This window comes from Gorilla gorilla, chromosome 3 (genome assembly GCF_029281585.2).
Source record: "Gorilla gorilla gorilla isolate KB3781 chromosome 3, NHGRI_mGorGor1-v2.1_pri, whole genome shotgun sequence".
In the NCBI taxonomy this organism is placed as follows: Eukaryota; Metazoa; Chordata; class Mammalia; order Primates; family Hominidae; genus Gorilla; species Gorilla gorilla.
The window spans coordinates 46782896-46854984 of NC_073227.2; the positions used below are offsets into that span (position 1 = coordinate 46782896).

The 72089-nt window shown below is 41.4% G+C and overlaps 2 protein-coding genes across 6 annotated transcripts; both read right to left on the bottom strand.

Moving 5' to 3' along the window:
* Positions 1-22554: 22554 nt before the first annotated feature.
* On the bottom strand, positions 22555-33296 carry TLR10 (toll like receptor 10). Of its 2 annotated transcripts, XM_019024898.4 has the most exons (2): positions 33227-33296; positions 22555-25967 (listed from the first exon to the last, which is right to left on the bottom strand). In XM_019024898.4, the coding sequence occupies exon 2, from the start codon at positions 25903-25905 to the stop codon at positions 23470-23472; it is 2436 nt and encodes an 811-aa protein (XP_018880443.2). In that variant the 5' UTR covers positions 25906-25967; positions 33227-33296; the 3' UTR covers positions 22555-23469.
* Positions 33297-46593: 13297 nt separating this feature from the next.
* Positions 46594-56120, bottom strand: TLR1 (toll like receptor 1). 4 transcript variants are annotated; one of them, XM_063704792.1, is made up of 4 exons: positions 55426-56120; positions 55066-55099; positions 51168-51259; positions 46594-49209 (listed from the first exon to the last, which is right to left on the bottom strand). In XM_063704792.1, exon 4 carries the CDS (start codon positions 49140-49142, stop codon positions 46782-46784), a length of 2361 nt encoding a protein of 786 aa, XP_063560862.1. In that variant the 5' UTR covers positions 49143-49209; positions 51168-51259; positions 55066-55099; positions 55426-56120; the 3' UTR covers positions 46594-46781.
* Between the last annotated feature and the right edge of the window lie 15969 nt (positions 56121-72089).

Below are 72089 nucleotides of genomic sequence, written 5' to 3' on the forward strand. Positions count from 1 at the left end.
ACTCAACTGTGTGGGTTAAGACTTGGCCATGGCACACCAAGGATACCCCGTCTCTGCTCTGCAATGTCTGAGGATTCAGCTGGAAGACTTGAGAACTGGAGGATGGGATCAACTGAAGGCTCATTAATTCACTCATCTATCCTGGTGGGTGAAGCTGGCTGTTGGCTGGGGGCATCTTTCACCCTCCACATGAGCTAGTTGAAGCTTCCTCATAACCCAGTGGCTGGTTTCAAGGGTGAACATCCCAGGGAGAGAGCTGCAGGCAGAAGCCTAATTGCTTTTTATAACATAGGCTTGGAAGTCAAGCATTCTGTAGCATTCCAATTATCAAGACAGTCACAGAGTCAGCCCTTCCCCAATCCTGGGTCTCTGGAGAAGGCAAATAGATTCTGCCTCATGATGGGAAATGGAAAGTTTGTGGAAAAACATGTGAAACTGGAAATACTGCTGTTTCTATTTTTGGAAAACAGTCACCTCTGTAGGGCAAGGACTTTGCCAGGTCTGGGGATTCATAGTGAAAAGCCATGGTTTCTGATCTCAAGACAAGAGAGAGGATCCATAGAGTAGATTAACAAGCAACAACTCTAATGATTTTAACTTCTAGACTAGTGAATAACTGAAGCATTTTAGAAAACAGGAAAAGCCTCATTGATATGGATAGGAGACAGGGAAATACTGGGTAGAAGAGGGTGGTTCCCTGGCAAAGGCCCCACCCTGAAGTCCAGAGACCCTCGGCCCTACATGGAAACAGGCATTTCTGTTTTTGAGTGCAAAAAGTTGCCTTTTGGTCCGCCATGCCCCCCTATCCTGTACCCATATAAACCCCAAACCCCCAGGTTCCAGAAGCAGATGAGCAGACAAGGAGACAAGCAGAGGAATGTCAAAATGCTGCGGCAGAAAGAGAGAAGAGGAGGAATGTCTCAACACTAAGAGTTTAGCCCGGGGCGGTTCAGCTGCCGGAAGGCCAAACTCCAGGAGAAGACCATCTTCCTACTCCGTCCTCCCTTCAGGTTCTCCATCCATCCTGCTGAGAGCCACCTCCGCCATTCAGTAAGACCCCCACATTTATCCTTCAAATGCATGTGTGACCCAGTTCTTCCAGGATGCTGGATAAGAGATTGGGATACATAAAGCTGTCACACTGGCCCTCTGCCCTTGCTCGTTAACACTCAAGCCATTCGCAGACGGCTAAAAGAGCACATTGTAACACGTGCCCACTTGGACTCCTGCACCTGCCCATCTGCATGCTTTCCATCCTTTAAGGGGTTTGAGCAGTGTCAGCAATCGAACAGACAAGCCACACTCTTGTTTCACGTCCTGTGAGAGGGGTCAGGGAACTCTTCTGTTTCATCATTACCCAACTTTGGGACTCAAGAAAGGACTCACAGGGAAATTCCTGCAGAATCTCATGGAAAATCTCACATGTATTTGTGAAAATACAATGTGGATCTGTGAGATCCCACTTCAACACAGGCCACGGGGCCACCTTCTGCACCCACATGGGTTGTTTTAAGTCTTCCTTAGTCTCCTTGAGAATGACATGATGCTATGATGTTGGCAGGAATCTTCCACACCTTCCAAAACATGACAATATGGGTCAAGCCCGTGCAGAGACTGTGGCTCCTGCTTTGGGAGTCACCTGGAATTGTTGAGAGATTAGCAAATCCCAGAACCAGGTTTGTTAGAATTAACTGCTCAACCAGATTGTATTGAAAATGGTCTGAAGTCAAAGATGACAGATGCAAACGGGCTAAATTGCTCAGTTAATTCTTCCATTTCTCTTCCTCCTACTTGTTCTAGCTTCAGGGAGGACTCAGGAGAGTACTGTTTGAAAACCACTGATCTTACACTTTCATTTTACAGAGAGGAAACTGAGAGCCACAGAGATTCAAGTGACTCATCCAAGATGACCCAAACCCTGGGGTTTGTTATTGTTTTTCACACTATGCAAAGCACTAAAAAACATTCATTTGAAACAGGTGAACAAAAGTCTAATTTGTAGTGAGGTCTAGGGGAATGACTGTCCAGTCAATTCCTCAATTCATGAAGGAGCATTTGGGATGCCACAGAGGAACATACACAGGTATCCCTCCTCCCACCCGACACCATTCAGGAAGAGCGGTTACCCCTCCAACGCACTGAAGCAGATTCATTTCCCTCAGGACTGTGGGAGGTGACTGAGGCTGAGTGAATGATACAGCCTTTTAATTTGTTTTTAATTGTCGTGTCCTGGTAACCCTTCCAAAGACCCTTCACGGAGAGTAGTTTTATTTTTCCACTTATTAACCGCATTCACTAGACTGGAAAAAGAATTCCCTATCTCCCAAGAACTCTCCCTTTCATTCTTGTAATTCCTTTTTCTTTTTTTTTTTTTTTTTTTTTTTTAGCACCAGGAAAGTAATGTGTGTAAAACTAGAGCCAAGTATATTGTGGTTTCAAATACAAGCCTGTTTGGAGCAGAAGCCCGTGGGATTGCTGCGTTTCAGCCTCAGGGGATGGCCCGCTGATGGCCTCGGCCTGTGAAAGGGAGGGGCTTGAATGGCCCTTTGATTCAGCCCAAATCTGGGGGTGGAGGGTGGGGAAGGGGCAGGCCTGTTATTTGACACTCTCTGTTGGGCTTGGCCCAGGCCTCACTCGTTAGGCAGGCCTCCCTGGAGCCTGTAAGCCCTCTCTGAGGATGCACTGACTTCGCAAGGGCTGAAATGCATAACATTCCTTGCTGCTTAGGAAGTAGACCAGCAATCCCCAGGGCTCGCGAATTCCCTGCGCTTTGAGAATGGTGCTCTTTATAACGTTCCCCATCCAAACACACACACAGACACGCTACACACACATACCCCAAACATACACACACACTCCACGCACACCCAAACATACACGTACACACACACTCCACACACCCCCCCAAATATACATACACATGCACACAATAGGCACACACCCAAACATGCACACACACTCCACACACACACACCCAAATAAACACACACATGCGCAAACTACACACACATTACACACACACCCATACACACACATCCAAAAATACACGCACAAACTACACACATACTACACACACACCCAAACATACACACACGTGCACACACACGCTCCACACACACCCCAACATACACTCTACACACACGCCACACACACCCCATGCACACGCGCACACAATCCACACATACACTCCATATACACACACAAACCCAAACATACATACTCTACACACACACCACACACATTGCAAACATACACACACACACTCTACATACACCCAAAAATACACACACATGCACACACACTACACACACTCCAAACATACATACTCACACACATTCTATACACAGTACACACACGCTCTAAACACACACTCTATACACACACTTTATACACATACCCCAAAACACACTCTACACACACCTACACACACCCCCAAACATACACACACTCCACACACACCTATACACATACACACTCTACACACACGCACTCCACAGACACAGACTCCCAAACATACACACACTCCACACACACCTATACACATACACACTCTACACACACGCACTCCACAGACACAGACTCCCAAACATAAATATACACACACTGTACACACCCATACACACACATGCACACACACTACACACACCCCAAACATACATACACACACTCCACACACACATTCTACACACACACTCCCCACACACGCTCCATACACACACACTCCACACACACACACCCCATACACACACACACTACACACACACTACACACACAAACCTCCTGAAACATACACATATACACACACTCAACATGCACTCACACCTCCCACACACTATACACACACGCTCCACACATCCAAACATACACACACACGTGCCACACACACACCCAAACATACACATACACACACTCCACACGCACACCCCATACACACACACCCAAACATACACATACACACACTCCACACACACACACCCAAACATACACATACACACACTCCACACGCACACCCCATACACACATCCATACACATACACACTACATGCACACACCCAAACATACACACGCACACACTCCACACACACACCCCAAACATACACACATACCCACACACATGCACACACACTCTACACACACTCCACACACTATAAACACACACTCCATGTACACACTACACACACACCCAAACATACACACACACCTAAATATACACATACACACACACTGCACACACTATACACACTACACACACCCAAACATACACACACACCCCCAACATACACACATGCACACAGACACTCCACACACACTTCACACACACACCCCAAACACACACATGCACACACACACTCCACACACACTTCACACACACCCCAAACACACACGCACACACACACTCCACACACACCCCAAACGCACACATGCACACACACACTCCACACACACACTTTGCACACACACTCCACACACACATCCCAACATACACACACTCCACACACACACATACTCCACATACACAGTCCACACACACATCCCAACATACACACACTCCACACACACACATACTCCACATACACACTCCATATACACACACACATAAATATACACACACACCAAATATATGCACACTCTCCATACACATACTCTACACACACACTCCATAACACACACACTCACACACACATATCTACACACACACCCCAAACATATACACACACCATGTATACACACTCCACACACTCCCCAAACACACACACAGAACCTAAACACTCACATCCACACACACACTCCCAAACATCCACACACACACTACACACAAAAACACATTCACACATACAAATCACACACACATACACACACTACATGCATACACCCTCCCACACCCGATACATACACCCTCCACACACTCTCTACACACACACACTCCACATACCTCACACATACACACCCCATACATACACACTCTGCACACACACACACACACACACACACACATCCTACACACTTTACTATGGCATTAACCATTTGTGTGTTTGCTAGCTGATTTTAAGGTATTTATTATTGTTGTTTGCATGGAAAACCTGAGAATAGACAGGCATAGTATCAGAATTAATAACAGGGCTTACCAAGAGTAAGAAGTAAATGCAGTACCATGAGTATAGCCCTGGATGCTGGAGAATGAGTTTGAATCCTGGCTTCACCACTTATGATGGAATCTACTTACGTTCTCTGCACTTCTTTGGACTTCAGTTTCCTCATCTATAAATAGTTATAATAATAAGATCTCCCTCACTGGGTCATTGTGAGATTGAATGCATGTCATCCATGTAAAATGCCTAGAACAGTGCCTGACACATAGTAAGAGTTATATGAATGTCTGCTATTATGATAAGGTAGGATGATATTCTGCTATGGCTTTGAGATCAATATGCAAAAATTGATAGTATTCTAAACACTGCAACAAATAGCGAAAATATATAATTTGTAAAAGGTCACTTTTATATAACTTGTAATAGCATAAAAATAAGGTACCTAGGAATAAATCTAACAAATGAGGTGCATGATCTTTAAAAAGAAAATTATAAAATTTTATCAAATGTAATTAAAGAGACTGAAATAAATGGAGAAGTATCCTATGTTCTTTATGAAAAATTTATAACCTTGAACACTTTTCTTCCTCTCATATTACTCTTTAATTCAAAGTAGTTCAAAACAAAATATCGATCGGTATTTTTAGTGTACGTTGTGGAATTTGACAAGTTTGATTTTAAATGAAGGCTAAATAGTAAATATTTGAGAAGCATGGGATCAGCACAGAGACTGACAAATCGAACAATGAAATGGAAATAGCATGTCCAGGAAGACTTTCCTGCATTTATAGAAACTTGATAGTTGGCAAAAGTGATATTGCAGGTCAGTGGAAATAGGGTGAATTATTCAAAAATAATAATACTGGGGCAATTAATCAGCCATTAGCAAAAACTCAAAATTAGATCCTAGCTTCAGTCATACCCTGGGCTAAAGATTTCAGTGTGAAAAACAAAACAGAGCTGAGTATCTTCCTGGTGACCCTGGGTCAGAGAAGCATTTCTTAAAACAAGATGGGAAAACACAAACCATAAAGGAAAAGACCGATAAATGTCACTATGTTAACATTAATTTTGTTAATGTTTTATTATTTTCCGGTTCACCAGGGTAGGCTATGGTCCCAGTTTTGTACTGTCTCTGCACAGTATCACCACACAGCTATGGCCTTTACACAGTGACTTTGCATCACCTGCCTGTAGGGTGGGCAGCATGCATCTCCACACAATTGAGTTTGAGTCTCACTGGGTGACTTGCTTTGGCCAACAGAATGTAGGACAACATGCATGATGCCCAACCCGCTTTTTTTTTTTTTTTTTTTTTTGAGACAGAGTCTCACTCTGTTGGGCAGGCTAGAGGGCAGTGGTGCGATCTCCACTCACTTCAACCTCCACCTCCCAGGTTCAAGTGATTATCATGCCTCAGCCTCCTGAGTAGCTGAGATTACAGGCATGCACCACTACGCCTGGCTAATTTTTGTATTTTTAGTAGAGATGGGGTTTCATCATGTTGGCCAGGCTGGTCTTGAACTCCTGACTTCAAGCGATCCACCCACTTCAGCCTCCCAACATGCTGGGATTACAGGTGTGAGCCACCGCGCCCAGCCCCAATGAGATTTTACATGTGCTTGTGTGGTTTTCCTTGGCCTCTTCCATTTATCATGAGATGAGCATGCCCTGAGTAGCCGCTGTCTTTGAATGTGAAATATAGACAACAGACTTAAACCAGACCTGAAGTCTGAGGCAGAGCCACCCTGGTTGAACAATAGAACTGTGAATTAGAAAAATACATTTTTGTTGCTTAACTACTGAGATTTATCTGCAATATTATCCTAGTAATAACTGACTAGTACATTAACTTATTCAAAATAGGTTTTTTTTTGGAGAGGAAAGGACATTGGGGCTCATAGAATCAATAAGAGGGTAGAGGCTTCGAAATAGGCAGGAGCCAGGATATTTCTCGGGGATGGATTCCAGGACCACCAGCAAGTGTAAAAATCAGGCTCTCATAAGGCCAGGGCACAACTGCTGGGATGAAATAGAATTATTTTCTGCTTCTTTGATCCTCTGGTCAAGATCCAAGTACTAGGAAGAGAGTATGTAATTGTCCTAGCTTGGACTACTTCCACCCACGAACTAGACAGTACAGGTATCTGGGTCACTATCAGACAATATCCCCTGGGAAGAAAGAAGGCCTCAAAGGAAATGATGAGCCGGGCACGGTAGCTCACACCTGTAATCTTAGCAATTTGGGAGGCCGAGGTGGGTGGATCACTTGAGGTCAGGAGTTCGAGACCAGCCTGGCCAACATGGTGAAATCCGTCTCTACTAAAAATACAAAAATTAGTCAGGTGTAGTGATGCGCATCTGTAATCCCAGCACTTTGGAAGGTTGAGGCTGGCAGATCACTTGAGGTCAGGAGTTTGGGACCAGCCTGGCCAACATGGTGAAACCCCATCTCTGCTAAAAATACAAAAATTAGCCAGACGTGGTGGCACGCGCCTGTAATCCCAGCTACTTGGGAGCCTTAGGCAGGAGAATCATTTGAACTCGTGAGACAGAGGCTGCAGTGAGCCGAGATCATGCCACTGCACTCCAGCCTGGGTGACAGAATGAGACTCCATCCCCACCGCCAAAAAAAAAAAAGGAAGTGGTGTACTTTTCAGAAGAAGAGATTGACATTGGGCAGAGCCAGAAACAAGAAATGGCCAAGACACATGCTGACCAATGTACTTTTACACTGAGGGTTCCCAGCTTCTGGGCTAAGAATACCTTGGAGAGCTTTGGAGCTGTTGCAAGAGACCCTAAGTCTATCTATGCCACAACTATGGTCTGAGGCTTGGTAGATAACATAATTTATATCCCTATACTACCCTTCCCTGAAGATATATAGATGCTATTGGATGTTATTGGCTTAATTCAATGCAAATTCATTTTCAAGAGTTACTAGATTCATAGTAATAGCATCTTCTTAGGGTAGACTTTCCTAACCAAAAAATACTACAAACAAAATGACTGCCACACGGGAATCTGCAAAATAGAGATCACTATTTTGATCTCACTAAATTGTTCTAAGGTTCAAATGACTAAGTACTTGGAGGTGCTTAGAACAGTGCTTGGGACACAGTAAATATGCAGTAAATACCAACCACTAGCCTTCTGATGATGCCATTTCGTCCCATGAGGGCCTGCAGGAGAGAACTCTGCCAGCATGTGCACTGACCTGGTCACCTCAGTAGCTATATTTCTCACAGTGAACTCACGCTCGGTCTTGAGAGAAGGCCCTCCAACTCTGTGGCTCACCAGCACTGTCTTCCTGTGTCTGGGTAGGACCTAAACATGCACTCCTGGTGACTTAACTCAGGTGCTGCTTCCCAAGGAAGGTCACCTTAGCCACTAGGTGGCCTCCCTCCAAGTCTGTTTGTTGGTTAGGAAAATCTACACTAAGAAGAAACTATTGCTATGAGTCTAGTAACTCTTGAAAATGAATTTGCATTGAATTAAATCTAATAACAGCCAATAACATCTATATATATTCAGGGAAGGCTAGCATAGAGATATAAATTATGTTATCTACCAAGCCTCAGACCACGATTGTGGCATAGATAGACTTAGGGCCTCCTGCAACAGCTCCAAAGCTCTCCCTCCAAGTCTTCTCTAAGGCCAACATTCTTCTTGTCCTATGGGCAACACATAGTCTAGACAGAGGGTAAGGGACATCAACAGAGTAACAACAAGCAGGTTGGTTGGTATTCGATTTTGCTTTGGAGACGAAGATGGCTTTACCTTACAATAAGCAGTCAGGTAGAGCTGGGGGTCATTTTGAGGGGGAAAATAACCCAAACAGAACTGTGTTTTAGGAGAATCAACCTTCCTAGGGTGTATAGGTTGAAGAATGAAAAGGAGACACTGCCCATGGTCTCTTTTTCTCTATAGTGTAGCTTTTTCAAGCTAGAAGAATAACTATAACAACTTTCTGAAGTCAGTTTCCTCATCTGCAACTTCCCCCACAATCTCCCATCCAAGACCAAGGTAGTCTGATCCCACTAATCATCAGAGACCAGATGAAATCAGGTGTGTTCAGGATTGTACGGTGTGCCATCTATAAAGCACGTGGGGTGTGCTTCTACACTGGGGGTTCCCAGCCTGTGGGCTAAGAATACCGTGGAGAGCTTTGGAGCTGTTGCAAGAGGCCCTAAGTCTATCTATGCCACAACCGTGGTCTGAGGCTTGGTAGATAACATAATTTATATCTCTATACTACTCTTGCCTGAATATATATAGATGTTATTGGATGTTATTGGATTTAATTCAATGCAAATTCATTTTCAAGAATTACTAGATTCATAGCAATAGTTTCTTCTTAGTGTAGATTTTCCTAACCAACAAATAGTACAAACAAAATGACTGCCACACAGGAGTCTGCAAAATAGAGATCGCTATTTTGATCTCACTAAATTGTTCTAAGGTTCAGATGACTAAGTACATGGAGGTGCTTAGAACAGTGCTTGGGACACAGTAAATATGCAGTAAATGCCAACCATTATCATAAAGCAATTCTCATTCCTGAAAGGTGGGGCTCACTCATCTAGATGATCTCTAAAGCCATGCTTTGTGCCTCTGAGCTTTAATGGCTTTCTACATTTTATGAAAAATCTTGTGATGGGGGCAGACATTCTTTGAGATCTGTTGCTGTTGCTGACGCAGAAAGTGCCTTAGCCTATGAGCCATTCTTCTAAGCTTGGATAGAAGGCGTCCTTGGAAGAGGGCCCATATCTCTTCAATTGACAGTGTGGCCCAGAGAGGCCGCAGTCGGAGACCTCTGGGCACTAACACAAGGGCGGTCTGTTTCCTCCAGGGAGGAATGAACTGACTTCTGTTGTGTCCCACGCAGCTCGTCCACTGCAAAGCTCAGCGAAAAATACTAAAGTGACCTCAAGGTGGCACTGCGACCCAAAATTTCACACAAGGGCACACAACCTCAGTTCATTTTTTGGGGTTTTTGTGGTTTTTTTTTTTGTTAATTTTTGTTTTTTGATCATATCAATTATTTTTATTATCTTTAGAAATAGAAACACAAAACTTAAGAATTTTGTAGAGAATTTGAGTGACTTTAAGAGTGTGTCCTCAGAGTCCAGTTTAAAAAAACAATTCTTCCGACTGGAAAGTCCTGGAGTTGCAGGAAGTATCCTGTCTTCAGGTGAGGGTCTCAGAGGTGATTTATTCCTGAAGTTGGGTATTTGCAAGCTTTTCAAAGCTTTCAGAGCTATCATCATTAGAGGGCCACAAGATGGAGAAGGCACTCCTTGAAATATCCTTTATTTTAGGAAAATAATTTTTCAAAAAGTTCAATAGGTTTTGGGGGAACAGATTGTGTTTGGTTACACGCATAAGTTCTTTAGTGGTCGTTTCTGAAATTTTGGTGCCCTCATAACCCAACCAGTGTACGCTGTACCCAATTTGTAGTCTATTATCCCTCACCCTGCCCCCCACCCTTTCCCCCGAGGTCCCAAAGTCCATTGTATCATTCTTACGCCTTTGTGTCCTCATAGCTTAGCTCTCATTTATAAGTGAGAACATACGATGTTTGATTGTCCATTCCTGAGTTACTTCACCTAGAATAATGGTCTCCAATTCCATTCAGGTTGCTGCAAATGCCATTATTTTATTCCTTTTTAAGGCCCTCAGTTTATTTTTTTAAAATGATATATGATAGTTTACATATTTATGGAGTACATGTGCTATTCTGTTATATGCATCAAACGTGTAATGATCAAGTCAGGGTATTTGGAGTCTCCATTACCCTGAGTATCATTTCTACGTGCTGGGAACATTTCATGTTCTCTCTTCTAGCTACTTTGAAATATACAATACATTGTTGTTAACTAGAGTCACCCTACTCTGCTATTGAACACCTCCCCCCGCGCAAAAAAAAAAAAAAAAAAAAGGATTGTATTGCTCAGTTCATTTTTAAAGCCTTCTTTCTCAAACTTTACTGTGCATAAAATCCAGCCAGGATCTTGCTAAAATGCAGCTTCTGAATCAGTAGGCCTGGGATGGAGCCTGAAATTCTGCATATCTGACGTCTCTCAGGTGATGCGAACGCTGCAGCCTGGTTTAGCTGGAATATAGCTTTCAGCAATTCTCTGCTGTTGTTTCTAATTAGGGACAGGAGTGAGAATTAAGAAGACCAGAAAAATGGCCCCTTTCTGTGCCTTTAGGAGGTGATGAAGAGCAAGAAAAAAGAAAAATCAGAAACAACCAAAGAAAACCAAGGCAGCTTTCTCTTTCCATTCCAATCCCATGAGATTTGCCGTTCTGCCCTTGGAGACGACTGATTCAAGGTAGCAGGTGCCCCGGTCAAGATGAGTTGTGGAGAAGGCCAGACCTTCCCAGTAGGTTCTTTCTCTGACACAAGGGCTCCTTTCAGATTTTGTTACAGAATTTACAACACATGAAGTGACCCGATGCTTCAGCAAGTACTTCATGGCTTCCCCCAAAACCAAAGTCAGGGTTCCTGAGAGAGTGCCTAGAAAGTCGGGGTGGAGGTCGGGTGCGGTGACTCACGCCTGTAATCCCAGCACTTTGGGAGGCCGAGGCGGGCGGATTACGAGGTCAGAAGATCAAGACCATCCTGACCAACATGGTGAAACCCTGTCTCTACTAAAAATACAAAAATTAGCTGGGTGTGGTGGCGCATGCCTGTAGTCCCAGCTACTTGGGAGGCTGAGGCAGGAGAATCGCTTGAACACGGGAGGCGGAGGTTGCAGTGAGCCGAGATCGTGCCACTGCACTCCAGCCTGGCAACAGAGTGAGACTCCATCTCAAAAAAAAAAAAAAAAAAAAGTCTGGGTGGAAAGAACCAAGCTTAGAATTGAAGAAGTGTGGAGTCACAGGAAGAGGCGCTCTGCCGGCAGCGTTACTCTTGCATACACAATGAGATTTATTTTAATCCCGTGAACTTCTGCTTTCCACAGTGAAAAGGCCCCGTGGGAAGCAACCAATGAAGTGAAACTGCTTCTACCCCAGTGCTGGGCATCTGTAGGTATGGACAGGCCCTTGCTTTAAGGTAGATGCCCGCAGCAAAACGGGAAGTTGCATTATGGCTGCCTCCTGCTGGGGTTCTTTTTCTCTTGGTATTTTAATTTTTGTTTTTTGGATTTGGTTTGGTTTTTAGGATCTTCATATCATTTTTGTCGTTTTTGTTCTTCAGCCTGAAGCTGAGTTTTGAGACAATAAAAAATTCAAAGCCAAATTCGATCTTTTCAGTTTTTAATCTATTATAATGATTCAGATTAAAGTTTCTCCAGCCACCTGCTTTTAAGGGTGAAGGAGGATGTTGGCTCTATGTTTTCTCCGAGGCTCTGACAATGGAGTTCATTTCCCACCTCTCCCAGGCGGCCTTAGGAGACAAACTTTGCCATTTAATTTGTAGAAAACATGGATCAGGGTGTCGCAGCTGTACCCAAGCCGGGAGTAACAGTTTGGCTTTTATTTGGGTAAATTTTACTCGTCTCCGTCTGTGTGCATGAATTGATATGCATAGGTGGGTGGAAGGAGGATTATTTGGGGGTTGGAAAGGAGAGGTGGGACAGAATAGGGACAGTGGAAAGGACGAGGTGCTGTGTCACCCTTCTTGCGCCCTTGGGCTGGTTTGGAACCCCCGCGGAGGGAGGAGTGAGAGCTGAAGAAATGGATTTCATGAGCAACTCGGTGAGATGGTGGATCCCAGCATTGCAGCACTGGGATGCTGAGAGGTTGACACACAATTTTGAGGAGAGAAGTACCAAATCTACTGCTAGCTCCGTGGAACTTGGCATGGCTCCTCGTCTCAAGGATAGTTGCACTTGGGATTACTGGGAGAAAGCACCCTCAGCATGGTCGTTAGCACCATTGAGAAAGCACCTTCATTCAGCAATGTCAATAGTGAGAGACTCTTGCAAGGACCTGCAAAGGGCCCAGGGGTAGCTGCTGCGAGCTAGAGGGGAGTAGACTACGGCAGCATGGGGAGAGGAGCTGACAGGAAGCTGTCCGGCACCTGCGAGAATCTCAGGTTCGAATGGAAATATTCGTGTGCACGTTTGCAGGAGGGTGAGAGGCCCCGCTTCAGCAGGTGGGAGCCAGAATAAGAACAGGGGTAACCGATGCTGTTGTGCCTTCTTTGTAGCCTCAGGCTGGTAAGGATTGGTAGCATTTGGATTACACACATCATGATAAGAATTGCTCTTCCACAACGAGATACCTCCATCCAAGAATAGGGTCTAGCAGGAACAAGTATGTCCATGTTACTACACATAGGAAAGAAACTAATTCTTCAAGTCACCAAGCTCTGGCTCTACCAGTGTAGCAGAGCATCTGTGAAAGCAGACTCTGGGCTGGGCACGATGGCTCAAGCCTGTAATCCCAGCACTTTGGGAGGCCAAGGCGGTTGGATCACCTGAGGTCAGGAGTTCAAGACCAGCCTGGCCAACATGGTGAAAACCCGTCTCTACTAAAAATACAAAAATTAGCCAGGTGTGGTGGTGCACACCTGTAATCCCAGCTACTCGGGAGGCTGAGGCAGGAAAATCACTTGAACCCAGGAGGCAGAGGTTGCAGTGAGCAAGACAGCACCACTGCACTCCAGCCTGGGCGACAGAGCGAGACTACTTCTCAAAAAAAGGAAAAAAAAAAAAACACAGGCTCTGTCATCACAATCTTGCATTTCTGTCACTTACTAGCCATGAAACCTTGACTTCTGGTTGGGAACTTTATCTGTTAATAGGAATAATGATAATATTTAACCCTTGGATCTATGTGATTTAACAAGTATAACATCATGACAGACTTAGAACAGTGGCTGGCACATTTGAAATCTCAAAAAGGGCTGAGCATGGTGGCTCATGTTTGTATTCCCAATGCTTTGGGAAGCTGAGATGAGAGGATAACTTGAGCCCAGGAGTTCAAGATCAGCCTGGGGAATATAGTGAGATCCTGTCTCTACAAAAAAATTAAGATGTGAGCAGAGCATGGTAGCATGTGCCTGTTGTCCCAGCTATGCGGGAGGCTGAAGTGGGAGGAATGCTTTAGCCCAGGAGGTGGAGGCTGAAGTGAGCCATGGTCATGCCACTGCAACCCAACCTGGGCAACAGAGTGAGACCTTGTCTCTAAATAAATAAATAAATAATAAATCCTCAAGAAAGGTTAGTGCCTTGTATTGTTAAGTATACAAGGCCAGGATGTTAATGACAGCATCATGGAAACTTATTTTTCCAGAAATAAAAGAGCCAGCAAGAGGTTGAGGGCTCAGGGGTAGTGAGTCCAGGAATCAAAGATATCGATCCTAATGGAATATCTGAGCTAACCTTGAACAGATTCTTTCAGCAGCTTTCTCTGGCCTGTTTTTTCCCAGGGCCAAAGGTACTGCTGCTAGGAAAGACACTTAAAGTCCTTAGGTCTAGAAGGCTCCTGGGCATGACCAAGGATCTAACTTTCTTCACAGGGAGAACACAGTCTAATAATGTGGTGCCTTAACCCATCACGGCCTAAAATAATAAAGGCCTCATCTCCTTTCCATTTTTAATAAACACCACAGGAGGAACATCCAATAAACTTAATATTGTGGTATTAGAATGTGCCTGTTCCAATCTGTCAGAGCAACCCATCTTACCACTGAATTTCACCACGTCATCCATTAGTACTCAAGATAAAAACTGTCCTGTTGCCAATGACTTCCTCCGAAACAGAAACAAATCATTGTGCAGCTAAAAAATCAGAAGCAATACACATTCTGGCTGCATAAGCCAAGATATTCTTCTTCTCAGGACTGTGTAGCACAGGGCCCCTGTCTATAAAATAATTTGATTAAAAATATGTTTTGGCAGGGAGCGGTAGCTCACACCTGTGATCCCAGCACTTTGGGAGGCCGAGGTGGGCAGATCACTGGAGGTCAGGAGTTTGAGACTAACCTGGCCAACATGGAGAAACCCCATCTCTACTAAAAATACAAAAATTGTTCCAGCGTGATGGTGTGCACCTGTAATCCCAGCTACTTGGGAGGCTGAGGCAGGAGAATCGCTTGAACCTGTGAGGCAGAGTTTGCAGTGAGCCAAGATAGTGCCATTGTACTCGAGACTGGGTGATAGAGCAAGACTCCATCTCAAAAAAAAAAATTGTTTTGTGGCCCGACGCAGTGGCTCACACCTGTAATCTCAGCACTTTAGGAGGCCTAGGCAGGCAGATTGCTTGAGCCCAGTTTAAGACCAGCCTGGGTAACATGGCAAAAACCCTGTCTCTACCAAAAAAGATACAAAAATTAGCTAGGAGCAGTGGTACATGCCTGTAGTCCCAGCTACTCAGGAGGCCAAGGTAGGAGGATCACTGAAGCCTTGGAAGTGGAGGTTACAGTGAGCTGTGATTGCACCACTACATTCCTGCACCCCCGGTTAGAATGAAATCCTGTCTCAAAAAAAAAAAAAGATTTTTGAAATGGATGGACCCATGTGAGGTTCAGTGAGTTATTAACGAGAATTGGTACAGAAGAGTCATTCGTATTGTTTATTTTCCACCTGCTACCTGTGAGGATTCTTTGCAGCATCCAAGCAACATCTCTTCCTGTTCAAACCCAGGAGCCATCTCTTCACACATTTTATTGTCCAGTGTGCTGTTCTTGGTTAACTGTGTCTCTCACCAAGAAGAAAACAGCAGCAGTGTTGTAATTAATCACAAGGCAGCTCTTCAGAACCTGCTCACATTAAATGATGTAGGTCTTCTTGCCTCTGCAGTTCCCTGACAGTATGTTTGTAATGCTGGTTGAATTATTACTCATGCCGCCATATCATCCATCCACCCTGGCTTCCCATGACTCTCAAAGGTTGTTACTGTGCTTCATGAATGCAAGCCTTCCCCAGATGAGGCAGGGAAATGTGAGCCCATACAGTATTCATTTTCCGATTCTGTTAAGTTTACCATTCAGAATTTTATAGTAGAAACATAGAACTACCCACCATCCAGCCGCGTTTTCTCTTGGCCTCTTGAGGTGGTAACCACGGCATTCCTACCATGGAAGTACTTTTGGTTCTGACTGAACCCCTGCCTTCCACACAAGGGTAGGCAAGGGGTCAATGCACAAAGAGGGAAGAGCAGTCCCGCTCCTGCAAGAAACATTCCTCCTTCATCAGGCACAGCTTAATACTGACTGGCAGAGCACCATGTAACCATGGGAGGCAAGACAGGATGTTGATTGGAAGGCCCATTGGTGTTCAGTTTTGAAAGTCATCCTTGAAGGACTGCCTGGCACATGGCTCAGAGCATGCAGCAATGGCAGCTATTGCCCTGGGTGCCCGAGGCTGGGAGCACAGGTGGGTGCAGGGTAAAGGACACCTGCCAGCACACCTGCCACCCTCAGGTGTTATAGACAAGAGGTGGCACCACAGTCAAAACACAGATGGGCATAGGTCCACACTGGTGGCTCAAGCCCAAGGGTCAGCGATGAGCTGCTGGTAGCCAATGCCCTGAAGTCATCTTGTGTTCAGTGTGAGAGTTGCCCCAATCAACGCGTCAGCAGCATTCTGGTGCCCAATCCTGGGTGGGCCTATACTGCTTTCCAGGCCACCCACCAAATGGAGATCCAACCACCAGTCTCTGAGAGAGCCCCATAGATGTGAATTACAGAGCTCCTCAGGATATCTGGTTGACTCCATGTTTGCGGTAGAGGGTCAGAAGTCATCTCAAAGGGGATAAATAAAGACTGGGGTCCATATGGGTCTGCATCTGGGCTGGGGCATCCTGCTTGGGGAACACTGCCAGTCCCAGCTGTACCAGGCCCTCAGAAGGACTTAGAAAGTTCAAGGGAGAACTTCCAAAGCACTGGGGCAAGGGGAGATCTGAGGCGTGGGCCCACGGCAGGGGCTTCATTGGCCCAGTGCTGCCCCTTCCCCTCTAAAAAGGCTGAGACAGCAAAAGAACAGGGGAAGTGGTTGGGGGTGGGGGAGCCAGGTACCCCATTTGCAGTGATTCATATAATCTGCAGACTCCAAAATAGTTAAAGGGCTGCCCACAGCAAGCCCCTGAGATCCGGCAGCTTCCAATAGGAGGAGGCAAAGAGAAGATTCATGAAGTGTGGGGTGGCTGGGGGAAGCAATAGACCAGTGATGGCAGGTCCTAGAAAGTGTCAGCAAAAATACAGATGGTGAGGGATGCCCCCTGATATGATTTGGCTGTGTCCCCACCCAAATCTCATCTTGAATTGTAGCTCCTATAATTCCCACATGTTGTGGGAGGGACCCAGTGGGAGATGATTGAATCATGGGGCAGTTTCTCCCATACTGTTCTCATGGTAGTGAGTAAGTCTCACGAGATCTGATGGTTTTATATGGGGTTTCCCTTTTTGCTTGGCTCTCATTTGCTCTTGTCTGCCACCATGTAAAATGTGCCTTTCACCTTCTGCCATGATTGTGAGCCCTCCCCAGGCACATGGAACAGTGAGTCCATTAAACCTCTTTTTCTTTATAAATTACCCAGTCTTGGGTATGTCTTTATCAGCAACATGAAAATGGACTAATACACCCCCTTACAAGTAAAATCTGTAACCTTGATTTCCAACAACAAGCACTGACACTGAAAGGGGCAGCCTTGGCAACAGAGGCCCTGCTGGACCTCAGAGGAGCAGAGGAGGCCAATCAACAAAGAAAATAAAATCAACACAGAAAGAAAATCCTTGGGGAGTGGACCTGTGCCAGGCACTGTTCTAGACAGAGATGGAGACAATATCTGTGAGCAAAACAGAAAAAAAATCTCTGCTCTAAAAGAGTTTGCATTCTAGTGGGGGAAGATGGGGAATCAGCAGGATAAAGAGAAAACTTAGAAGTAAACTTAGAAGATGGCAAATGCTATGGAGAAATAAAAAGCAAGGAAGGTGGACAAAGAGTGCCGCCATTTTCTACTAGGTCATCCAGGAAGTCTTCAACGGAAATGGGATTGGAGCAAAGATTTGAAGGGCAAAAAGAACACTGAAATAAATGTCTTGGGGAAAATGTGAATTGATTTAGAGTCCACTCCACTGGCTTTTCATTAAGTATTTCAAAATAATGACTAGAATGTGCATGTGTTGTTAGAGTATTAATAGTTACCCTTGAGGCTGCTTACACCCCACTAACAAGACAGATTCTGAAGACAAGAATCTCATTGTGAAGAGGCAGACATGGGCTGCTGTCAGGAGTTGTGCTGGCCAGGATCCCCCACCCAGCTTCCCTAACCATAATCCTAAACACCCCTACTGTTGGCTGCAACTTTGTCCTTGAACATCCAGAACGCAATGTTGTCCAGCAGCTCAGAGCCCCCATCTGTGAAGGAGGGCAGTGTCTCAGCGGCTGGCTGTTGAATAGATGTACAGGTGTAGGCCACTTCCAGACCCACAGTCAGGAGTTTTTCATTGTGCTTGTCCCCTGGCAGGACTTCAGGATGCACTACCAGACCCACTCTCTCTCTCAAGTGGGTCCTCAAGGAGCCCTGTCCAGGGTTAAAAGGATCAATGGCAGCAGCACGTCATGGGTCACAGCACACCAGGTGGAAAATTGAGCTCAGGGACCAAGGTATGTATCCCCAGCAGGATGCTGGTGATTAAGTTGCCTTTGAAACCTCCAGGGGAGAACAGGCTCCCCATTATTCCCCATCCTTTACATAGAGAACATTTTCTGGCTCCTAGACCGGGGTGGCTGATCTGAGGAGCCACCCCCATTGCAAGTTACCGATGGCAAAAGAATGTTTTTTTCGGGGATGGAATTAGGTGGCAAATACAGGATGCTTTGGCCATGGAGGAAGACTGCAGAGAAAGCCTAGACCTCAAATGACTTTGGGGAATATAGACAGGATAATCAAAGTGCCCCATCCAGGGCTCTGTTCTTGAGAATTGCAATAGAAGGAATGAGAGAATAAAAATCAAATGCGAAAAGTAAAGGCCACTTGGTTGTGGATTGGAAGGAAAAACATTAGGAGTTAAAAGACTATGACCTTGGGCTTGGGTGGGTCATTTAAAATTCTAAAGCCTCAATTTCCCCATTTGAAAGTGAGAGTTATACTTGACAATCTCCACATTCTCACCCACTTTTAATATGCCTAGTCTATGCTTCTCTTGAATGGTTCATCATAATAGATAAAGGAGTGAACTTTGGGGAACATTTGCCAAAAATTAGACGTAAAATTCCTTCTTCCCACTAATCTGTTGAGAATTCAAGGACTGCAATTCCATTTCAGTACAGCTCTCCTTGCCACATTTGCTGAGAGAATACAGACCATTCTCAACAACTCAACTGTTGACGTCCAGAAAGGATTGCAATTTATCTGTAGAGATGCTAAGAGATTGTGAAAGCCCCCTGAGGAATACAGAGACAGACTTCACTTAAGAGTTCAGTTTCCTCGGGGAAAAAAATGAAACAAGCTCCAGGTTGACAAATGGCAAGGAAATAAAAAGGAACTTACAAGCTCCAGGGTCATTTTTAAAACATGATCGGAGTTCATGACACCGGCTGCTGTTACAGCATTCAGCCTGGGTGTGCTCACTTCCGCATCAATGTCATGATTCAGAACAGTGGGTCTTTGTTGAAATCTGAAATTTCTTGGGTAAAAGTATATCATCAGGTTTGTATGAGGCTAGGTGTTACTTGTATTTCAAGCCTCAAAAGCAAATAACGTTCAACTCATGTAAAATTTATTTTTTCTGATTGTAATTCATAACAGTCAAAACCAAGCATATTAGGAGATGTTGGATGGTATTTAAGTTTCTGAGACAGGAACAGCAAAATGATTTGATAGGTAAGATTTAAGGATTGTCCAGCTGTGAAGCTGCTGAGAGCTCAGCCTAATGTGTTATTTTTAAACTTGTAATAAAACACATCTGTTTTGTAAATGGTATTGCTAAACTGAGGGTTCTAGCATGAAATAACTAAATCCTGGTGACTTTAGAGCTAATCTTACATTCTTCGTGTGTTCCAAATTAATTAATTAAATGTGAATTAATTAAAGCTGGATTAATTAATCAAAGGTGAATTCATTAAATAATTAAAGGTGAATTCATTAACTAATTAAAGGTGAAAGTCTCATTCTGAATAATTTACTCAAGATTTACAAACCCTCGTGCAGAATCGGTCTCACTCCTCCAGAAGCCAAGAATCACATTTACATCAGTGTCCTGCCCAGGAAGGCACCTTCCCCATGCTTTGTCTCCATTCCACTGTGGTTTCCTTGGGTTTCCCCTTCTGCCAGACAGACCATGGGCTCACCAGGGAAGAGAAAGAGAGATGCTCAGCCCCCAAGCTGCTAGACTCTAGCTCCTCAACTCCAGCTACTGGCTAAATGGTAGCATGGCCTGGCTTCTGGATTGACACCCATTGCCCTCCCTGTACTCTCGTGTTGGCCTTCTTGAGTACAATTTTTAAAATAATCACTAGCATGAGGAATTCATAAGATCACAAACTATAAGAAAATGAATTAGATGCAGAATCCAGTTTTAACTTGTTTAGGAGATTAGTCTTAGTAGATGGTGTGATGGCTAATATTGAGTGTCAACTTGATTGGATTGAAGGATGCAAAGTATTGTTCCTGGGTGTGTCTGTGAGGGTGTTGCCAAGGAGATTAACATTTGAGTCAGTGGAATGGGAAAGGCAGACCCACCCTTAATCTGGGAGGGCACCATCTAATCAGCTGCCAGCATAGCTAGAATAAAAGGAGGCAGAAGAACATGACGAAACTTGACTGGGTTAGCCTCCCAGCCTACATCTTTCTCCCGTGCTGGATGCTTCCTGCCCTCAAACATTGCACTCCAAGTTCTTCAGCTTTGGGACTTGGACTGGCTTCCTTGCTCCTCAGCTTGCAGATGGTCTACTGTGGGACCTTGTAATTGTGTGTGTCAATACTCCTTAATAAGCTCCTATATATATATATCTCGTATTATATATATATCCTATATATATCTCCTATTATATATATCCTATATATTTAATATCCTATTTTATATATAATATATATATTTATATATACCCTATATATATAATATCCTATTATATATATAATATATATTTATATATACTTTATATATATTTGTATATATATCCTATATAGCTCCTATATATATCCTATTATACATATATCCTATTTTATATATATATCCTATATATAATATCCTATTTCATATATATATCCTATATATAATATCCTATTTTATATATATATCCTATATATATAATATCCTATTTTATATATATATGTATCTCCTGTATATATAGGAGTTTATTAAGGAGTGTTGACCCACACAATTACAAGGTCCCACAATAGACCTTGCAATATATATATATATATATATAGTATTGTGTGATTGATATATATATATATATATATATATCCTATTAGTTCTGTCCCTCTAGAGAACCCTGACTAATACAGATGGAATGAGATTTTTAAAAGTAGATGCTTTTCTAGGTCAAGAGCAACCAAATTTTGGCAATTTCACATGACATGAGCTCTACTTAGGAATCCTACAATTCTGGATTCTCTGTCTTCTTACCTGAGTTTTACCTATTCCTGCTCTTCCTGAGCTTCTCAGAATATGCCTTTAAATTCCACCATCTATCCTTAAGCCAGTTGAGTTCCCACTAAGCTCCTCTAGCCAACCCAACATCCATTCCATAAACATTCATTGAGCACTGGTTCTGAACCAGGGACTGCTGCAGACACAAGGGCAGATGTAAGTCTGTCTTAGCCTTTGAGGAGTTCATAGTCTAGTGGGAAATTGAAACTTTAAAAATGTACATAATTAGGTTGATGACAGAAATATGTCCAAAGTGTGGAAGAGAATCAAGAAGCATCATGCTTACGGGAAAGAGTGAGGATGATTTCAAAGAAGAGTCGATATGTGGATTGTGTCCTGAGAGAACTGTAAGATTTCCTGAACAAACCCAAGCAGGGAAGGCATTACAGCAGGCATGATGTGAAATCTGGGCTCTGGAGCCATGAAAGAACACTGGAAGTTCTGGGGAAGGGCCAGTAGCTCCATAGGGCCCAATGATAGGATGCAAGGAGGGGCTGGGTGTGGTGGCTCACACCTGTGATCCCAGCACTTCGGGAGTCCAAGACAGGAGGATCATTTGAGGCCAGGAGCTCAATACTGCAGTGAGCTATGATCGCACCACTGCATTCGAGCCTGGGTGACAGAGCAAGAGCTAGTCTCTAAAAATTAAAAATAAAGAAGATGCAAGGAGATAAAAGGAGATTGCTGTTAGATCTTAAAGGAGCATGACATTCTCTCCCTGAATCATGTGTTTAAGCCACAAAATTTTTTTCTAACCAGAAAAGTGACATGATGTTTGTTTTTGAAATATAATTTTGCAAAATTATAATTTTTGAAATATAATTTTGCAAAAATTATATTTCAGGAGTGCTTTTCTTCCTGTGACCCGTGAGACCAGAAAGAAGAATCAAGCCAAATGAGTAGGATGTGTAGGCTCTAAAAACTATCTTTATTTTTTTCTACTTATAAAAGAAATACAGATTCATTCTAAACAATTCAAACATGATAGAAATACGCAACATAGAAATCAAATGCTCCCTGTAATCCAACCTCCCAGACCCAAACCACTGTTACTACATCTGGTATAGATTTCTTTACACTTTTATTTCAATGCCATTTCAATGGCAAAAACCACAATTAGTTTTGCACCAACCTAATAGTTTATAACATATTAATATGTTTTTTCCATACCAGGAAATATACAGCTACCTTATTCTTTTTAGTGGCATGTAATATTATATTACATTAATGTACTATAATTTATTGAATTAGACCTTATTTTGTGGACATGAGGATGTTTTCCTTTTTTTTCTTTTTTTTTTTCTTTTTTTTGAGATGGAGTCTCGCTCTGTCACCAGGCTGGAGTGCAGTGGCTCGATCTCAGCTCACTGCAACTGCCACCTCCCAGGTTCAAGCGATTCTCCTGCCTCAGCCTCCCAAGTAGCTGGGACTACAGGCGTGGACCACCACGCCCAGCTAATTTTTGTATTTTTAGTAGAGACAGGGTTTCACCATGTTGGCCAGGATGGTCTCCATCTCTTGACCTCGTGGTTCACCCGTCTTGGCCTCCCACAGTGCTGGGATTACAAGAGTGAGCCACTGCACCTGGCCACATTTTTCATGATTATAAACAATCCTGGGATGAACACCTTTTTCCATAAGCCCTTATAAACTTGTGAAGGTGTTTCTATAGGATACATTCTTAGAAATCCTTCTAGAAACTGATATGAAGGGAATAACCATTTTTTATTTTAATAAGTGTTGTCAAATTGCCATCATAAAGGTTGTATCAATGTACATCCCAACAGTGTATGTGGTCCCCAACTTCCCAAGGACTGTGGGATTTTATAGGCAGTCTGTTCTCATCAGAGAGATTGTAGAACCTCGAGACTCTTCATTTAACTCTGTGAATGTCTGCAGTTCATACATTTCTCTGGTGGCTGATACATTAACATTAATAGCAGCTCGAAGGTTTGCCCAGAAAAGCCCACATTTACGCCTATCCTTGGGCCATTCCAAGTATGCTTTTTTTTCCAGGAGAGCTTTCAGTTTATGATACCTGGTGGGAATGCAGTAGAATGGAATGGGTTCCAGTAAGATAAGAATTATATGATCAGAATTTTCATGGAAGAGATTGTGGTGGGCAAAGTAGAATTCATAATGGCACCACTCATTCTGGACAAAGTTGGGAGACAAAACAAAGATGGACTTATAGCTTTTCTCAATGAAGCTTACAATATTTTCACTAATGCTTTTGCCAGGGTCAAAGTAGCTTTCATAAAGGCAAATCAAGATAGAACCATCTTCCTTCTCTAGATTGGGGATCAATTCATTCTTCACCCACAGAGAATCATGTTCACTGTATGAAATAAATGCATGGAATCGGACATTTCTCTTGAGTTGTTCTTGGGTTGTTTTCCTAACCCTGTGCCATGTTTGTGTGCATTGACCTAGCATCCTGAGATACCAGGGCAGATCAAAGTGGAGACAGCAGAAGGCCACAGCCAACCCCAGAACTAGCATAATAACCACAATGGTGACAATCAACAGAGCTGTGTTGCAAGATAATTCGTGGAGATGAACGTCTTTTAACGGAGTTCCCCTTAGGTTTAAAGGGTATTCACAGGTGTATGAATCTGACCATCCAACCATCATGACCTCTGAATATGTTTCAAGCTGAATGAAATTTTTTAATTCACAGGTACACCGGAATGGATTTCTTCCCGCATTTAGAGTCTTAACTTCCTGGCAGCTCTGAACAAAATCCAGAGATGGGCTGAGAATGAAGTTCATTTCAATGTTCAGAATTGAAAGTCTACTGAAATGACTGCACCCAGGGAGATCGGTTAGAAAATTAAATGCAATATTTAGTTCTCGTAAGGCCATCAGATGAATAGTCTCTTTAGGTACAGTTTGGATTTGGTTATTATTTAGGTCAAGTATTTGAATACTTTTGGGCAAGCACCTGAAGACAGAATCAGACAATTTATTGTATGACAGATTCATATTGACCACAGTTTCTGGCCATGAGCAATTTTCATCATTTTTATGTTGTAATAGATTTTGACTCAGATCCAAGTGTTCCAAGGGTGTGTTGTTAGCAAAGCAACTCACTAAAGAAAGTGTCTCCAGTTTATTGCCATTCAAAACGAGAGTTTTCAAGTGAGGCAGTTGGATAGTTCTTTTAAACAACTCGTCTGTTAAGATATTATTGGCAAAATTTAAATATTGGAATTTCGTAGGATAATTAGGGAAAAGCATGTGTGGCATTTGTGCATTTGATATTGTCAGGTTTTCTATGTCCATTTTGGTCAAAAGCAAATAGATTTTATCCTGTTGAATGTAAAACACTCGGAAATGTACATGCTCCAATTTTATAGTTCTCATTACAGTATTTGAGTAGTCAAATGAATTGTGGTCAAGATAAGCCTTACCACCAAAAGTCACATTTCGGATCTGAAAGTGTTCCACTGATGTATGCCAAACAAATTGTAAGATAAGGAAAAGGTCGTCCCAGAGTAAATCAACTTTATTAAGTAATAGAACCGATGTCTTAGCATTTTCTAAACTAAGATTTCGTTGCATTTCATAACTTACAAATTGGCTTTTGCCATCTATATTTGTCATTTCTAATATTTTTGAAGTCTTGATTCCATCACGCAAAAGAACCCAGAAATTTGTGTCCATTGGTAAAACAATGTGCAGTTTTGTTGTGTTTAAGATGGGCAGGCTACCTTCTTCATAATGAGAAAGAGTTCTGAATCCTAAGAAGACAGTATTTAGATGCAGATGAGCAATTTTCTGGAAATCTGATTTTTGTATTTTTGCCCCACTCAAACCTAGGATTTCCAGGTGTGACATGTTGCCAGCTTCTTCACAGATAGGCATGGTGTCAAAGTCATTAAAAGAAAGATCTAAATACCTGAGACCTGCCAGTAAATACCAAGTTACACTCTTCAGTCTGTTATTAGACAAATCTAAATATCTTAACTCCTTGTTGAATTCAAAGGTTTTGAGATCCAGCTGTTGAATTCTGTTATGGCATAGAATCAAAACTCTCAGTTTGGAGACAGAATGAAAATCTGAACTCTGGAGTTGAAAAAGGAGGTTATAGGATAAATCCAGTGTTGTTGTGGCTGGGGTCAAGTCTGCGGGAACCTTTCTTAGAGACATGTTGGAGCAGTTGGTCATCAGTTCCCTTTCTTCTGGCAGCTCTGGAGCATCACCCTCTACTGTCATAAAAATACTACAAAATATGTAAATGTTTCTGATGAGTCTCATTGTATTTCCAAGGATTTTACCACTGATTTCCTCATATGAATGATGAAGATGAGCTCAAAACCCTAAAAAAAAGTATATAATGTTAGATTTTTATTTGGTTTGTTAAATCCTGTAGGATTTTTATTTGCAAAAAAAATGCCAACATCTGACTACATTCATCAAGAGGTTGGAATAAGGTCCCAACCTGTATGTTGGGTCTTCAACTTGATCTCAGAGCATTGGCTGAGAAGTCTCCAAGCTGGCTACTGTGCCATGTCTCCGTCGTTGAGGTAAGTCAGGATTCTCAGAGAGGAGAAGCATAATGGCCCTTTGGTTTAAGAACTGCATTGTCAGGCCAGACTCAATACCTTCTCTCACATCTCCTTTTGATAGCTTGAAGATTTAAAGAAAATCGAAAGTAATTTGTTTTATTACCAGACATTGTGAGCCTTTGACTTGATATCAAGGAGTTACCCCTCAATTTTTGTATTTGTGGATATAGAAAGTCCCTGGAGCCAATATCTGACTTTCAACACTTACCTTACAGATGGAAGTTTCAAAACAGGAAACAAATAGAATTATTCCTGTCCTTCTGCCTCTATATGTCTTCAGGTTGGTGGCAAAAGCAATCTGGATTACTGCCAAATAATAGTATTAATGTTGAAAAACAATTTCCAGGTGTGAAATGTTGCCAGCTTCTCCACAGACAGGCATGCTGTTAGTCATTAAAAGAAAGATCTAAATGTCTGAAACCTGCCAGTGAATACCAAGCTACAATCTTCAGTCTGTTGTTAGACAACTATAAATGTCTTAACTTCTTGTTGAATTCAAAGGTCTTGATATTCAGTTGCTGAATTCTGTTATGGCATAGAATCAAAGCTTTCAGTTTAGATTTCAATGTGCCAAGATACATACTAATTGCTTCATGTATATTATCTCATTTATTTATCACCATACTCTCTGAGGGAAGTACTACTACTCCCATTTGATAGATGAGGAAATTGAAGGATATAGAATTCTGAGGACTTTGGGAGATGTGCCAGGCTTCACGTGGTTGGATTAGACGTAGAACAGAGGTAGTTGGAGTACTAAGATTTTACGATATTCATTATTCAAGATATTTATTAAGTACCTATTCTGCCAGAAACTTTTCTAGGCACTGGGGAAGTAGCAGTGAACAGAAGAGATTTCTGTTTCTACATAGCTTATATTCTAGAAAGAGGTTAAGAAAAGAGAGACTGCAAACAAAACAATACGTTTATATGTTATGACTTACAATTCCACATGCCTGGGGAGGCCTCACAATCATGGTGGAAGGCGAATGAGGAGCAAAGTCATGTCTTATGTGGCAGCAGGCAAGAGAGCATGTGCAGGGAAACTCCCCTTTATAAAACCACCAGATCTCATGAGACTTATTCACTATCATGAGAACAGCATGGGAAAGACCCGCACCCATGATTCAATTACTTCCCTCCAGGTCCCTCCCACAACATGTGGGAATTATGGGAGCTACAGTTCAAGATGAGATTTGGGTGGGGACCAATATCAGGCAGTGATATTGTCTTGAAGAAAAAATTACTGAGATAAGGGAAACAGAGAGAGACTGGGGAGTGATTTTCTTTTTTATAGAATGATCAAAAAAGGCCTCCCTGATAGTGATCTTCATGCAGAAATCTAAAGGGGGTGAAGAAGCAAGACACTTGTTGTCTGGGGAAAGAGTATTTTGGAGAGAGAGAGAACAGCAAGTACAAATTTAAAGATCCTGATGTGCTTGGAAAATGTGAGGAAGACCTGGAGTGGAGTTAGGGGACAGAATCAGAGAAGAGGTCGGATCTTATAAGAACTTGGCAATTTTCCTCTGACTGAAATAAGAAACCAGCAGAAGATTTAGAGTCCAGGAGTGACAGGTTCTGACATACATTTTAAAGATTCCTCTGTTTGAGGCAACCTATAGAATGGGAGAAAATTTTTGCAATCTGTCCATCTGACAAAGGGCTAATACCCAGAATCTATAAAGAACATAAAAAAATTTACAAGAAAAAAACAACCCCATCAAAAAGTGGGTGAAGGATATGAACAGGCACTTCTCAAAAGAAGACATTTATGCAGCCAACAAACATATGAAAAAAAGCTCATGATCACTGGTCATTAGAGAAATGCAAATCAAAACCACAATGAAATACCATCTCATACCTGTTAGAATGGTGATCATTAAAAAGTCAGGAGACAACAGGTGCTGGAGAGGATGTGGAGAAATAGGAATACTTTCACACTGTTGGTGGGGGTGTAAATTAGCTCAACAATTGTGGAAGACAATGTGGCGATTCCTCAAGGATCCAGAACTAGAAATACTATTTGACCCAGCAATACCAATCCTTTGGTATCTATCCAGAGGATTATAAATCATTCTACTATAAAGATACATGCACACACGTGTTTATTGCAGCACTATTCACAACAGCAAAGACTTGGAACCAACCCAAATGCCCATCAATGATAGACTGCATAAAGAAAATATGGCACATATACACCATGGAATGCTACGCAGCCATAAAAAAGAATGCGTTCATGTCCTTTGCAGGGACATGGATGAATCTGGAAACCATCATTCTCAGCAAACTAATACAAGAACAGAAAACCAAACACCACATGTTCTCACTCATAACTGGGAGTTGAACAATGAGAACACATTGACACACACCGGGGCCTGTCAGGGGGTGGGGGGCTAGAGGAGGAATAGCATTAGGAGAAATACCTAATGTAGATGATGGGCTGATGGGTGCAGCAAACCACCATGGCATGTGTATACCTGTGTAACAAACCCGCACGTTCTGCACATGTACCCCAGAACTTAAAGTATAAAATAATAAATAAATAAATAAATAAAAAGATTCCTCTATTTGTTGGGTGAAAATGACTGGGAGCCACAAGGCTGGCAGGGAAGACTCCTTGAGACACTATAGAGTAACTTGTGCCAGAGAGAATGTATCAATGGAAGTGGAGAGAAGTGGTTAGATTCTAATTTCAAATTAGTAAACAATTTAACTCTACGTGTCCCCACACCAGGCTCTCTGAAGGCACCAAGGGCAGGTGATAAGTTAGTGGGGGAGTTTTTCTGCTTCCATTTGTATGTATCTGTTACACATTGACCGTCAACCTCCCTCAGACAGGTCACTCCCATAGACAAACAGAGGGAGCAAAAGATATGCTCAACAGAAAGAGGATGGGGTAGAGAGACTTCTCTGTGCGTGTCATGTTCCCATCATTCTGAAAGGCTGGATGGGAGGTGAGGGAGGCAGTGGGCACGCCCATCCACAGGAATGCACACAAACATGGCGGGGTAACAAAGGTGGGGCAGAATCAAAACATAAGGCCACTTAGAATGTTACCTCTCTCTCATCTGTATTTCTCTTTCTCTAGAACCTTCCCAAGTCTGGTTTTTTTCTTGAAGTGAAGGAATTCCAGGAAACCTATGGAGAGTAGGGAGTGAGAGGGCCACTCCCAAGTTTTCCATTAGCCGCTGATACTAGTAAAGGAGAGAGAGCATCTTATCTCTGATCTTCGGAACACATATGATCATAGTTTCTTTGTGTGAACTCCCTTACAATGTAAACTTGGAGAATTCTTTTGTAAAAATATTAATTATCCACACTGATCATATAGTTTTTATATTTCATAAACTATTGTTTCTGGTAAGTGTTCTCAGATATCTTGGAGAAAAAGCAATCATTTTGGTAAGGTCACCACATTTAGATGATTTCTCAAAACACCAACTTTTAAAAACACGGTCAAATGACTTAAGATGCCTCCGGCCGTATTTTTCTTTGCTGACATTTCAGTGACTCCCTAGAGTGTAATGTATACTAAAATATTATACTGCATTAATATGTAAATATAACACAGTATAATTATCAGAAAAAAACAGGTGAATATTCTATTTAATTAACTTAGCTCCTGCTGGATTTTTGAACTGTCACATATTTAAGAGTAAGTTTTCTACATCTACTTTTAAATATTTCTAATAGAAAATCAGTTTACAACTGTGGCCTGGAAGTGTAATTACTACTCAAATCATTGTGTTCATAGTATCCAATGTATAATGATAAACTTTATATTTTCTTTCAGTTTTCTTAAAACTATACATTAAAATTCAGAATATCTTAATTTCCATGCCACTAGATGCAGAAAATAATTTTCCATGAATTCATGATCTCTTCTGAATGACCTCTTAGTAAATAAACTTTCATTCATTTGCTTATCACCTGTCCCTTCTCTGTTCGTTCCCATGGTAGCTGTCAGTCTTGTTCACTTCTGTATCCTCAGCATGTAGCATAGTGCTTGACACATGGTGCCTGCTCATTACTGCTTGTTGAATGCACATATGAATGAATGAATCCTTGTATGTATGAATTTCAACGTTTTAATCCTTAGCACAACGTGATGCATAATATGCTCTCATAAATATGTGTTGAATGAATGAATTTATGTTGTGAATTCCTGATACAGTGCAGGGCATGATGGTTGAAGAATGAGTTTGGTAGGCCTGGCGCGGTGGCTCAGGCCTGTAATCCCAGCACTTTGGGAGGCTGAGGCAGGTGGATCACAAAGTGAGGAGATCAAGACCATCCTGGCTAACATGGTGAAACTCTGTCTCTACTAAAAAAATACAAAAAATTAGCCGAGCGTGGTGGCATGTGCCTGTAGTCCCAGCTACTCTGGAGGCTGAGGCAGGATAATCGCTTGAACCGAAGAGGTGGAGGTTGCAGTGAGCTGAGATGCCACCACTGCACTCCAGACTGGGCAACAGAGCAAGACTCAGTCTCAAAAAAAGAATAAGTTTGGTTTTAGGGATTGATGGATCTGTGTTCAAATCCAATGTTAACCATTCATCCACTCATTAGCTATGTACTCGGATCATTTATTTAATCTCTGAAAGATCTGGTTTTGTCATCTGTAAAATGGAGCTTGTGAAGAGGCATAAGACAATGTATGTAAGTCACTTAGTACCATGCCTAGCGTATCACACTTAATAAATGGTGGCAGTTATCAGGTCAAGACTCAGGTGAAGCAAGGAAGGCATAAATGTTAAGGGGGTCCCAAGGAACTCAGTAATCAAGATAATGTTTACATGAAATATTTTTAAAAATGAAAATTAATGCAAAAATCTATGTTGAACAAAATATCGAAATTTTTCATAAAGACAGGATCAGTATTACTGATTGTTTCTTTTGCCTCAGGCTCTATTATGGCTTGATAGGACCCTGGCAGTTATAATCATTAGGTTGACAAAGGTGCGTTTAATGTTATCATCTCATAGAGTGCTTAATTTGTAGCAATTGACTTTAAGCTTCTAGGTCTTAGAGCCATGGCCCCTTAAGAATGCAGCAGAATCTAACCCAGTTGCTTTAGCTGGAACTCTCTGCGCTGAGAAGTCAGAGTTTCTATCTCTTACCCACTTCTTCCCCCTGCCCAATACCACAGTCTTATCTGGGACTACAATGGGAGAGGAACTCTTTTTGAACTTCTCTTAATATAACAATAGTAAAGGTCCTATCTCTCAGGCAATACTTATGCATTATGACATTTTATAAAAACAACTTTTATATAGAGACAGGGTCTCACTATGTTGCCAAGGCTGCTCTTAAACTCCTGGCCTCCAGCAATCTTCCCACCTCAGCCTCCCAAATGGGTGTGATTAGAGGTGTGAGCCACTGTGCTTGGCCTCATTAAAGCAATTTTAAAAGTAGGACATACACTTTTTTTTTTTTTTTTTGAGATGGAGTCTCGCTCTGTTGCCCAGGCTGGAGTAAAGTGGTATGATCTCAGCTCACTGCAAGCTCCACCTCCCAGGTTCAAGCAATTTTCCTGCCGCAGCCTCCTGAGTAGCTGGGATTACAGGCACCTGCCATCACGCCTGGCTAATTTTTGTATTTTTAGTAGAGATGGGGTTTCACCATGTTGGTGATGTAGTCTATAAATAGTATATATATGTTAATATCATATCCCTACTACTATGTTAAAAGCAGGTAAAAAACAGAGAATGACCTTCCTTAATACATCTTTAATATCTTATAATTTAAAAGTCCAAGTCAAAAGACATCATGAAATGACAACTAGTGTTTTACCAAAGAATATTTAATCATCTAATTTATCTTTTCCCAATGATATAAAGAAATAGAAAAGAGATTAAGAACCTATTGAATGTTGAATGATCTTTGCAACATAAGAGTAAGAATGACTTCTTTTTAGTATTTCCTATGTGTCTGACATGGAGCTAAGTGTTTTCTGTCCATTACCTTGTTTAATCCTTCAATGACTCAACAAAATGGCGGCCATTATTATTCATATTTTACAGATGGAGGAGCTAAAGCCCAGAGGTAAAGTAACTTGCCCCAGATGACCAACTGAAGAAGCAGAGATTTGAACCCAGACCTGTTTGGTTCCTTCTGGATGGTAACTAAACCCAAATGCAAGGCACCTCAAACCTTGAAATGAGGTGGCTTAAGATGTAACGACATCCTAAGGACCGAATCACTGAGGTTGAATCCATTGATCTGACCAGCTGCCATGGCGGCCACTTCCTCCTTTCTCACCCCATACCCCTCTCTATGAAGCTTCATGCAGCTGCTGTGGGACACTCTGCTAGGTGCCACAAAGTTCAAGAGACTTTGCCTACATGTATAAATATATTCTTAGGAAAGTTATAAGTTCACAAGAATTGAAATAAAACTCGAAGTGCATCCTATTCCTAATTAATAGCTCAATGTAGGTGGTCTGGGAGAAAGCTTATCAAGAAACCAAATGCTCACAGGTTGTTAACCATCCTCTTCTTTACAGCAACCACATATGGCCCTCTTTGTCCACTTCTGAAGGAAACGGAATAAGAACTGCATTGTACAAGATCCATCAGATCTGCCCCTACTTTTAAACAGGTAACACAAATGCAGAACTTTTCAACGGGGTAAAGGAGCAACAGATATGCCTTAAATAGCCAAAGGTTTCATCCAGCAGAGGTTAACATACACCGTGGGGAAATAAGAGTTAGAAAAAACTTGCCACAATGCATGGGACCGTTCAATCTGAACAGAAGAGCTGACCAGGTTTGATCCGCAATCAGTGAAAAGAAACCCACGCTCTCAAGCATCTGCAAGAAATTCCTCAGATCAATAGCCCCAAGGTCACTAATCATTAATCTAGACAAAATAGTAAATACTAAAAATCTAAATAACCCTACTTCCCTCCCCTCAATGTTAGCTCAAATTATCTCCTCTTTAGAAAAGACCCATTGCAGCCCTTATATCTTTTTAATGAGAGTTACAACAAACAAAGCTAAGGTTCTTACCCCACGGCTTGCACTCTCTCAGCAGAGCTGCAGGTGCGTGGATGATTCGTTGACACGGTCAGAATTGGCTGCAGGAGGGAATTGAATCAAGTTTTTCTGCAAAGCTTAAACCCCATCCGCCCTCTTCTGCATGCTGGTGGTATTGCATGTTATATATATTCATTATAATCTTAGCACTTTTTAAAATTGTGGTCAAATACACATAACATAGGAGTTATCATGCTCACCATCTTTCTATTTTTATTTTTTCTTTTTTATTTTTTTTGAGGTAGGGTCTCACTTTGTCACCCAGGCTGGAGTGCAGTGGTGTGATCACTGCTCACTGCAGCCTTGACCTCTTGCGCTAAAGCCCGCAAGAGGCTGGGCTTCTCAGTCCCGCAAATGTCTGGGACTACAGGCGCTCACCAACTGGCCTGGCTAAGTTTTTTGTATTTTTTTGTAGAGACGGGGTTTCGCCAGTTGCCCAGGCTGGTCTCGAACTCCTGAGCTCAAGTGATCTGCCTGTCTCAGCCTCCCAAAGTGCTAGGATTACAGTGTGAGCCACCGCGCCTGACCTTAAGCATTTTTAAATGTACAATTTAGTGGCATTAATTAAGTATGTTCACACTGTTGTGTAACCACCACCACTGCCCATCTCCAAAGATTTTTCGTCATCCCAAACTGAAATTCTATGCCATTAAAAAATAATTTCCCATTTTCCCCTTTCCTCAGACCCTGGAAACTGTAATTCTACTTTCTGTCTGTGTGGATTTGACTACTCTAGGTACCTCATGGCCGTGGAGTTATACCATATTTGGTTTTTTGTGACTGGCTTGTTTCATTGAGCATAATGTCTTTAAGGTTCATCCATATCATTTCTATTATTATTACATAGAATAATAGAATCTTTCCTTCCTTTTTTAAGGCTGAATACTATTTTGTTGTATGTACGTCCCACGTTTTGTTCATTCATTCATCCATCAATGGACATTTGGGTAGTTTTCACCTTTTGGCTCTTGTGAATAATGCTGCTGTGAACGTGGTGCACAAATATCTATTTAAGTTGGTACTTAACATTCTTTTGAGTCTATACCTAGAAGTGGAATTCATGGATCATATGACCATTCTGTTTAATTTTTTGCAGAACCACCATACTGGTTTTCCACAGCATCTTAGAGCACTTTGCTGATGCTTTTCTTCAAGGTGCAGGTCGGTTATCCCTTTCGTCAGTTGGGTGGGGCAGTCATGTGATGATGGGCAGAAGTAGGAATGGTGACTCCATAATTTCAGCAATCAGGCAGGAAGAGGGCGGAAAGGAGTTATCTAGAGCAGGGGTCCCCAACCCCTGGGCCACAGACAGGTACCAGTTCATGGCCTGTTAGGAACCGAGCCACACAGCAGGAGGTGAGTGGTGGGTAAGCAAATGAAGCTTCATCTGTATTTACAGTCACTCCCCATTGCTTGCATTACCACCTGAGCTCCACCTCCTGTCATATCAGTGGCAGCATTAGATTCTCATAGGAGCTTGGACCCTACTGTGAGCTGCCTATGGGAGGGATCTAGGTTGCGTGCTCCTTATGAGAATCTAATGTCTGATGATCTGTCACTGCTTCCCATCATGTCAGATGGGACCATCTAGTTGCAGGAAAACAGGCTCAGGGCTTCCACTGGTTCTACATTACGGTGAGTTGTATAATTATTTCATTATATATTACAATGTCATAATAATAGAAATAAAGTGCACAATAAATGTAATGTGCTTGAATCATCCCGAAACCATCTCTCCCCCATCTCCAAACCCGGTCTGTGGAAAAACTGTCTTCCATGAAATTGGTCCTGGTGCCAAAAAGATTGGAGACCTCTGACCTAGAGGCCTTTTCTTGAAGTGAAGTGGTAAAATAAGCATGGTATTTTTTAAAATGTAGATCGCAAAGTACGGATCAATTTTTAAAGCAACATTTTTGAGGTTTTTTTTCATACTTGACTTAAGATTTAGGTGACTGCTGGAGATCACGAGTAAAGAAGAAAATTTCCAGATGGATTTGTCTACAGGAAGAATGATCAATTTAAACATGAATGATTATAATAGATTTATGTCTTATAAAATTGGGGAGTGGGTGGGTTCTTAAAATACATTTTTTAACTATCATATTGGGGTTTTTAAATTTAAAATGTAGTCCATGTATTTCCACATATATTGTAGGGGGAAATCACACAAAATATAAATAACTGTAAAAAGAAAAACAACAGCAAAACAAAACCAGCTCTGCTCCTCACCTAAACATATACAAACCTGTCTATATTACACAGACGTAGGAAGACAGGTGCTGGCTGTACACCCGTCAGGAACGTTGGAGAGGGTATTCCCAGCTTGTTGGATGAACTAAGCTCTAAAATCTTTTTCATTTCAGAAATTCTCAAATTACTATGATCAGCACACTCACATTGTATATTGCCCTCTCAAGAAAAAATAATCACTTGGGGTTTTTGTTGTCCAAAGACATATTCTTCCTTTTCCCAGAGACCAACATGTTTAAATACTTTATTGTCAGAAAACGGAGAAGTTTTCTTTAAGTGTTTTTACATTTGTTTACCAAAAACAAGTTGAGCCAAGTAGAGTTGTTTGTGTCACATAATCATCATCATTAAGCTTGCATTTACTTCCTAAGTGCAGATAGTATTGCACACAAGATATTGGCTAATCATCACCACAAACTACATAGAACATATACTTTATTCCCATTCGCCAGATGGAAAAACTGGTTGAGACAGAACAAAAAACTTGCACAAGGTCATCATCCAATAGGGGAGGGAGCCAAGATTCAAAACTAAGTAAGTCTGGTTCCAAAGCCCACAATTTTTTCACGACTCCAGATGCCCAAGAGGTTAGGTAATACTCTCTCTGCCTTCACCTGAGATTTCTAAAACGTTTAAATCTTTATTCACAACTAGCAACCAAGAATAGTATGCTCAGAACCATATGTGCTGATAACTTTGAGATGTAATATTTTTATTCCTTTTTAAAAAACTTCCCCCTGCCCCTACACACATGCATGCATGCAGGCGCACGCACACACATGCACGCACACAAACACACAAACGCACATTTCCCTCCTATGTCTTCCTCTGATACCAGACGTGGGCCAGCTGTGATTCTGCCTTCATATAAGTTGCAATGAACAGAGAACCTTGGGTTACCACAAGGGGATGGAGGTTTGTTTTAAAGACACTAGAGGCTGTAAGGAAACACAGCAGCACAGCCAGGCCCTGTAGAGACCTGGAGCAGTGGCTTCTGGGGACTCCCAGAGCAGCCGTGGTGGTCAGGCTGTCTTGCTGGGCTGCTCTCCACTTTAGCTATGACTTGACTTCTCTTTGACTCTTCCTCAATCTGCTTCTCTTTCTATTCCCCACTTCTCTTTATTGCTGCCTTTGCTTCTATATGTGTCTTCCTACAGCCTTTTCCCAGGCTCACGGCTTACAGTCAAGGGCTGAGGCCCGCTCTGAGAATACTTCCCCCAAGAAGGGAAATCTGATCAGATCTTTGCCTCACTATGCAAGATGGAGCGTCTCTATTGGGCAGAGGATTCATGACCACCTTACAGGCGGCTAGCTTATTTTATTTTTATTATTATTTTGAGATAGAGTCTTGCTCTGCTGCCCAGGCTGGAGTGCAGTGGCATGATCTCAGCTCACTGCAACCTCCTCCTCCTGGGTTCAAGCGATTCTCCTGCCTCAGCCTCCCAAATAGCCGGGATCACAGGCATGTGCCACCATGCTCGACTAAGTTTTGTATTTTTAGTAGATATGGGGTTTGCCATCTTGGCCAGGCTGGTCTTGAACTCCTGACCTCAGGTGACCCACTCACCTCGGCCTCCCAAAGTGCTGGGATTACAGGTATGAGCCACCGCACCCAGTCTATTTTTATAGTTCTTGCCTTTAAGAGGGCCTTGGTCCCTGATCCAGGCAGGTAGGAAAGTTACATGACCTAGAGCTGCTCACGGGTAGAAGAAAGGGCCTGGGCTTGCATTCTCCCTAAGAGCACTGTGGGTGGCTCAGGGTCTAGTGTGGAGCACGTGTTAGCTGGGGAAAGCTCCTTTACTTTAATTACTGGTATCAGTAAATGAAAATAGTAACAACTTTTTTTTTTTCTGAATCCTATTTCTGAAAAATAAATGAAAAGTAATAAAATTCTCACATGGTTAGAAAATGTAAATCATTTGTCATTCATTTACTACACTTGAGTATAAGGAGAACATTTTAGTTCAAACAAATAAAATGATCCTGGCTGGGCATAGCAGCTCATGCCTGTAATCCCAGCACTTTGGGAGGCCGAGGTGGGTGGATCACCTGAGGTCAGGAGTTTGAGACCAGCCTGGCCAACATGGTGAAACCCTGTCTCTACTGAAAATACAAAAAATTAGCCATGCATGGTGGCACGCACCTGTAATCCCAGCTACTCGGGAAGCTGAGGCAGCAGAATTGCTTGAAGCTGGGAGGCGGAGGTTGCAGTGAACCAAGATCGCGCCACTGCACTCCAGCCTGGGCAACATGAGCAAAGCCCCGTCTCAAAAAAAAAAGAAAAAGAATAAAATAAAATGATCCTAGATATGCGCTAGGAACCTGAAAGACTTTGGAGAGATTTGGTAACCACATTAAAAAGACAAAAAGAGGTGAAATTAATTTTAATAATATATTTTATATAATTCACCACATTAAAATATTATTTCGCAAGTACTCAACATAAAAAATTACTAGCAAGATATTTGACATTCTTTTTTTATATAATGTCTTTGAAATTTGGTGTGTGTTTTACACTTACAGCACATTTCAATTCAGGCTTGTCATTTTTCAAGCATTCCATAGCCACATACGGCTAGTGGCTACCATATTACACAAACAGGACTAGAGCCTTAAGTTAATAAATGACAGTCCTACAATGAGCCAACAAACTTGAACTCTAATGCACCCACGAAACTTTCCCTAATGATACCAAATATTGATATTTCTCATCTCTCATTTTCCCACGTGCTACCCCTGACTCCCGCTCCCACTTCCCCTCTCAACTGACCCTGCTCACTCTGGGAATGGTCCCGTTGTAAGAGCCATCACTTAGAACCCACGTCCTCAGAAATTATCCCAAAGGCTTTAGGGACAGAGAAGGAATATGTGTATCTATTAGAGGTGACATGGGGGAGAAAAGGAGGACAAATAAATATTAAAGAAAAATTAAAGAGAAAAAGAGAGAAATGGAAGAGAAAAGCACTGGGAGGAGAGGATCAAAAGGAAAAAGCAAAAAAGAGAAAGAACAAGGGAAACACAGATAGAGAAAATTAGGATGGAAGGCAAAGAACAAGAGAGAAATGGAGAGAAAAGGAAGGGAGAAAATAAAATACAAGGCTAAACAAGGGAGCGGTAAAGAGAAAAGAGTACAGACAAAAAGAGGAAAGCCTGGATTTCTCATCCTGGTCTAGGTATTATTATAACTTTATTAATTAGTTGCTTAGCATTGCTCTTAGGCAGAATTCCAAGACTTAATCATATAACAAATATCCAAAAAGACATGTCAGCTTGAGGAATTCCCCTGGATTTCCTTGTTTGCATCCAAGCCACATGCCATTGTTGCTTGCACTGAATATGAACAATTATACACTGAATCATGCTTACTAAGATATATTTCAATACATCCAGGGCTCTGCTAGAGCCAGCTTATACCAGCTTATAAGAGCCAATTTTTAATTTTCAAGAATTTTGTGAGCCAGTTGTTAAAAATAATCATTATTAAAAATGAAATCATATATACCTGCATTTAAATAAACTATATTTAGGGCCAAGTGCAGTGACTCATGTGTGTAATCCCAGTACTTTGGGAGGCCAAGGCAGGAGGATGCTTTGAAGCCAGGAGTTCAAGGCCAGCCTGGGCAACATAGCAAGACCCCATCTCTACAAAAAAAAATGTTTAAATGAGCCAGATGTAGTGGCATGCCCATATTCCTAGCTACTCGGGAGGCTGAGGCAAGAGGATCTCTGGAGCTGAGGAGTATGATGTTACAGTGAGCTATGATTGTGCCACTGCACTCCAGCACAAGTGGCACAGCAAGACTCTATCTCTAAAATAAATAAATAAATAAATAAAGCTATATTTAAAACAAAAGTAGTAAATACTCAGAACTCATCACTTCCTAATTATTTGACTGTATATTTACCATCATTATGTTCTGGGAGTTATTTTTGTCTACTGTATCTGTATGGTGGAAACACTTTACAATGAATGGTATACTGCACTTGTCTTTCCAACTCCACCTTCAGCGATGTCATATTGGTACCTTGAAATCAACCATGGTAGGAGTATTTACACCATAAAATTGGCAAACACTATAAATTAGGACTTTAGTTATTGTTTTGTTAATTTTCTAGACTTACAAAATTAACGAAGAAAATGTTAATAATTTGTCAAAGCGTTTTCTTTTTCTGCGAATCTGTTAACATTTACCAGCACATTACAGCAGCTGGTATCATTTATATCTGATTTAAAATGAAAGCATTTATCCAACTCAATGGTTTACTTTTTTTTCTTTTTCTTTTCTTTTCTTTTCTTTTCTTTTTTTTTTTTTTTTTTTTGAGCTGGAGTCTAGCTCTGCCGCCCAGGCTAGAGTGCAACGATGTGATCTTCGCCTTCCAGGTTCAAGCGATTCTCATGTTTCAGCCTCCCAAGTAGCTGAGATTACAGGCGTGCACAACCATGCCCAGCTAATTTTTGTATTTTTAGTAGAGCCGGGCTTTCATGTTACCATGTTACCCAGGTTGGTCTTGAACTCTTGACCTCAGGTGATCCACCTGCCTCGGCCTCCCAAAGTGCTGGGAATACAGGCACGAGCCACTGCATCAGGCCTCAATGGTTTACTTTTTAAAAGAGCAATATTTTGGCAGAGGTTTATATATGAACTCTTACTTTTGATTAACTTGATGTTCAGTGTTTACATTATTATGATCTATGTAATGTTGGGCCTCACTAAAAGCTACATTATACACTATGATTACAATCTATGATTATGCTTTTTGGTTTTCTTGTAGTTAATAATTGCCTTGTATTTTGTTTTGTTAGTTTTCAATGCTTCTATGATAATTTTCCTCACATTCCCAAATAGCTCTCAAGTCAAAAAATGTATTATAATGAAATCTATCAAATAAACAATCACCTCTCTCAAATTACTGTCTGTCATTTTGCTCCAGCATGCATTGGATTTCTGCAGAGCTGACATCCTCTGACTTTGAGTTGTTGCTAACCTGGAAAGCTGTTGCTCCTCTCTGCTGTATTAGATCTCCCATTTCTTGGGATGCACAGCATCTTCTTTCTTGGTTTTTATCTGTTATAGTGGAATTCATCATCCAGTAGTTTCCCGAAAGAATGCATTGATGGTTAATTTGGAGGGAGAACTTACATGTCATGCCTCATATTTGATTGATTGTTTGGCTGGATATAAAGTTATATGTTGCAAATGATTTTTCTATACAATTTTGAAGGTATTGCTCTATAAGTTCTAGCTTCTAGCATTGTACTGAGAGATGCATGGCTATTCTGATTTCTGATTCTTTGTATGTAACCTGGTTTCTTTTTTCTTTCTCTCTCTCTGGAAGCTTTTACTACTGTTGTTCCTGATGGTCTAAAATTTCAAGAGAAAGTGCCTTGGTTTGGGTCTTTGAACTGTTCGTTTTGCTGGGTACTTTTAGGAGATTCATGTCCTTCAATGGGATTTCTCTTATTATTATTTTTTTTTGATAATGTCTTCACCTCATCTCTTTTTCTGGTTCTGGAACACCTATTAGATGGATGTGGACTTCCCAGAGTTAGGCTCTTACTTATTTTTTCTCTTGCAAAATAAGTCATTTTGTTCTAATTTCATAGAAATTTCTTTAACATATTTTCCAATGCTTCTATTTCTTTGGGTAAGGGGCTATCAAACTTTTTAAGTTCTAAGAAGCGTCTGTAACTTCAAGTTGTCTTAGAGGAAAGATGAACATCCTCGTAGGTCTGCCTGTGACTATATCATTACCGGTGGCACTTCTGTCCCCTGGCTCTCAATCTTGTTTGGGACCTTGTTGATTAATTTTGACAATTAATTTTTATTAAGGCTTGTCATTCACACGGGTGGGTGTTTATCTGGGGAATTCAAGAAGCGACTGTGTCCTAGTAGGATGAAGTCCATCACACAGTTCCAGAACAGCCAAGGAGGGCAGTGCGAGCTTGTCCAAAGTGACAGGGAGCTACCAGAAGAAGCAGTTCAGAAGAAGAGAATGTGAGAGTCAGTCAGGAAGTCCAGCTCTTCTCTGAAATCCTCAGGAGGAACTGTTTTCCTGTAAACATAGGGGTTGGGGACTTGAGTCATTTTACTTAAAATGAAAAGGAAGTGGTAACCCAAAAAATGAGAAACCTTGGGGACACTTGGGCTGCATTAATGAGGTTGAAATTTTTCATAAATTTGTTTTCTAACTGGATCCTGTTTTGGGCTGACCATGCTTATTGCCCACATATCAATGGAGATCTTAGTGCTTTTCTATTTTATTCTATTAGTTCTTGATATACATGAATTTTATCTATGATAGTTGCTAACAGTTTACTTCCCAATTTCTTATTTCCCCATTTGCCATTTTTAGTTGTTTTGTTTGCCTCATTTGTTCATTTGCTTGTTTAACATGGAGCTGTTCCCAGTTTTTCTGTAACTTTTCTCTCTTTTCTGATTTTATTTCATCTTAGAAAGCCCAGGATAATCTAGATGAAACATGATCAGCACTTCAGCTCCAGTTCCATATTTGTTGGTATAATAAGGACAAGAAGAATGATGATAATGACATAATAATAACTCTAACATTTATTGAGCTTTTGCTTAATGCCAGGAACTGTTCTATAGACATTATATGTATTAACTCATTTAATCCTCGTAACAATAGTATGAGACAGGTATTTCCATTACTCTCATTTTACGTCTCCACAATAATAAAGCAGAGAAGGAGTACATAACCACCCAAAGTCACTAGAAGAAGGTGGAAGAAGCAAAATTCAGGCGGAGGTCCGAGATGCTTCTCCTCCCCACTGTGTCTGCCACCTCTAGAGTGAATAGCCACGACCCTGAGATAAGTCAGTTACACACATTGTACCACCAATTTCTAAAACAACCATATGAGAGAGGTACCAGTATTATGCCCATTTTGTAGATGAGAAAAAGGAGGCTAGCAAGGGTGAAGGAATTCATCTATGGACAGAGGATTTGTGCCCTCTCTTTTCTCTTCTACAGAGAAATTGAGCCAGGATTTAATCCCAGCATGCCGGTTTACAAAGCCCAGCTTTATAACCTTTATTTATTCTCTACTGTTCCACTGGGAGAGACCTATGTTTGGTCTCCTAAGCCCCATTTCCTTATTTGTTTGTTGTAAATTTTTCAAGTACAGAAAAGTATAAAAACAAAAACAAACACCAGTTGTAGGCAAGCAGTGATAATTTTTTCATATTTCATCTAGACCATTTTCTACGCCTATTTTAACCTAGTTGAAATCATAGTGTACATATACTTTAGTATCGTATGCTTTTTATTTATGTTGTAATATAAGCATAGTTCACTGCAGCCTCAAATGCCTGGGCTCAAGCGATCCTCCTACCTCAGTCTCCTGAGTTGCTGGGATTACAGAAACTGTGCCACCACACCAGGCCCTATACATTTTTTTAAAAATTGTAGTGAAAAAGACATAACATAAAAATTAACATCTTAATCCTATACATTATATTAAATGGTTGTACAATATGTCATTAAACACATTCCCCCATTGTTAGAAATTTGGAGTGTCTCAAATTTTCCATGGCTGCTAATAACCTTACAGTTAACATACTTATAAATAAATATTTGTTCACATTTCAACTTATTTCCTTAGGATAAATTCCTAAAAGTGGAACTGACAGATCAAAGAGCATGAGTATTTTCATATTTTATATATATATATCTCCAAATTACTTTGCCCTCCTATTATTGCCATATGAAATGCCCATCCCACTGCAGTCTCGCTAGTATAGCAGGCTGATAAAATGGAACTAGGTTAGTCTCAATTTTGGTGGAGGTCCCCCGAGTGAGGTGTGAGACTAGATAACTGGTTTTGTGACCTTGGCTAACTACCCATCTCTAGCCAATAAAGGGGATTGGAGAGACTGAGAGGAGTTATACATTAGAAGAGCATTTTGGAGAGAGGTTTTGGTATATTATGAGTTTCATTTACCCTCAAGAAGGATGGGTGGGGTGTGCTCCCTCTGACCTAGGTCCTAGGGAAAGGGCTTCAACAGTACCACTTGGAAAGCTTGCTATGTGAAAACTGTAGTTTGGGAGACATATTTGACCAGTCTTTTAATTTATACTTGGAAATCTAAAGGTCTTGGCTAGCTACTCTAAGACTATATTTTACAAATAATGAAATCTATGCTTAGAAAGTTTAAGTAACTTGTCCAAGATCAACTGCAAATACATGACGGAGCTAGAATTGAAACCCAGACTTGATTAAGGGCTTGCATATTTACCCATTCTGTAATACTTCCTCTCATTTATCTGTGAAATCTCTCTTATTTTCATTGATATTTATCATACTTTGGCCTGAATTCTTCATCTTCCAACTTTGAATTCTTTGGCAGGAGACTCCACCAATACAATTTCAACCTCCCGCCAGCATCCTTAAAACCACTTATGAGATCAGCTATTTATGCATAGGACTGATCTAACATCTAAAAATTTTGAGTTTATTAAATAAACTCTAAGTGACTTTATGTTCCTTTCAGGGAATTCTTTTTCGGATTTACAGGGTGTAACAAGTTGAATTGTGTCTCCGAAAATTCATATGTTGAAGTCCTGAACCCCAGAACCTCAGAATTAACCCTTCCTTGGAAATAAGGTTGTTGGGAGATGGACTTAGTTAAAATGAGGTCATTAGAGTGGGCCCTAATCCAATGTAATTGGTGTCCTTATTAAAAAAAAAAAAAAGAATTTTGGACACAGAGACAGACAGGCATAGAGGGAAGACGATGTGAAGAGACAGAGAAAAGACAGCCATCTATGAGTTAAGAAAAGAGACTGGGTTGTCCACAGTAGAAATGGATCCTTCCCTCTCTCCTCTCAAAAGCAGCCAACCCTGCCAACACCTTGATTTTGGACTTTCAGCCTCCAGAACTATGGGAATAAATTTCAGTTGTTTAGGCCACCCAGCTTGTTAAAATAGACTTTGTTAAAATAGACCTTGAAAATGAATACATAACTGCTTGCTGAGTAGTTGAAACTTGGTTATGAAATCTTGAAGTTCAATACAGAAAGTGCAATCATCCTAGAGAAAATGGGAAAATCCAGTTCTTACAATTTTTGCAATTCCATTACAGAACAATAGTTCTCCTATTTTTAGCATACATTTCATGGTTAAAATTTGCCTCCCACTATTATGCTTCAAAGAAGTTTAAATAATGACTTTCCTCTATCCCCAAGCTCTAACTCCGTGGTTTGACTTTCAAGATCCTTGACAATATAGTCTTAATATAACTTTCCACACTCCTATCCTACTGTTGTTTTTCATGAACCTCACGGTCCAGTCAAACTGAGATACCAGTCCAAGAATAGGCCTGGGTATACCTGCCTTTGCTCTCTTTATCTTTCTGTTTAGAATGGCCTTTCCATTCTTCATCATTACACATTGAAAAATCCAAAGTTAAAGTCTTCCTTCAAGACCTAATGGGAAAAAAATAAAGACACATCATTTCTAAGATTTTTTTTCACTCAATTTAAGCAACCTCTGAACTTCCATTTTATAGCTTTGTTTCATTGATTTTTATTTTAGTTATTTGGATATGTTTAGTGTTCTCTGATTGACTGTAAGTTCTTTAGGCCAAGAAGCTAATAGATATGTATGTGTTAGTTGGGTTCCTTCCCACTCAAAAAAGTAGAGACTGAGACAAGAGCTTTGTGGGCTGGTCATTTGTAGGCTTTTTGGTTTTTGTTGCTTTTTATTTTATTTATTTTTTCTAGACTCCTTGAGTTAAGGAAAGGTCGCTTGTTTGGAGCAGCGATCTCAGGACTCAAGAGTGACGCGAATGAGAAGAGTGACCAAGGAAGAATGGAAAGTCAATGCAAAAACAAGTTACTGAGCTGGTTACCCTGTGGGTAAGTAAACCTCAATGCCACTGGGGATTGTTTGAGAAAAGGTATCAATTATACCTCATTTTTTAACCCAAGAATAGAAGAAAGGAGCATGTATATAACGCCTCCCATCCCGTAGTGTTATCCCTTGTGCTTCCAGGTTTGTGCATGTATCAGAATGGTTGAACAGGCTTCTACAAGCATCCCATGCAGTGGTATCAGTGAAGTCATGGGGCATAAAGTGAAAGATACATGGTGTAGTTATGACAAGGTTTTGTCAAGACTACACCTGCCCAGAGCTGGCTGCTGGAGTAAAAATGTAGACTGACAGGATGTTTGATGGGTATGAAAAGCATCAGATATATCCATTCCTTACACTGCCCCATCTGCTCATGCTCTACCTTAATAGTTCCCCAAAGAGACAGATGCTATATATAGAAGCACCGTATATCAACTATATTCTTCCTTCTAATCAAAAGAGCAAAGGCTCTTGTGCGTGTTAGTTCATACAACCAGAATCTCAGCGAGATCTCCAGTCATGGAAAACCAGACTCAGAATTTTCATCTGGACTGAGGTGGAACACTTTCTTGGTCTGGGCTCCCTCATAAGCAGCCCCTGAGACAAATATTCAGTGGCAAGTAGTTTACCACAGAGGTGATCCCATGGAATACACATGGAGGAATAAGTAAGTGAGAAAAAAATGGGAAGGAAGCCAATCGAGAATACTTAATCAAGCCATTTCTACTGTGGATAACCAGAATTTTATCCTACTGGGGAACTCAGGGAGAGTGTAAAGTATACCCCAGATTTATCTCAAAAAATGAGTGAGAAAGTTGGGATATTTATCCACCAGCTCTTTCTGACATTGGTTGAGGGCTGTTTCCAAGGACAATTTCCAGCACTTCTGAACTGCCCTTTGTGTGGGCATGATGGTGGGGGATTGGGGAGGAACCTTCAGGCATAGTGTCTCCAGCATTATCAACGAGCAGCCATCAATAAGTTGAGTTGAATGCACCATGGAAATGAGGAAAGCATCAAAAGCTGTCGAAATCTGCTATACAAACCCAGCTATATTCACAAAAGTCATGGCGTTTTCCAATATTGGCAATGATACACTAGAACACACATCACTGAAGAAAAACAGGTGCTTCCCTTGACTTCATGATAAATTCAGAACTCAGTTACAGCAAAGAAACAAGTGGATCCCTTATGTGTCAGAACTGTTTAAATCAAAGTTATATCGTTTCATTAATTTTTAATACCACATATAAATGGTGAACTGGGGCCCGAAGGTATATATTTTTACCTACATCATACACTCACAATTGTGTTTACATTTATGCTGATGCAAAATAAAGTCATTGTTGGAACTTCCAAAAGCAGCAACATCAACAGGAGGAATATTTTTCACTTGATGTGTAATCTATTTCTTTGCTTGCTCTGTCAGCTTAATATTAATGGCTGCCCTTAAGTTAGCCCAAAAAAGCCCACGTTTGCTCTTTTCCTTGGGCCATTCCAAATAAGTCCTCCTGGCCATGAGACTTTTGAGCTTGTGATAACTGCTAGGAATGGAGTACTGCGGAATGGGTTCCAGCAAGATCAGGATTAAGTTATTAGATCCTTCATGAAAGAGATTGTGATGGGCAAAGTAGAGTTCATAATGGCACCATTCACTCTGGACAAAGTTGGGAGACAAAACAAAGATGGACTTGTAACTCTTCTCAATGCAGGTGATGATATTTTCCACAATGCTCTTGCCAGGAACAAAGTTTCTCTCATGAAGGCAAATCTGCATACCTTCTTTCTCTAGGTTTGGTAATAATTCATTCTTCACCCAGAAAGAATCGTGCCCACTATATGAAATAAAAGCATGAAACTGGAGATTTCTCTGGAGTTCTTCTAAGGGTATGTTCCTGGCCCTGCGCCGAGTCTGGGTCCACTGGCACACCATCCTGAGATACCAGGGCAGATCCAAGTAGATGCAGAGGGAGGTCACAGTCACAGCCAACACCAGCATGGTGGCACCGATGGTGATGATCAGCAGAGTTATGTTGCAGGATAATTCAGACATGTGAAAGTCCTTTAGTAGGGTTCCTCTATAACTTTCTGGGTAGTCACACTTATAAGAATCAGGCCAGCCCTCTACCACTTCGCTTGATGCTTGGTCTATATTTTTGACAAATTCTCTTAGCTCACAGGTACATTGGAATGGATTGTCCCCTGCTTTTATTGACCTCACCTTCTGGCAGCTCTGGAAGAAATCAGCTGATGGGTGGGAAACTGAATTGTGATCAATGATCAATACAGAAAGGCTGCTAAAGCTGCCACATCCAGGAAGGTCAGTTAAAGAATTGAAAGCAACATTGAGTTCTTGCAAAGCTTCCAGTTTTACGACTTGTTTAGGAACGCTCTTTATTTTATTGCTGTGAAGATCAAGTACCTTGATCCTGGGAGGTAAACATCTGAAAATAGTGTCAGTAAGTATATTTGAAGACATATTTAAACTTAATAAACTTTTAGTCCAAGAACAGTCTCCTTTCTTTTCATCATAGCTTACAGAATTCTGGCTAATATCCAATTGTTGCAGAGACTTCATCTGTGTAGTCATTTCAGCTATTTTTGAAAGTTCTTTTAATTGATTCATTTGTAAAATAAGTGTCTCCAACTCAGTAAGGTGCCCACAATTTTCAAAAACCGTGTCTGTTAAGAGATTATTGGAAAAATCCAAATGCAGGAACGGGCTAATTTTGGATGGGCAAAGCATGTGGACCATAGGTGTACCAGACACTGTGAAATTTTTGATGTTCATATTCGAAAAGATTTCATAGATATCACTTTGTGGAAAACTGAACACATCGCTGACAACTTGGTGTATAGACAAGGCCTTCAAGGAAGTGCCAGAATAATCAAAATCTCTGAAGTCCAGCTGACCCTGTAGCTTCACGTTTGAAATTGAGAAATACCATACGGTTGTATGCCAAACCAGCTGGAGGATCCTAAAGAAAGAATTCCAAGTTGTTTCAATGTTGTTTAAGGTAAGACTTGATAACTTTGGATTTGTTTGAAGTTTTGCCAGAATACTTAGGAAGTAAGAACATTTGTTATCTTCTAGCACACATTTGATATTAGATAGTTCCAGATTTGCTACAGTCTTGACTGACACATCCAAAATAAAATGGAATTCTTTGTTTGTGGGGAACACAATGTGCAGACTCTCAGTGTTAAAGTCTTGAAGGCCCTCAGGGTCTTCTTTTTCCCCATAAGTCTCTCCTAAGACCAGCAAGACCTTGCTGATATTCAAATGAGCAATTGGCAGCACACTAGATTTTTCTAAGTGTGTGGTGCTCAACCCCAGAAATTTTAGTTGAGACATATTGCCAAACTCTTTGCATATAGGCAGGGCATCAAATGCATTAAATGACAGGTCCAAGTGCTTGAGGTTCACAGTAGGGTGGCAAGAAATCTTCGCCAACTTGTTGTGGGACAAATCCAAGTATTCCAATTCCTGGTTGAATCTGAAAACACTGATATCAAGATACTGGATTCTATTATGAGAAATTATCAAAATCCTCAGTTTTGACAGTGATAAGATGTCAGAAGTCCAAAGCTCAGATATATAATTTTGTGATATATTTAAGATTGTTGTTTTCTGGGATAGGTCTTTAGGAACGCGGATGAGACCGTTTTTTGACCTATCAACTAAAAATTCACTTTCTTCAGATAATTGTATTCTGATCTGAAGTATTAACATGAAGATAATGGCAAAATGGAAGATGCTAGTCATTTTGGAACACTAGACATTCCTAAAGGTAGAAGCTGTTCTTCAGATCATCTTGATACAGATACAGATTCTAGAAAAAAAATACATGAAATGATGAAATACATTACATACATTTTTAAAATACATGAAATTAGTCATGCTGACATTAAACTTTTTTTTATTACAGACTTATAAAGTGGAGGCTACATTCTTTTGGGTTACATGGCCTAAAAGTAGAGAAATATATATATTGGTAAATAATGATGCCAGCTCTAATCAAATAAGTTTTAATATGGATGGTGTAATAGGTTGAATGGTGGATCACCAAAAGATATGTCTACATCTTAACCATGTCCTAATCCCCAGAAACCATGAACATTACCTTCCTTAGAAAAGGGGTCTTTGCAGAGATAATAAAGTTAAGGATCTTGAGATGAGGAGATCATCCCAAATTATCCAGGTGGTCCATAAATCCAATGACAAGTGCTTTTTTAAGAGAAAGGCAGAGGGATATTTGACAAAGAGACAAGAGAAGAGGCAACTGAGACACAGAGGAGAAGGCCTTGTGACAGTGGAGGCAGAGACTGGAGTGCAGCAGCTACAAGGCAAGGAACATCAACAGGTGCCAGAAGTTAGAGGAGGCTCTGGAGTGAGGGCAGCCCTGCTGACACCTTGAGTTTCGACTTCTGCTCTCCAGAACGTTGATGGCAAAGCCACCACGTTTATGATCATCTGTTACAGCAGCCTCAGGAAATTAATACAGGTGGGTTCATAGAAAGTTCTCTGGCCCCTAGCTTCCCAAAATTACTTAGAACTCCAGCTAAGACTCAACTGGTGTACTTTCACTCTTTGACGTGCATCTCCCCATGACTTTCTCAAGAGGTGTTCCTAATGGTGGCATTGGGACTGCTCTTCTATTACCCTTTATGACCTATACACGGTTTGGGTCTAACTTTGGTCTTATTCAAAAGGTAATTAGATCCTGATAAAAGATCTCTCAGAAGATCCATTTATTCATCCATTTATTTATTCAACCAGTATTTATTGATCACCTACTGGCCATGTTTTAAGAACTGGAGATAGAGCAGTGAACAAGATAAAGTCCGAATTCTCAAGGAGTTTTTATCTAGTGGGGAGACAGAAAATAAATGAATGACTAAACTCAAGTTCCTGTAGTGATAAGTTCTGTAGAGAAAAATAAAGCAGGGTAAATTGTAGGTATGAGACAGTGCTTGGGGGTGGCTATTTTTGAGTGATTAGCTAGAGAAGGCCTTTTTGAGATGATGACACTAGAGTAGAAATCAAAATGAAGTGAATGAGTAACCTATGGGAAGATCTGGGTAACCTACAGCATTTCTGGCAAAAGAAAAGGCAAGTATAAAGGTCCTGAGATGGAATTGAGCTTGGCTTGTCTGAGAAGGAACGGGAAGGTCAATGTTAGCACGGAGTTAGGGAAGATGAGAGGAGTTAGGGCCAAGATCACTCAGGCTTTGTTGATCATTGCAAGTAGTTGGATTCTATTCCAAAAATGATGAGAGGGTGGAGAACACTGGGAGGTTTTGAGAAAGGGAGTTGTTTCCTCCTCTCTCTTATTCAGAATACTTTTTTTCACTCATTCATCAAATATGTATTTATTCTCCATGCAGTGGTAGGCACTGTTCTAGGTTATGCCTATTGTACCAGTATTCAAACTGCTCTAGCTAAGACACCATTCTGTGGTCAGCATTCCAGTGGCATATAAGAACAGAGGGAGCTGTGTTGGGATGAACTCTAGAGTGTGCAGTCCTCACCTCCAGAGACCCTTTCAGCCATGATTACACAGCTACCCAGTTCTCACAAGGAACTTATTCAAAATCCCCTAGAACCATTAGACAAGCAGGGCATTAGTATCAGCAAAGCACCAAATTCCTCTTCACATATCCCCTCCCATATCTCAATGAGCACAGAGAACCTAAATAATTTAGCTGCTAGAAACAACCGTCGGTTACAAAAGTTCCCCAATTTAGATGTGCAAACTTATCTGGGTTTTGGAGCCTTCCTTGGACTTACCCTTTTGTAGGGGTGCCCAATATGCCTTTGTTATCCTGATTTCTTCTAACGAGGAAGAGGGCCTGGTACCCCTATTAGTGTTCATGAAGACCCTGAGCAAGGAAGATGATGCAGACATTAACGTTCATGTTAAAAGTCAAGGTGGTGTTTTTATGACATTAACTGTATTTGGCTGAAAGACCTGGAAATTTCCCAATTCTTCCTCTCTCCAGCTTCCTTAAAGAGCTACTCACACAAGGAGCAATATTTCAATGGATGTTATAGCTTGAATGTTTGTGCCCTGTGAAATTCTTATGTTGAAATCCTAACCCCCAAGGTGATGGTATTAGCAGGAGAAAATTGTGAAGTAATTAGGTCATAAGAATAGAGCCTTTATGAGTCAGATTAGTACCTTTATAAAAAAGACCCCAGAGAGCCTCAGGCTGTCATTCTGCCATGTGAAAATACAAGAAGAAGGCATCCGCAAACCAGAAGAGGGCCTTCGCCAGAACCCAACACTACCACCCTGATCTTAGACTTCTACCTTCCAGAACTGTGAAAAGTAAGTGTCTGTTGTTTGTAAGTCACCCATTCTGGTACTTTGTTACGGCAATTTAAACAGACTAAAATAATGGGAATAAAAATAATTCCCTGGGGCAGTGCCAAGCTAGGTCGAAGCAAAAGTGGCCTGGTCTTAAGGCCTAAGTGGGGTTTCCTGCTTATTCCTATGCCTGAATCCAGATCAAGGCTCCTTCCACCTCCTAGCCAACTCCAGAGTTCATGGAAGCAGTGATCAGCTCTGTCAGGCGTGGTATTCAAAAGTGATCAGAGGCACACAGGACCCCATGCATGAGTGCGAGTGCTTGGCTCACAGAACCTACCACACGCAAGATGAAAGTTGTCCTTTTTCCCTTAACAACAGCTATCATCACAAAAATCTATAAATTTATATAACTGCCTGCCCCCAAGTGTTAGAGTAGGTACTTAGGCAGACATGAGCAGGACAGGAGAGGGGCCCCCCAACCAGGAATATCAGGTGACCATCAGGTGATGATCAGGCAGTTGTTAAACAGTCTCTGTAAGCCGGGGGCCATGGCTCACGCCTGTAATTCCAGCACTTTGGGAGGCCGAGATAGGTGGATCACTTGAGGTCGGGAGTTTGAGACTAGTCTGGCCAGGATGGTGAAACCCCGTATCTACTAAAAATACAAAAATTAGCCAGGCGTGGTGGCAGGTGCCTGTAATCCCAGCTACTGGGGAAGCTGAGGCAGGAGAATTGCTTGAACCCAGGAGGCAGAGGTTGCAGTGAGCCAAGATCGTGCCATTGCACTCCAGCCTGGGCAACAGGGCTAGACTCTGTCTCAAAAACAAACAAACAAACAAGAACAAAAAAACAGTCTCTCTAGAATAATAATTGTTTGCAGCCAGCGTCAGGGAAAGTCAGTCTCCTAATAGATAGAAAACACACCTGAAGCTGGTGGTTAGCAGCCTCCTGACAAACTCTCAGGAGCTGGGCAAGCAGGCTTGAGCATGCATACCAAGAGGCAAAATGGCGGACTTCAACGGGTATGTGACCTTCCTCTAGGAAGACTTGTCTGGCAAGGGAAAAATGTCTCCAATGAGCATGTACACAACTTCAGTAAACACAGTGTGTGTGCAGCCCATCCCAAGGGCTGGCAGGCCACTGCACATGCAGACAGCCCACCCCAAGGGAAGAATCAGGGGAGAAGAGACGCAAGACTCCAGAAGCCTGCCAACAAATAAGCCCCAAGTAATAGGTTAAACTGGGCACTTGGATCTCTCAAGTTGCCCACTTGGCCCTCTTCCAAGTGTACTTTATTTCCTTTCGTTCCTGATCTAAAACTTTTTAATAAACTCTCTGTAAGGAATATGGCTGTGCTTTGGTCAAGGATAGGCCAAGGTAAACATCCAGAGTGACTCAGCGAGTTTAGAGTGCAGGCGTATAACTCACTTTTTATCATAGCCATGTAGACATAACATAGAGAAGCTTACCATAGCCATAACATAGGGAAGGTTCATCCCTTGGCTCTAAGCCACTATTGTCCGTAAATGGTATAATTGCCCTGCTGACGCTGTACAGGTGCATTGGCAGCCAGAGAAAGAGAGAGAGAGAGAGCCAAAGCTGTCCATCTTTGCACATGGACTGAGGGGAGCCAGGACACAGCTCTGCTTGCTTGTACCCAGAGAGAGAAAGAGTTAAGCTGCTGACCCTGAGGGCAAGGGAGAGCCGGAGGCACAGCTGTGTGTGGAAGCTGCCGAACTAAGCAGCCAGGACAAGGCGGACAGTCTGAGAGAACTACTGTAAGTAAGCTGCTAATGAGAGCTGCTGCTGAATAAAATCACCTTTCACCTGCCTACGGCCCCCTGAGTGTTCTTTCAGCTATCTGCTCATCCACCCCGTCCCCTCAGACCTCAGTATGGGCTGGAACCTGGCCCTGGGCGTGACTCTCTCTTACTCTAAAACTTGCCTCGGTCTCTCACTCTGCCTTATGCCCCTCACACAAATTCTTTCCACTGAGGAGGCAAGAATTAAGTTTCTACGACCCATATGGATTCACCACTGCTAACGCAAGCATTTAATGAAGCATAGCTTCAGTTTTATGTTGAGCTAAATTAACTGACTCAAATATCTTCTATTTGCCTAACCTCCATCTTGCCCTTTCATTTAAAGTCATTAATTTTAAGTACTCAGTTTATGAAACCATTCTTATTTCTATAATTAAGAAATCAAAATGTTATACACAGGAATAACTGATTTTTAATACTTCCAGGATCTTTGAATTTTATATACCAAACTTGCTAAATCCATGAAAATCAATGTCTCAGTTTCCTAGACCAAAGAATTTTTTGATCAACATCTTAATGACCATGACTGAGCCTCATCTATTTTAGAACCTTTAAACTCTTTTACTATCCAAAAAATAAGCTGAGCAGAAAAGGATGCTTTAATTTGAAAGTGTAAAATGCCTCTAGGTGAGCTTCTGTGAATTTTCATTATTATGATAGGTTTAGCCTCACATTATATGATACAATGAATCAATAAATTTAATTTGTCTTCTTTTGGAGACTTTGGAGGCATCAAATCAAGGCTTTGACTGGTCTTAATGAACAATACCCATACAATCTATCTGGCCCATTAAGTTTAGTCCTGTAAATATTTACTAAGGGCCTTCTCTGCACAAGACCAAATAGCTATTAACCAAAGGTTAAAAGAATCTGAGACAGTTCAAGAACTGTTCTGCTTTGCTTTCTATGCGGTTTTGTGAACTCTTGCTTTGTTATAAAACAAATTCACTTTCAAGTCTTTTGACCAAATTGGGTGTAGCCTGGGAAACATTTTCAAAACCTGCAATTCCACCTCACGTCTAGCTCCCCAGAACAGTGTTAGTGGCCTGAGAAACAGAAGGACTAGCTAGTGGGAAGGCCCCAGGGAAAAAAACTGAAACAAACCTGGCCACAAAAACAGAAGAGCTGAACAGCAGCATTGCCTCCGGGAGTAACTGACTTATATCTCATTTTCCTTAACACTGAGAAGAGAATACGAATGGCGGGATTAGGTGAAGAGAAATGCTGTCAAAATCAACAACCAGCAGCTGCTCTGGAAGAAAACCAGAAGACGTGTGTGACCCAAATATTTATTTCCCAACTCAAAAATATTTCCTATAAGCAAATCACACACGAGGTGTTTTTCCCAGAGGAGTGTGGGGACTTTCTCTGATTTAGGACTCAGAACTGATACACAAATGCCAGTACAAACTACACAGTAACTATATACATATCAGAAATATAACCCACTTAGAAAAACACCCAGGACTTACACAGATTTTTGAGACTTCTGTACTTAATAACTAGCTATACAATTATTTTCTTTTACAAAATAAAATAATGTGTTGCTTACCAAGACAACCTGCTTGTCTGTTCCATTTGGCAGTCTGTAAGAAATTCAAGCACTTCCTTGAAGATTTATTTCACTGTTAACCACATTTGGTGTTGAAAACAAAACAAAACAAAAAGGCTGTTTTATGCCACCTACCGAATTCCACTGGAATTACATTACATAGTTAAGAATAAACTTATTTTCTCTTATTCATATGTAGCATAGTCTGTGGGTTACCTGATAGGCCTGTATTAAAATAGAATCACGTTTCTATGGTTCCGAATTTCACTACAGTCAGTTTACTATTGTCTACACTGATGAAGTAAATGAGGTAATGTTAATAATCCACAGATCATAACTGGCTGAATTCAAAATGCTTACCGTGGTGGCTATGCTTGGCAGAAGTGTGCGTCAGGGTGTGTTTCGGCTGCTTTGTTTTTCCTCTTGCCTTTTCATCCATCCACTATTAAAAGTGGAAAGAGAGAGGGTTCGAGATTAAAGTTTTGCTGAAGCACACTCGTAAAGAGGGAAGATCATTCATGTGCTGGTTACAGGATGGATGTTAATCACGTCTTTTTTGACAAGTTGATTTTCAGAGAAAATTTGGTGCTGAATTTTTTTCCACTGATCTTTTCAAGCTTTCTTCAAAACATATTTTTGTAAACCCTAAGTGAAAAATATGCTAAGAAGAAAAGAGATTCTTAGCGTGATTTTCACTTAGGGTTTATAAAAATCCTGGGGTTTATTGACAGCATGTTCAAGGAAGACATTCTGATGGCTCTACTCTTGCCTTTTCCAGTAATGACAACAACAAAATAACAACACAATAAATGGGCAAATAAAGCTAAGGGATTCCAGCTGACTGCCTCTGAAGTTGATCTCAGCCTGCATGGTGTCCAGTCAAAACCGGATGTGGGGATGACAAAACTGCCTCCCTTCCTTCCCTCCACGGTTCTCTCGCATAATCAGCTTTTCTACCACACAGCGAGCAAGGCCAACTTCCCTAAACTAAGAATGCTGAGATTCTTTTCGACTTATAATGTTCTGACTGTCTCTCTCTGTTTCCCCTTACCTCAGAATTTGTTTAATAGAGGAAATATGTTATGTCTACAGATATTTTCTGAAACTGAAAGAATGAAACCACCCACCTGCCATTTCCTCCCTGAGACCCATAACTGGACAGGGGGGAGGTGTCTTTGACTAAGAATTTAGTTCCTGGCTCCCAAAGGCATTGACTTTGTGAATCCAGGCTGATGGAGCAATGCCCAGGGGAGGGAAGTGGGCAGGGCAGTAAGGGAAGCTCCTCAGCACTCTGAATTCCTGTTTTTCCCCACAGACTCATCCCCACTACTCCCAGTTGTGTACATGATTACAAGTGTGTGTGTCTCTGCCCACCCCTAGCCCATACCTGGGCATTTCTTTTTGGATTCAGGGCAGTAAAAATATGCTGTCAATTAGATGTAATCTGTAGTTAGTTGTGTTTTTTTTTTAACAAAACCTTATTGATATATAATTCACAAACCATAAAAAATTTCACCCTCCATAAAAAATTTCACAAACCATAAAAAATACACCCGTTTAAAGTGTATAATTCAGGCCGGGCATGGTAGCTCATGCCTACAATCCCAACACTTTGGGAGGCTGAGGCAGGCAGATCACCTGAGGTCAGGAGTTTGAGACCAGCCTAGTAGAGATGGCGAAACCCCATCTCTACTAAAAATAAAAAAAATTAGCCAGACGTGGTGGCACATGCCTGTGATCTCAGCTACTTAGGAGGCTGAGGCAGGAGAATCGCCTGAACCCAAGAGGCGGAGGTTGCAGTGAGCCAAGATCACACCACTGCACTCTAGCCTGGGTGACAGAGCAAGACTCCATCTCAAAAAATAAATAAATAAATAAATAAATAAAATAAAGTGTCTAATTCAGAGGCACCTACCTGCCTCTTTTTCCCCCTGCTGTCCAGTGGATCACCACAGAACAAACACACACTTGTAATCATGTACACCCATCAATCAACAAACACACACTTGTAATCATGTATACCCGTGCGTTGACACAGCCTCATTTCCCAGGGAAAACTTCCATTCTCAGAGAATACAGCTTCTTTTTACATTTTTAAAAATATTTTATTTAGCCTAATACATCCAAACATGCAATGAATATAAAACATTATTAATGAGGTATTTTATATTTTTTCATTCTAAGTCTTCAAAATCCAGTGTGTGTTCTATACTTACAGAATATCTCGATTGGGTTATACCATTTTAGGCACTCGATCACGTTTGGCCAAAGACTACCATATTGGACAATGCAGGTTTAGAATAGCATTATCACAGCCATGCAAAGAAGTACAAGCCTAAGTCCAGTTAACAGCAGCCCACAGAGTTAATTCAAAATAAAGACTTCATACTTTATACTCTAAGCAATCCCACACATCTCTTCATAGCAGTTTCTCTGCCCACCCCATCCCATACCTGGGCACTTCTTTTTGGATTCAAGGCAGTAAAAATATGCTGTCAATTAGATGTGATCTGTAATTAGTTGTTGCTTGTTTTTTTTAACAAAGCTCTATTGAGTTATAATTCACAAACCATAAAAAAATTCACCCATTTAAAATGTGTAATTCAATGACTTTAGGCATATTCACAGAGTGGTGCAACCATCACCAAATCAATTTAGAACATTTTCATTACACTAAAAAGAAACACTATACCCCTTAGCTATCACCTCCACTTCTCCACGTATCCCAGCCCTAGGCAACCACCAATCTACTCTATAGATCATACTGGTCTCCATAGATTTGTCTATTCTGGATATTTCACATAAATGCAATCATATAAAAAGTGGCCCTTTGTGACTGGCTTCTTTCACTTAGTATAGTGTTTCCATGGTTTGTCCACTCAGTATTTCATTTTTTATTTTTTTATTGCCAAATGATTTTCAAGTGTATGTGTGTACCATATTTTATTTATCCATTTATCAGTTGATGGATATTATGGCTCTTATGAATAATGCTGCCATTGACATTCGCATAAAAGTTTTTGTGTAGACATATTTTCTCTTGGGTATATACCTAGGAGTGGAATTGCTGCATCATATGGTAACTCTGCATTTGGCCTTTTGAGGAACTGCCAGACTGAAAGCAGCTACACCATTTGTTCTATGAAACAGCCATATAGGAAAAGCAGCCCCCAAATGCCCTAGGAGCTGAGAAACCAAAGAACGAAGCAGACAAATCCAGTTTGTCAGTAAAGGGTAATTTATTTGGGGAACTTACCCACAGAAGCATGGTCAAAACAGGAGCAATACAGGTAGATCTCTGCAGCATTACTATCCAGACCCAGGACTTATAGACACCTTATATAGGGAAAGGAAGTACATGCTCTATAGAGACAGCTAAAGGCCACCTTCCAGAACAGGCAAGACTGCTATGTGCACCATAGCCTATAATATGTGTGATAACATCAATGTGCTTTGATCTAAAATCAGGATCTGTAGTGAGTTCATGTTCTTACACTAAGGACAGGAAATAAAGTAGGAATCAGGAGGCATTCAGGATACTGGAGCTAATCAGAAGTCAGCATGGTGGATTAGCATCCAAGATAGAGCCCCTTTTGTCTCCACACTCCACCCCTCTAATCCAGCTCTTACAACCTCAAGCGCCCACCTCTTCCATGATGAGTCCTGAGCCAGGGGGCTGCTGCAGTCATTTTGGTGATGTGGGTGACACATTGCATCACTTTCTTTTCTACCTGTAAGCAGAGGCTGCAGCAACAATACAAACAACAGGCAACGATACCTGTGTCAAGTATGAGACACAGAATTAGTCATGCCTTTGCCACCATATTTTCCAGAATCCAAAACAAGAGGCATTTTGCAGGGCAGAGCAGCAGCAGGAACAGAAGACTACGGGAGGAAATACAAGTCTCGAGCAGGTACTTGGCAGGGCAGTTCTTCCCCATCAAGGAAAATGGCTGTGGTAGCTTCATCTCTGTTAGTTATGATGCAAGCAGCCCGAGGATTATGGGCTGAGGGTGCACACCAAACGTGTTGCCTGAGGGGCGAGGGTAAGGTCACAGGGGCAGCAAAGGACCATACCAAGCAGCCACCCGAGTGCCTTTTAAAAAGGGCCATGTTCAGTGTATGGGTATGTGGAGCGTCTTGGTCCAGACTCCAGCAGGATCAATGAAGACCTCTTTAGTTGCCAAGGAATTCCCTATTCTGTAGCAAAAAAAAAAATACCTTATCCAACCTGGGGGAGATTGCCAGTCAAACTTCCATTCAAGTGCTCCCTCCTCTGCCTCAAGGTCTTGGGGAGTCCCAAATAATATTTGCTGTTGGCCTTTTATCAGCTCTGGTAGAAATTTGTCTGGCTGGACTTTCTTTGCCACTGTGGTTAATGGACCATCCTCTACGGTGGTCCTGAGTTGTTGGTGTGGTGTCAGCCGTATATTTGTCTCAACTGAATTAAAGTTTCTAAGGCCTTTGAGGTAGGAGGCAGGACTCGACTCCAGGGGCGGGGCTCAGACACTGGACCAGATTGAGGACTCACTAAAACAGGGGTGGGGTGAAAGCAGCTTTCAATCAGACACACCCACCAGCGTGCCACATCAATTTACCATTGCCATGGCAACAGCCAGACATTACCACCCCTTTTCATGGCAATGACCCAGTGATTACTACCCCTTCCCTAGAAATTTCTGCATAAACTGCCCCATAATCTGCATGCAATTAAAAGTGGGTATAAATATGACTGCAAAACTGCCCTGAGTTGCTACTCTGTCTATGGGGTAGCCCTGCTCTGCAGGAGCAGTCAGGGAGCTATAATACCACCAGAGATATAACACTGCCTGTTCAATAAAACTGTTTTCTTCTACCTCTGGCTTGAATTTTTTCCTGGGCAAAGGGAGAAGCCAATTCTGCTGAACTTAAAAAGGGAGACCTAAAAGGCCCGGTTAGAATTATCAGGAAACAAATGTGGTATGATCTGATCTCAGCTGGAGTAGGCAAAGAAAAAATGGATCAGCAACCCAATGCCAGAATAGTGGGCCTTTGAAAAACCTGATTCTTGATCAACAGCTTAGACCCCTTCCTACTGTCTATAGTGAGTACACTAAGGATAGTAAATAAAGTAGGAATCAGGAGGCATTCATGGGACTGAGGCTAATCAGAAGTCAACATGGTGGATTTGCACCCAAGATGGAGCCACTTTTGTCTTGATATCATTTTACATTCCCATCAGCAATAGTTAAGAGTTCTAATTTCTCTACATCCTTGCTAACTTGTGAGGCTGAGGCAGGAGAACTGCTTGAACCCGGGAGGTGGAGGTTGCAGTGAGCTGAGATTGCACCATTGCACTCCAGCCTGGGCAACAGAACAAGACTCTGTCTCAAAAAAAAAAAAAAAAAAAAAAAAAAGTCTTCTGATTCATGGGCATGGGATGTCTTTTATTGATTTTGGTCTTTAATTTTTTCAATGGTCTTATATAGTTTCAGAGTATATGTTTTGTATTTCTTTTGTTCAGTTTATTTCTAAGTATCTTTTGATGCATTGTTTTTCAAGTTTTTGATTTGTTCATTGTTGCTATATAGAAATATCATAGATTTTTATATAGTGATGTGTATCTTGCAATCTTGCTGAACTTGTTTATTGGTTCTAATGGTTTTTTAGTGGTGTTACAGACTAAATGTGTGTGCTCCCCCAAAATTTATATGTTGAAGTCCCAACCCTCAATGTGATAATATCAGGAGGTGGGACATTTGGGAGGTAATCAAGTCTTGAGAGTGGAGCCCTCATGAATGGTATTAGTGCCCTTATAAAAAGACCCAAAGAGCTCACTAGTCCTTTTTCTGCCATGTGAGAGTATAACAAAAGACAGAAGTCTACAACCCAGAGAAGGGCCCTCACCAGAAGACAACCATGCTGACACTCTGACCTCAGACTTCCAGGCTCTAGAACAATGAGAAATAAATTTATGTTGTTTATAAGCCACTCAGTTTCTAGCACTTTTTATAGCAGCCCAAATTGACTAAGTCAAGTAGATTTCTAAGTATTTTCTATAAAGAAAATAATGTCATCTGCAAATAGAGGCAGTTTTACTTCTTCCTTTCCAATATGGATTCTTAACTCCTAATCGCCCTGGCTAGTACCTCCAGTAAAATAGGAGTGGTGAGAGCAGGGCCAGGCACAGTCGGTCACACCTGTAATCCCAGAACTGTGGGAGGCTGTGGCAGAAGGATCACTTGAGGCCAGGGGTTCAAGATCAGCATATGCAACATAGGGAGACTCTGTCTCTACAAAAATAAAAAAAAAAATACCAAAATTAGCCAGGCATGGTGATGTGTGCCTAAAGTCCCAGCTACCCGGGAGGCTGAGGTCGGGGCATGGCTTGAGCCTGGAGGTCAAGGCTGCAGTGAGTTATAATCACACTACTGCTCTCCAGCCTGGGTAACAGAATGAGATCTAGTCTCAAAAAAATGTAGTGGGAGCAGACATCCTTATCTTGTAGCTGATGTTAGGGCAAAAGCTTTAAGTATATGTTTTACTATTAAGTACAATGTTAACTGTGACTTTTTCCATAGATGCTTTTTATCAGTTGAGAAAGTCCTCTTTTATTCCTAGCTTGTTGGGTGTTTTTATCATGAAGGAGTAGATAGTATGGTTTCTTAATCAATAAGGAAGGAAACAAATGCTATGGGCACAGTGTCATAATTTGTGAGGTGCTTCTCGCAGTGAGGTTAGCACTCACATCAATTGTGCAGAATAGTGATCTTCCTTTCCCTCTTTTCCTCTCTACTGCCCCTACACAATTCTATAGTTTCTCTTACCCACCTGATCCTAGAACTTCAAAACTGCACCCTGTAAACGTGTTGGGAATGAGAAATGTCATCACATTTACATTTACCTTCTAATAAATTCTCCCTTAATGATCTAAAGTTTTCCAGTCAAATTTTTGAAATTGCCACTGATATATCAGTACCTGAGTAAATCTTAGGTCATGACCAGCCACCCTCAGCTCTGTCTGAGCAGAGATTTGCCCTTTGCATTTCACAAAATGTTATAAGCACCTTTGTACACAATCGTGGTCTGAATCTTTTACTATTGCTTTAGGATAAATTTCTGGGAAAGAATGACTAGGTTGAAGGACACGAGCATTGTCATGTTACATAGCACCAAATGCTCTCCATAAAGTTTGTTCCACTTTACCTGCCCTCCAAGAGTGTGCTGGGGTAGACATTCTACACATCCTCCACAAAAATAACATTATAGAGATCTGTCAATTTGATAGATGTAGAGTGACATCTCATTATTGTTTTATTTTTATTTTCTTTTATTATTGGCAATATGTATCTCTTTAGTGAATTACCTGTTCGTGTCATTTACCTATTTTTCTTTCAGGGTTCTGTTTTTTACTATTTAATTTTGTAACAGTCCATTCTTGCACTGATGAAAAAAATACCTGAGACTAGGTAATTTATAAAGGAATGAGGTTTAATTGGCTCACAGTTCTGCAGGCTGTACAGGAAACACAGTGGCTTCTGATTCTGGCGAGGTCTCAGGAAACTTACAATCATGGCGAAAAGTGAACAAGAGAGCAGGAACATGGCTGGAGCAGGAACGAGAGAGAGAGAGAGAGGAAGGGCTACATGCTTTTAAACAACCAGATCTCATAATATGATAACTCACTTACTCACTAACATGAGAACATCACCAAGAAGATGATGCTAACCCATTCATGAGAACTCTACCCCATCCAATCACCTCCCACTTGGTCCCACCTCCAACATGGGGAATTATAACTGGACATGAGATTTAGTGGGGACAGAGATCCCAATTATATCATTCCACCCCCAGCCCCTCCAAATTTCATGTCCTTCTCATATTGCAAAATACAATCATCCCTTCTCAACAGTCCCCCAAAGTCTTATCTCATTCCAGCATTAATTCAAAAGAAGTCCAAAGTCTCAGCTGAGACAAGGCAAGTCCCTTCCACCTATGAGCCTGGAAAACCATAAGCAAGTTAGTTACTCTTAAACAGCAAGGGTACGGGCACTGGGTAAACACAACTGTTCCAAAAGGGAGAAATCAGCCAAAAGAAAGGGGCTACAGGCCCCATGCTAGTCTGAAACCCAGCAGGGCAGTCATTAAATCTTAAAGCTCCAAAATAATCTCCCTTGACTCCATGCTTCACATCCAAGGTACACTGGTGCAAGAGGTGGGCTCCCAAAGCATTGGGCAGCTCCTCCTCTCTGGCTTTGCAGGGTTCAGTCCCCACAGTTGCTCTCAAGAGCTGGTGTTGACTGCCTGCAGCTTTTCCAGGCACAAGGTGCAAGTTGCCAGTGGGTCTACTATTCTGGGGTCTGGAGGACAGTGGCCCACTTCTCACAGCTCATCTAGGCAGTGCTGCAGTGGGGACTCTGTGTGGAGGCTCCAACCCCACAATTCCCCTCCACACTGCCCTAGTAGAGGTTCTCCATGAGGGCTCTGGCCCTGCAGCAGGCTTCTGTCTGGACATCCAGGCTTTTACATACTTCTTCTGAAATCTAGGTGGAGGTTTCCAAGCCTCAACTCTTGCACTCTGCACACCTGAAGGCTTAACATCACGTGGAAGCTGCCAAGGCTTATAGCTTACACTCTCTGAAGCAGTGGCCTGAGCTGTACCTGGGCCACTTTGAGCCATTGTTGGAGCTAGAGTGGCTGGGATGTGAGGAGCAGTGTCCCTGGGTCTGGCCCAGGAAACCATTCTTTCTTCCTAAGCCTCCTTAGGCTTGTGATGGAAGTGGCTGCCTCTAAGGTCTCTGAAATGCCTTCGAAGCCACCTCCCCATTTCTTGGCTATCAGCATTTGCCTTTCTTTTAGTTATGAAAATTTCTGCAGCCTGTTTAATTCCTCTCCTGAAAATGGGCTTTTCTTTTCTACTATATAGCCAGGATGCAAATTTTCCAAACCTTTACACTCTGCTTTCTTTTTAAATATAAGTTCAAGTTTCAGGTCATTTCTTTGCTCACACATATGAGCATAGGTTGTTAGAAGCTGCCAGACCACATGTTGAACACTTTGCTGCTTAGAAATTCATTCTGCCAGATACCCTAAATGGTCTCTCTCAAGTTCAAAGTTCCACAGATTCCTAGGGTAGGGACACAATGTTTCCAAGTTCTTTGCTAACACTTAACAAAAGTGACCTTTGCTCCAGTTCCTAGTAAGGTCCTCATTTCTATATGAGACCTCCTCAGCCTGGACTTCATTGTCCCTATCACTATCAGCATTTTGGTCAAAACAATTTAACAAGTCTCCAGGAATTTCCAAATTTTTCTTCATCTTCCTGTCTATTTCTGAGCCCTCCACACTCTTCTAACCTCTGCCTGTTACCCAATTCCGAAGCTGCTTCCACATTTTCAGGCATTTTTATAGCAATGCCCCACTCTTCAGTACCAATTTTCTGTATTAGTCCATTCTTGCACTGCTATAAAGAAATACCTGAGACTAATTAATTTATAAAGAAAAGGGATTTAATTGGCTCACAGTTCCACAGGCTGTACAGAAAGCATAGTGGCTTCTGTTTCTGGAGAGGCCTCACAGAGCTTTCAATCATGGTGGAAGGCAAAGGGGGAGCAAGGTGTCTTCCATAGCAGGAACAGAAGCAAGAGAGAGTGTAGGGAGGTGCTACATACTTTTAAACAACCAGATCTTACAATAACTCACTCACTCACTATCACGAGAACAGCACTAAGGCAATAATGTCAACCCATTCATGAGAACTCCTTCCCCATGATCTAATTACTTCCCACCAGGCCCCACATTCATTTTTATATAAACAAGTAAGTTCCCCTTTTCTTTGTTATTACTGTCTTTCAGATGTGTGCTGGTAAAGCAGTTTCAAAAGAAAAGTCTGATTCGTAGCATTTGCTGATATCTGCAGTGTCAGTATTCCTGCTATTGCTGAGGGCTAGCTACCAACTAATTTTTTGGCAAAGTTCTTGAATATTTTATTTTTATTTATGTATTTATTTATATTTAATTTTATTTTTTGAAATGCAGTTTCGCTCTTGTTGCCCAGGCTGGAGTGCAATGTCATGATCACAGTTCACTACAACCTCTACCTCCCTAGTAGCTGGGATTGCAGGCATGTGCCACCATGCCTGGCTAATTTTGTATTTTTAGTAGAGATGGGATTTCACCATGTTGGTCAGGCTAGTCTCAAACTCTTGACCTCAAGTGATCCACCCGCCTTCGCCTCCCAAAGTGCTGGGATTACAAGTGTAAGCCACCGTGCCTGGCCCTGAATACTTTAGAATCAGATTTAACAAATCTGTGCAAGCAAGCTCCAGCACACCATGGCTACCCTGGTTTTAGATTTAGAAAGTTTTTCTCCATAACAAGATAAGATAGATATATGTGTATCTGTTCTTCGCAAATGTATTTTTTTAGTTTTTTAAATTTTCAATTATGCAAGTAATAAATGTTTACTGAAGAAAAATCAGGAAATATAAATAAATTTTAAAATATTTAAATAAGCAGTAATCTCACCAAATAGAATCATACCAATATCATTTTTAGAGCAACCATGCAGTCATTTTTCTCTATATGTTAACATTCTTTAGATTCTTGGCTCCTACTGCAAATTGTGGTTCAGAAAGTTTATAACAATTTATCTGCTTACACATGACCAAGTGCATGCACACACACATAGCATCATACTACGTATACTGTTTGTAATATGCTTTTCTTAACCTATGATCGATCATAAATATCTTTTCATGTCAGTAATTATCCATCTACAATTTCATGATTATTGGCTGGATAATATTCCTTTTTATTTATAATGCAATTTTTAACATTTTAGTTTATAATGCATTTCACCAATCTTCTGTTGTTGGACATTTAAATTGCTTCCAATTTTCACAATTAGAAACAATTCTGCAATAAGCAGCAATATTTCCTTGGGATGTGTATGAACAATTATTTTTATTTTTATTTATTTATTTATTTTTGAGATGGAGTTTCGCTCTTGCTCCCCAAGCTGGAGTGCAATGGCATGATCTTGGCTCACCACAACCTCCACCTCCCAGGTTCAAGAGATTCTCCTGCCTCAGCTTCCTGAATAGCTAGGATTACAGGCATGCACCACCACGCCCGGCTAATTTTGTATTTTTAGTAGAGACAGGTTTTCTCCATGTTGGTCAGGATGGTCTCGAACTCCCGACCTCAGGTGATCCACCCACCTCGACCTCCCAAAGTGCTGGGATTACAGGCATGAGCCACTGTGCCTGGCTGAACAATTATTTTTTTAATATATATTCTATAAAGTGGACTTTTTGAACCAATAGACATAAACCCATACCACTATTCTTTGCCTTTTCTTCTATTACTATAGATGAAATGTCTTTTTTATTAATTATTTAACCCAAATTTAGGATACTTTTTTTAGATTGCTCATCTGCCATATAATTCAACAGCCTATCAACAATTTGGTTTCTCTTCTCATCTGTTGGTTGTACTGATTACATAATAAGGTGTTGACTGGAACTTGTCCTATGACTTGGGTCCAAAACTGAAGACAAAGAAGTATTATGTACCACATTCTATACAAAGCTGCCAGCAACTGAAGCATGTCCCCCGGGACATTCTAAGAAGCAGTAGAACCAGATAGCACTGTCCACAGCATCGCCTCACCCTACCTTCCCCCATTCACCTGAGAATGCTGGGGAGGGTGACAAGAGAGTCAGCAGCACCAGGAGATGAGTGTTAATGATGTAAGCCTGCAAGCTCTTCTCCCTATGCAAGAGATGACATCTCTTTCTCAAGCCAAGTGAAGGGGAAATAACAGTAAAATTACTCTTAGACACTGGACAGGCAGATCAGGCATTTCTTTCCTCAAGAGGATTCTTGTTTTGATGCAGCAATGTGTAGGATCACCCTCTGAGGTTGATCCCCCTGCCCATCTGAGCAGTATTAGAGAACATTACACGTGCCCCCTGGGGGTTCAGGAGTGTAAATTAGTAGAGGGACTGGTGTCTACTCTGTTGGAGATTTCCACTGGACCAACCCTTGCCAACTGGCAATTAGAGACTGTGGTATCAGGTACCTGGGAAAGGGGGTGTATCTCCACCTCAGCATCCCATGGGCCACACACACACAAAAAGGCACAGGAGGGCTTCATCAGCTCCTGTGGCTCCATGCAAGGGAGAATGGAGGCCATAGGATAAGACCAGAGCTATAGGAAACAGAGACATCTGGTCATCCTGAGCCCTTGAATGATTTTGTGGAATAGAGACAGCTTACCTATTCTAGACCTCTTAGCTATACTTTTTCTATTATATGAGAAAGAAATAAACCTCAATCTTATGTAAGCCTCTGTATTTGAGGTCTCCCAGTCCTGCAGCTTAGACTGTACCTTAATCGACACAATTATAGAAAAGGGTATCTGCCTTCTTACCACTCATCCCTGATCTCCACTTCAGGGAGCTAGATCTGGGAGAGGGAGGGGCAAGAAGAGTGTATCTCAGATAAGCCATGCCTACCTCCAAAATATATGCCAAGGTTGAGCTACAGACCTAGCCTGTGGCATGCAGAAAGAAGATGAGTTTCAGATGAAGATGGAGGTTTAGAATTTTAAACTAGATTGGAGTATCAGTATCTCAAAAGGACTGGAGAAGTATTAAATCTGCTCAAGATATCACTAAGGAGTGACAAGAGGGGAATTTCAGAATCCAGTTGATGGAATGACTGAGAAAAATAAACACTACTTCACATTTGGAATAGACGATGTTGAGATTCCTCATAAACTAACCGTAATTGAAACTCTCAGAAAGTCCCTGTGGTTTTAGAAATCCCCTCAGGTCTTTTACTCCCTGTAGTTTAGTCTCATTCCTTTCTAATCAAACCAGTCCCCAGAAACCTAGACAGAAATACCTCCTCCTTTCCCCATATTTGTGGTCTCATTCTCTTTAAAACTCCCACACTCTCACCATTTATATCCCGGGTCTCCATCCACTGTCTCTTTCCTATGCTCTTACACCCATCCACTCTATTCTCTTTGCCTATTACTCCTTTCTTTGTACCTCTGACTTTCCAAGCAGCTTCTTTCAGAGTCTTCACTCTTTCCAGGATAACATTTCTTTTCTGCTGCCACACTCAACTGAGTCTCCAGGGCATCAGAGCTGGTCATGCCAACTCCAGATGACTGGGTTGAATAGTGTCCTCCTCCCAACCTCCAAACATTTATGTCCATTTATTTCAGATTTATTCTGAAATCTCAGAATGTGACCTCATTGAAAAAAGAGTCTTTGTAGATCTAATTAAGTTAAGGACCAAGATGTGATGGCATCAGATTAAGGAGGCCCCTAAATCCAACTAGAGTGTCCTTGTAAGAGACAGGAAAAAAAAGACAGAGACTCGGAGGAGAACACCATGTGAAGACACAGGCACAGATTATTGATTATTTAACCCAAATTTAGGATACATTTTTTTAGATTGCACATCTGCCATGTAATTCAATAGCCTACCAATAATTTCGGTTTCTCTTCTCATCTGTTGGTTCTACTGATTACGTGATAGGGTGTTGACTGGAACTTTTCTTATGACTTGGGTCCAAAACTAAAGACAAAGAAGTATTATGTACCACATTCTATAGAAAGCTGCTAACTATTGGGGCATGTCCTCCAGGGCATTCTAAGAAGCAGCTGATGCATCTGCAAACCAAGGGACGCCAAGGTTTGCCAGCAACTACCAGAAGCTAGGAGAGAGGAAAGGGATGATTTCTCCCTGACAGCCTCTGGAAGGAACCACCCTGCCAACCTTGATTTCTGACTTCTGCCTTCCTGAACTGGGAGAAATATATTTCTGTTGTTTTAAGCCACCCAGTTTCTGGTAATTTGTTTTGGTAGCCACAGGAAACTAACACATCCAGCAACACTGCCAATTTGATGCTTTCTTCGCTCATGGTATTCTTTCACTTCCAACTTTGCACCCACAGTGCCCTCCCCTTTGAAGGGTCTTCCCAGCCACATGCCCAGGACCCTTCCCAGCCACATGCCCAGGATCCTCCCCAGCCACATGCCCAGGATCCTCCTGATGAAAGATCTTTCATCAAGGCTCATCCTAGCAGCCCTCCCTGGTCACTAACCTAGGTTTCTTATCTCTTTTACTATGGTCTGGATGTTTGTGTCCTCCCAAAATTCATATGGTGAAATCCTAACCCTCAAGGGGATAATACAGTCAGTCCTTCATATCCATGGGTTCCACATCCATAGATTCAAACAACCATGGATTGAAAATATTCAATAAATGAATAAATAAATAATAACAATACAATAATACAAAATAATAAAAATAAAAGACCATACAGTTTAACAACTACATAACATTTACATAACATTTACATTGTATTAGGTATTGTAAGAAATCTAGAGATGATTTAAGTATATGAGAGGATGTACATAGGTTATATGTAAATAGTACACTTTTTTTTTCAGAGTCAGTGTCTTGCTCTGTTGCCCAGGCTATAGTGCAATGGCATGATCATAGCTCACCGTAGCCTGGAATTCCTGGGCTCAAACAATCCTCCCACCTCAGCCTCCTGAGTAGTTGGGACTACAGGCATGTGCCGCCAGGCATGTATTTTTTTTGAGGAGGTGGGGTCTCACTATGATGCTCAGGTTGGAAGTATGCCATTTTACATAAGGGACTTGAGCATTCACAGACTTTGGAATCTACAGGGCTCCTGGAACCAATCCCCTGTGGATATGGAGAAAGAGCTGTATTAAGAGTTGGGGATGTTGGGAGACAATTAGGTCATGAATGTGGAGCCTTCATGAATAGCATTAGTGCCCTCCCCCAGGTGAGGATACAGTGAAAAGACAAGCCATCTATGAAGCAGGAAGTGGGCCCTCGCCAGGCACCAAATCTGTCAGCAGCCTGACCCTGGACATTACAGCCTCCAGAACTATAAGCCATAAATTTCCATTGTTTATAAGCTACTCAATTTATGGTACAGTCATGCAGTGCATAACAATATTTCACTCAACAGTCATGGCCCTATAAGATAATAATGGAGATGAAAAATTCCTATGGCCTAGTAACATTGCAGTGCAATGTATTACTCACGTTTGTGGTGATGCTGCTGTAAACAAGCATACGACACTGACAGTCATATAAAAGCACAGCACATACAATTACGTACAGTTCATAATACTTGATACTGATAATGAGCAACTATGTTACTGGTTTCTGTATCTAGTAGACTATAATTTTAATCATTATTTTAGAGTGTGCTCCTACTTACTTTTTTAAAAGCTAACTATAAAAATCCTCAAGCAGGTCCTTCAGGAGGTTTTCCAGAAGAAGGCATTGTTGTTATAGGAGATGATGGCTTCACGCATGTTATTGCCCCTAAAGACCTTCCAACGGAACAAGAGGTAGAGGTAGAAGACAGTGATATTGATAATGACCCTATGAGTAGGCCTAGGCTAGTGTGTGTGTGTCTGTGTGTGTGTCTCAGTTTTTAACAGAAAAGTTTAAAAAGTGAAAAATAAAAATAAAAAATTTTAAAAATAGAAAAAAATAAAGATATAAAGAAGGAAAATATTTTTATATAGCTGTAGAATGTGTGTGTGTTTTAAGCTAAGTGTTATTATTAAAGAGCCAAAAAATTTTTTTAAAGCAAAAAGTTGATAAAGTAAAAACATTACAATAAGCTAAGGCTAATTTCTTACTAAAGAAAGATAACAATTTTAATACTTTTTCTTACTAAAGAAAGAAAACAAATTTAATAATTTTTGTGTGGCCTATATGTACAATGGGACTTATAAAGTCCACAGTGGGACATGGTAAAGTCCACAGTAGGATATGGTAATGTCCTAGGCCTTCACATTCACTCACCACTCACTCACTCACTGACTCACCCAGAGCAACTTCCAATCCTGCAAGCTCCATTTATGGTAAGTGCCTGTATTCGTTCATTTTCACGCTGCTGATAAAGACATATCTGAGACTGTGCAATTTACAACAGAAAGAGGTTTATTGGACTTACAGTTCCACAGAGCTGGTGAAGCCTCACAATCATGGCAGAAGGCAAGGAGGAGCAAGTCACATCTTATACGTCAGCAGGGAAGACAGAGAAGTTGTGCAGGGAAACTCCCCCTTAAAGAACCATCAGATTTCATGAGACCCATTCGCTAACAGGAGAACAGCACAGGAAAAGACCCGCCTCCATGATGCAATCACCTCCCACTGGGTCCCTCCCACAACACGTGGGAATTCAAGATGAGATTTGGGTGGGGGCACAGCCAACCCACATCAGTGCCCTATACAAGTGTACCATTTTTTATCTTTTTTACCATATTTTTACCACACCCTTGCTATGTTTAGATATGTTTGGATACACAAATACTTAGCATTGTGTTACAATCACCTAGAAGCAACAGGCTATACCATAAGCCTAGGTGGGAGTAAGCTATGCCATCTATGTCTGTGTGAGTGCACTCTATGATGTTCAACCAAAGGCAAAATTACCTAACAACACACATCTCAGAACTTAGTTACAGCAGCACAAACGGACTGACACCTTTCCTCATCCAAGCTCATCTTTGCCATGCCCCATTCCTTTTAACAGGTCATCTTACTATGGGATCTACTGTTTATTCTCATCACAATGTTAAGAACTGAAAACGTGTTGAGGCAAACCTACCAAATTGTGGCATTGGATGGGGGAATGAGGAGGAATAGCACAAACATGGATGCAAGAGATACTTTATTTGTATGGATTTTTGTTTTGTTTTGCCTCCTTTTTGCTTTCCTGTTTCTTTGTTTTTTGTTTTAGGTCTTTCTGGATCAATTTTTCAACCTCCCAAAAACGACGGCAGGGAAGATGCATGACCCTCAAAACAAAAGCGCGCGTCCTACCGGGCAACGGCCCCGTAGGACGAGCTGCAGGGCCGCTGTGGGGTGGGCAAGTGAGGCACAGGGAAGGGCTCACCCAGCCTCCGAAAGGCAGCCATTCCTTTTTCTCAGTGTCCTGCTAAACCTGGAGCCGCGTCGCCCCAGCA

Excerpts from the sequence above, each read along its gene's own strand:
- TLR10 (XM_019024898.4), bottom strand. The coding sequence starts at position 25,905 with ATGAGACTCATCAGAAACATTTACATATTTTGTAGTATTTTTATGACA.
- TLR1 (XM_063704792.1), bottom strand. The coding sequence starts at position 49,142 with ATGACTAGCATCTTCCATTTTGCCATTATCTTCATGTTAATACTTCAG.